The sequence below is a fragment of the Trachurus japonicus genome, chromosome 23 (genome assembly GCF_045865225.1).
Source record: "Trachurus japonicus isolate A0001 chromosome 23, Traja_1.0".
NCBI lineage: Eukaryota > Metazoa > Chordata > Actinopteri > Carangiformes > Carangidae > Trachurus > Trachurus japonicus.
In genome coordinates this window covers 20762701-20833467 of record NC_140929.1, presented here as the reverse complement: position 1 = coordinate 20833467, position 70767 = coordinate 20762701, and the positions used below count along the sequence as shown (strand labels likewise).

The 70767-nt window shown below is 41.5% G+C and overlaps 5 protein-coding genes, 1 long non-coding RNA gene and 1 other non-coding gene across 7 annotated transcripts; 2 read left to right on the top strand and 5 right to left on the bottom strand.

Annotated features, from left to right (window-relative positions):
• Nucleotides 1-19667: 19667 nt before the first annotated feature.
• Nucleotides 19668-25639, bottom strand: LOC146962911 (ankyrin repeat and SOCS box protein 13-like). Its single transcript, XM_085769062.1, has 6 exons — nucleotides 25486-25639; nucleotides 23768-23955; nucleotides 23484-23640; nucleotides 22643-22777; nucleotides 21132-21323; nucleotides 19668-20019 (listed from the first exon to the last, which is right to left on the bottom strand). The coding sequence occupies exons 1-6, from the start codon at nucleotides 25526-25528 to the stop codon at nucleotides 19892-19894; spliced, it is 843 nt and encodes a 280-aa protein (XP_085625188.1). The 5' UTR covers nucleotides 25529-25639; the 3' UTR covers nucleotides 19668-19891.
• Nucleotides 25640-26192: 553 nt separating this feature from the next.
• asb13a.1 (ankyrin repeat and SOCS box containing 13a, tandem duplicate 1) lies at nucleotides 26193-31329 on the bottom strand. The gene is made up of 6 exons (XM_085769061.1): nucleotides 31181-31329; nucleotides 29502-29689; nucleotides 27783-27939; nucleotides 27562-27696; nucleotides 26675-26866; nucleotides 26193-26576 (listed from the first exon to the last, which is right to left on the bottom strand). Exons 1-6 carry the CDS (start codon nucleotides 31221-31223, stop codon nucleotides 26407-26409), a joined length of 885 nt encoding a protein of 294 aa, XP_085625187.1. The 5' UTR covers nucleotides 31224-31329; the 3' UTR covers nucleotides 26193-26406.
• A 1205-nt stretch (nucleotides 31330-32534) lies between these two features.
• gdi2 (GDP dissociation inhibitor 2) lies at nucleotides 32535-45507 on the bottom strand. Its single transcript, XM_085769613.1, has 10 exons — nucleotides 45366-45507; nucleotides 39152-39259; nucleotides 38774-38873; nucleotides 38320-38454; nucleotides 37995-38193; nucleotides 37756-37887; nucleotides 37405-37504; nucleotides 35877-36048; nucleotides 34252-34451; nucleotides 32535-33723 (listed from the first exon to the last, which is right to left on the bottom strand). Exons 1-10 carry the CDS (start codon nucleotides 45408-45410, stop codon nucleotides 33571-33573), a joined length of 1344 nt encoding a protein of 447 aa, XP_085625739.1. The 5' UTR covers nucleotides 45411-45507; the 3' UTR covers nucleotides 32535-33570.
• A 1161-nt stretch (nucleotides 45508-46668) lies between these two features.
• Nucleotides 46669-47165, top strand: LOC146962908 (uncharacterized). The gene is made up of 2 exons (XR_015035101.1): nucleotides 46669-46758; nucleotides 46850-47165. It is a non-coding gene; the product is annotated as an uncharacterized LOC146962908 (long non-coding RNA).
• Nucleotides 47073-54614, bottom strand: ankrd16 (ankyrin repeat domain 16). Its single transcript, XM_085769525.1, has 7 exons — nucleotides 54112-54614; nucleotides 52860-53080; nucleotides 52629-52671; nucleotides 51510-51618; nucleotides 51256-51417; nucleotides 48975-49053; nucleotides 47073-47352 (listed from the first exon to the last, which is right to left on the bottom strand). Exons 1-7 carry the CDS (start codon nucleotides 54435-54437, stop codon nucleotides 47201-47203), a joined length of 1092 nt encoding a protein of 363 aa, XP_085625651.1. The 5' UTR covers nucleotides 54438-54614; the 3' UTR covers nucleotides 47073-47200.
• Nucleotides 53901-53988, bottom strand: trnay-gua (transfer RNA tyrosine (anticodon GUA)). The gene is given in 2 exon segments: nucleotides 53901-53936; nucleotides 53952-53988. It is a non-coding gene; the product is annotated as a tRNA-Tyr (tRNA).
• A 1949-nt stretch (nucleotides 54615-56563) lies between the features above and the next one.
• Nucleotides 56564-65837, top strand: glt8d2 (glycosyltransferase 8 domain containing 2). Its single transcript, XM_085768808.1, has 10 exons — nucleotides 56564-56774; nucleotides 59818-59861; nucleotides 61151-61243; nucleotides 61408-61597; nucleotides 62223-62340; nucleotides 62421-62505; nucleotides 62933-63045; nucleotides 63675-63841; nucleotides 64809-64921; nucleotides 65343-65837. Exons 2-10 carry the CDS (start codon nucleotides 59843-59845, stop codon nucleotides 65519-65521), a joined length of 1077 nt encoding a protein of 358 aa, XP_085624934.1. The 5' UTR covers nucleotides 56564-56774; nucleotides 59818-59842; the 3' UTR covers nucleotides 65522-65837.
• Nucleotides 65838-70767: the final 4930 nt, after the last annotated feature.

Sequence of the window (70767 nt, the reverse complement as noted above, 5' to 3'; positions counted from 1 at the left end):
AGGAAGGTCTTCATTTACAATGGTGTCGAGAGAACAACAAATACAGCAAAAAAGAACAAGAGTTTACATAAAGAAAGTATTACAAAACAGGTAAGAACAGAGAACACAGTCAGTCAAACAATCATTATCAAGTTTATCAATTTACTACAGTAAATCTTTGTAACAGCATCACTGAATGTCAGACTGTGGCAGACAAAAGCAGCCGTCTCACTTCCTTTGGATTCAGACTTAATTGACAACTTTCACCAGTTGACTCATTTTAAATCTGTGATTCTTTACTGTATACATGACATCATACTAAAAGAGCTGATGACTCACAGTAGAAGACATGGAAATAAATAAAGGGGCAGGACTGTGCTGTGTCTGAGTGAATGAACCCTATTATTACTTAGGCTACAGTATGATAAGGGAAAGTTAGGATGAACTGTTTTCTTAATACATAATCCCTCCTTGGGTGCATAGAGGCTAATGGAGTATCCCCAACCAAATAAAGAGTGTTTGGAAAGTTACCACCATCACTCTTTGTATACTGAGGATTACGTGTACTTGAAAGCTGTGTACACTGTTTCAGGACGTGGAGAAATCCAAAGCATGACAGGGCTAGTTCTGCCTAGTTATGGTTAAAGTATTACGTGATTATTCAGAGTCTTAACAGATCATATTCTTTCCTCGCAAACAGTGTTTTATTGACCCAACATTGGTGACATAAGAGAAACGTTTTGTGAGGGGAACTGACACACAGAGACAGAGATACTATGTTATGTTGCCAAATGCTGCAAAAACACACTCACATTTGATTTTCCAAATGTTTGAAATTGTCTAAATCTAAATTGTAAATTGCCCTTCAGACTGAAGAAGAAAACACCCAAGTAAATGGAGTTTTCCTAAACAGATTAACCACAAAAATAAGGCAGTCCATGTAAACACAGTCAGTGACTTCACACAAAGCCAGTAATCTGTAAAGATGGATACACACAGAGCGTACAGCTAGACACAAACACAGCAGTCTGAGTCAGATTCACAGACATTGATTCTGACCGAGTGTCTGCAGAGGGATTATATAACCAGAGTAACAAAAGATGGATTTGGTTGCCAGCACAAAAAAAAAAAAAAAAGAAACAGAGTCTGTCATTCCAGGAGAGTTGTAATCCAATCCCATCTCCTTTAAAAACCATCAGGAGCACAGAACGGAGAGCGGGACCTTCCACTGCATGACACATCTGATCTGTGGCGGGTTTTGTTCTATGTGGTGAACCACAGGTGGTAAAAAAAAATGGTTGTAAGCAGGTTTAAATGTGTCACTGCACTGGTTTCCTTTAACCTGTTGATAGGTGATATCCTGCATGTCCCTTTTTCTACATTTAACCAGCACAACAACAAAAAGGGCCCACTGAAGCCCAGAGCTATTTTTCCAACTCTTTTTGAAGTGTTTCCAGGTAGATTTCCCCCCTCCACGTCCACTTGACCTCCTCCGTCTATTTACGTTTTGCAGCGGATGTCAGCTGCGCTAAGTTTGCAACTTTCTGACAAGCTGTCAGTCCCCCGACCCCCACCCACCCCCCTCTCCTACCGGCTTGTTTTTTAAGAATTCAACCTCTGACCTTTTGTTGCAAAGGCCCGAGGACAGCGGACCTGACACACGCACACCTCCACCGAGGAGACACACATCCGCAAGGCCGCCAAAAAATCACTGTCAACAGTTTCAGTGGCGTGCGAATGAATTTCCCTGAAACTGATCTGCTTGACAGAGCCTGAAGAATTTTAATTGTCTTGTAAAATATTCATAGAGGGTTTTCCTTCAGAAAGCTGACACTCGACAATAAACTCGCAGCAGCGACGTTTAACGCTGCCAGCTGACAAAATGTCCTCTCCCGCTTCTCTTTCCATATTCATCTCTCTCTCTCTTTGTCTCTCTCTCTCTCTCTCACATCCTCAAAATAGCAGCACGTTTAGTGTTGGTTCAGCTTTTTTTGGTTTTAATAGTCAAAGTGTTTATGTGCAAATTGAAATTGCTCTGAAAAACAGGTGGAAGGAAAATCACTTGCCTATGCTTGAATTTAGGTTACGGTGGCCCAGAGGGATCAACACACTGAGGCTTAGGAAAACACACACAAGCAGACAAAAACACATCACATCACATTGTTGTATAACAGGCTGCTGGTGAGTTAGTGAGCATCTTACTCATACACACAGGCTTTGGGTCTGGATATGCTTCATGTTTATGCGCACAAAGACACAAATTTACACAGATCACAAAAACCGCTGTCCCCTTCATACTAAAACACCAAAACTGTTCAGTCTCTGTTTTCATTTGCCAGTTCAGACAGACACACAAAAACACCCACACACTCCATCTCTTATTTCATGTATCTGCTTTCCGAGCCCCTCGCTGCAGACGTTCTCAACGCCTTCGATGGAAAACTGTCGTCCGTTCGCGTCGTTATTTCAGGTTTTGGCTGCAACAATCCCAATCTCTTTCACCACCACGACAATTGCCTTAGCAGACAGCAAGCACCACATTGCATCGGCCACAACGCACAATCCAGACATTACCCAATATCCTGAGAGGGTCCGGGGGGATCCATGCTGCTCATTTACACACATGCTAATACACCCAACGACGGCTCGACAGGTCTGCGGTTTTAAGTCCCAGGGGAGATTTATTAGGACAGATATGAATGACACTGCAGGAATGACTTAAAGGGAAAAAACTAACCAGCGGACATTTACGCTGTTAAATATCTCCAGTCTGTGACGTTCAATGCATGTCTGGAACTTATTTTGTGGTTAGAATTTAGTTTTCAGAGAGTCAGTGTACATCCAGCCAAAAACAAGAAAGTGATTTTTCAAGGAAGAGAGGGTCCTTCGACTTTCCACATAAAAAATGACCAAAAGAGAAATTGGAAAATTTGATTCTCCAGATCAATGTCTGATTAAGATCTTGGACTCCGTAATCTTTCCTCTCCTACTGTCTATGCTCTCATGTGTAAATGTCACAAAACAGCTGAATTCACATGTTTCTGTTGTGAAACAGAACAACAAGTATGGAATAGTTACCAAAACCCTAAGACTACAAGGCAACCAGCAGTCACTTCTCAGCTATCTTCTGTATGGGTAACAAACCATAGCAGTGTACTGAGTGTGGCCATGATTTGTTCTGTAGCTACAGTAGTTGTGGTTTGCTTTGCTTTGGAAAAAAAAGAGAGATCTGAAGATCAGAACAACTAGTAGGACAAGGAAGTTCTGCCAACCTGCAAACTGAGCTGAACTCAGTCACTCACAGAGATTATGGGATGTAGTAGCAGTGACCAGTGTGTATGTTTCAACAGGTTAACCTGCTGAGAGAACCTACAGAGGATTACCGCCAAATCTGCTTTTGGTGTTTTGGTTTTGTGGTCCACAATTTGATTGTTTAGGCCAGGTTCAGCTGTCATAAAACCCATTTCCAGTAACATCAGGCATCTATTTGTAGTGAAAAAGCTCTAAAGACCCACTGTGCTCCCTTCCAGTATCAGTAGGCTATTAGAGTGTTAGTTGGTGGAGACCAAAACAGAGCTAAAAGCAGAGGGAATTTTGGACTTATAATTAACAGATGGAGTAATTAAGTCTTGTATTAATTGAAAGGACAACTCCACTTAAACTGTAAATGTTGGATGTGGAAATAAGCAATTGTTATCTAAAACATTGGTCACTTCAACTTTGTGTGTCAAAGTTCAGAATTCGACTGTAACAAAGCACTATGTTTGTGTATTGCAGGTTTGTGTGTGTGTGTGTGTGTGTGTGTGTGTGTGTGTGTGTGTGTAGGGTTGTAAGATAAAGAGCAGATACCCCCCACCAGCTCTCCTGATGTCTGGGCCAGCTGGCTAACCTTCTTACTCTCTCCACCTCACACTACTAACCTCACATACCTCAGGGTCAGAGTCGAACCAGAACTGGTTCAGTGATCAGCCGTGGCAGCGGTGGTGTTGGTGGTGGTGGTGGTGGTGGTGTGGACAGTGTCCAGGAATCACACCCGTCCCCTCCCCTGCCCTCTTATCCTTCACTGATTTTTCCAGTTTTCACAGCCAGCCTGGAAAGTGTGAGTAAGTGTTTCCTGTGGAAAACAGTATTTAGGATCGTAATTTGGATTCTGAAGCTACTGTTAACAGACAGATGAGAAACAGTAGGACAGAGGGAAAATAAAAACGCTGTGTCAACCGTGTGATGACAGATCTGAATTTAACTTTCCTCAAAGTGTTGTAGATGGAGGCGGAGGGAGATGGATGGTGGGAGGCCTGTGGTGGGTCAAGCTCTCTTCAGCTCACGGCCAAAGGTCAACGTTTTGAGGACACTGCACAAGGCCTGCGCTATAAATGAGATATTTATGGAGACATTAGTGTGAGTGAGGCATTAGCTTACAACTCAAAGATACAATTAGCACAGATGGGCATGCACGGTTGGATAATGTAAGGCTATACCACCGGAGTAGGACCAAAAGACATTTAAACTCACATTTATGTTGCTATAATGTTTACATATATTTTGTTATTAAAGCATCTTTCAATTTATTCCAAAGATCAAGTCAGTGCATGTGCAGCAGATAAACAGGAGGCCAAACTTTTAAAAAAATAAATAAATAAATAAATCATGTTTAAAGGAGCTATTTCTAAGTTGCTGCTTAGCTAGCGTTAGCATTAACAGCATCAGTCTAGAAGAAAAGTTCAGTGTAACTCGCCAGCAGCTGTCTCTTGTGTTGAAAGGTAATTGCCAGTGCTGAATCTCATCTATCACATCTCTTTAGCATTCTAAAGTTAGCATGCTAACGATCGCCTCGCTTCCCTTTAATTGTCACTGTTGCCTCCAATTTGCCCTTAAGACATAGCACTGTTATGGCAGCTAATTATGACATCCTGCAAGATAAAGACAACAATGGCGGAAGCTCTTGTCAGGTGTTAACCACCACCCCTGCACACAGCAGGGCTCCTCATTAAGAGGTAGAGGAAACCTACAAAACCTATAAAATACTGACTACTTATTTGATTTCAGCCTTATTTTTATGCTTCTTTTATTTCTGTTAAGAGTTATTTCTGTGTATGTTAATATGTTATATACATTTGCCTTTCCTAGTATAAAAAAGATACAAGGCATGACCAAGAATATTTAAATAAGGTAAGAACAAATATATTTTAGTACATGAGAGACAATCACTAATGGAGGTATTAAATACTGTATGTGGGACAGCTAAGTTTTTTATAGCCACATTTATCATACTTTATCATACATAGTTTGCTACAAACTTCCATTTTAGTGGCATATTCATCTCTGCTTCACAGGCAGCAGGTAGGCTAGTGAGGAAAAATGCATGCAGGGAAGTGTGTTTAAACATGAATTCTATCTATTTTGAAATAGTAAAAATGTCAATAAAGCTATGATATTGTTGAAACCTTTCCCATACTCCACTGATGCACATTTGATTGAGCAAGAAAAACCTTTTGAAGCTGACAATACATAGGACAAAATGAGCTCAACAGAAAGTACAAAACTATGCCTCACATGGGTTAAACACAACAACTTACTGTAACACACACTACCCTGAGAGTTTCCTCAGTCTGTGTGACCCTCCTGCTGAAGATGAGCTGTGAGAGCATCGCGCCTCAGTAGGAATGTTCATCATCACCCAGATTCACCTTATCACCAGCCCATAAACACTCATGACAGTGAAATAAGCAGTTTTACCTGCCAACCCAAAAGAAAGAGGTTGAAGCACGTGAGTGTTGGAGGCGGCCCACAGGCGCCAGGCTGCTGCGCTCCGGCTAATCTCATCTTCCTATCAACTATTATTACAGTTTAAAGAGCAGCAGTGATTTAGTACCACAGAAAAGTGCTTTGTTAAATTAATTGCGAGGCTTTGTTTGATTGTTGTCGCCACGTGATGGACCCACACATCCATACACATACACATACACTCACACAGACACATGTACGTGCACACACACACACACACACACATACGGTAAATGGGGCTGGGGTTCCGTGAAGCTTGCGTGTCACTGTTTTTCTGTAAATGCAGACACGCATGTGCATTCAATCAGCCACTGCTGCACTGCACTATTTCTCTCTGACATGTTTATCATGTAAAGCAATGTTCTGAATTCATGTTCATTCACATTCCTGACCTGCACTCACATTCTGCTGCTCTGATTCCCATGTTTTTGCAGTAAGCCACAAATGTAATGGCTTTAACAATAGAAACTTCCTTAGAATCAGAGTAAGGACACCTAACACAATTTCACTTAATTGCAAGTATGCAAGAAAAAGTGCATGCAAACAAGCCAACACCATTTGTTATTTCATTATTTATGTTTTATACTGACTTCTTACTTTGATTTCAGCTCTATTTTTATGCTTCTTTTATTTTTGTTAAGCACATTGAGTTATTTCTGTGTATGATAATATGTTATGCAAATAAGTTAGCCTTTCCTAGTATAAAAAAAGAAATACGGCATGACCAAGAACATTTAAATAAGGTAAGAACAAATATATTTTAGTACATGACACGAGAGACAACCACACATGGAGGTTTTTACTCTAAAACACTTGACAAAGTGCTGTGTACTGTAGATAGTAGATTCGTTATGTCTCTCTTTTTTATAATAAAGCCTCTATGATCCTTGAGAGACTGTCTCTTACAGTTCAGTGTTGGACAGTTGAACTCGGGTCAGACATTACAGCTTTGTATTGACATTACACTCACACAAACAATTAACAAAGCTTTATGCAAGAGTAACAAACACGTTGTGCCTCAAATGGTATTTAAAGTGCGAACATTTAAAGGCCTCCTCCTATCTGGCATCGTCAGCAAGAACATTGTTCTTTCTTGTTTTGGACAACAGCGAAATATAGGTGTGTGTGTCAAAGTCTCAGCATGTCTTCTCTCGGGTGATAAAGGTCTAATTAATAGCTGTCAGGTAGACAGAGCAGCCGTTTTGAAAAACACGGCACAACCTGTAGCACATTCTGTACTTTACGGCTGTTGTTCAGGTTGAGGAATGACCTGCATCCATCCCAGACAGATCAACACCGCTGCTGTTCGGAGGTTATGAGAGCTGCGAACACATTTATGACTCCACAACAGTGATCAAATTGATTTCAGCACTACTTATGCAATATAGTCACACTAGCTACTGTGTTAACCAACTAGCTAGCAAGAGAGGTTAAAATATATTTTGTAATTTATTAATATTTAGCAAAAAGTAATGAATAATCAAATATTTGGCTGAAGCGTGCCTATGTTCCCTCAGCCCTATGTTCCCTCAGCCCTATGTTCCCACTGGACTCTCTCTACCTATCTGGACTCTACCTATCTGGACTCTATCTATCTGGCCTGTCTAGCCTCTATGGTCTTTTTACTAAACTTAACCAACTCCTTTCTTAATTACCTAAACCCAACCAATGGTGGGACCAAAGGACTGTGGGAACATAGGGCCTAATTTTCAGTGACAACAAAAGTTGTGGGAACATAGGGCTGAGGGAACATAGGAATGACCCCATGGATACATCGTTAGCTTGAATTAGGCTAGTTAGCTAAAAGTAATTTATGACTTGAAGTTGAAAGGTTTAATATAAGCTGAAATAATAAACAATATGAGCTTAACTAAAGGCACAATTTTAACGGCTAAATAGCTAGATTTACCAGAAAAAATAATGGAGACTATGAGTTTGCAAAAAGTGAAAGGATACATGCTTTAAATAATAAGACAAAGTAAAGTATTTAACACAAGCTAAAATAATGAATAATAAATTTAGGGATGAAAGGTTGTAGTTGCTACAGGATAGCTACAGTAGCCATTTAGCCATTGTGACCATTCATCAGTTAAAATGGGGTCTGATCTGTGTTTATGGGCTCAAAATAGAGAAGGACAAGCGAACACTTAAAGGTCATGGAAGTTCAAATCTGAACTGTTCATATCTATTCTTGGATTATAAGTGATTAAAGAGTAAGACCCAATAACACAGAAACACTGCGGCACATTCGTTAGATTCCTGTCGTGTCCGACTGTCAGACATTTCTTTTTCACTTATAGGTTGTGTAACAGATTCTCAGGGTAGTTATACAACTCATTTGTCTCACCTTCAGCTGCCAAATGAATATTTGGTTTTGATGGACTACAAGAGTGAGCTGCAGTAGAACACTGAGTGCAAACAGGCACATGTTATGCAGTCTCTCTCTGCAGATGCTTAGCGCTGATTTCTCCGGCTGTGTGAGTGTGCTACATTTCACCCTCAGGTATTCAGGCAGACGACAGACGAGTGACAGCCAGCTAATGTTTAAGAAGACGGTGTTCTCTGCTGCTGCTTCCTTGCAGTTTGACAATATGTCAGCCTGTTCTCAGGACTGTTTATCTTATGAAGAAATGGGTTGCCAGGTCACTGAGTTTAGAGTCAGTTAAACAGACACACAAAACACATTTTGATGAAGAATCTACCCAATACAACACGTAGGTTTATGACCTGAAGCTTGTCAGACTATTCTTTGGGCAGGCAGGGTCGATCTGGCCAGCTACTCCTTCATTGCCACTGTTGAAGTGTCCTTAAAGGGATAGTTCAACATTTTGGCAAATTGGCCCATTGCCATAATCCCTAGTTTTAGGAGCAGGTTGCGGCACGTTACGAGACGGAGTTGTTTTTGAGGCAAATGCAAGACTGCTTGCTGAAAAACTGCCCCAGACAGTAACGTGCATCAGCAGTTTTGCATAGTGTGGTGAATGTGCAGGTCAATACTTGTCCACGAGAGCATTTTGGAGTTGTTGGATTGCGTATTTGATGAGTTTGATGAGGGAAACCCAGAAATCCCATTAGCCTCCGTAGCGTAGCTGTGAGCAGCTTGCGGCTCTGCTCTGCCATTCTAAAAATAGCCTGCACCGACAATTAAAGGTAACGAACCTACTCCTAAAACTATGGGGGATTATAGCAATGGGCCAATTTGCCAAAATGTTGAACTATCCCTTTAAGCAAAGGGCTTCCCCTCCATTGCTCCAGTTTTAGAAATCTACAGTGATCAAGTGTGTGTGCGAACATCCGTGCTCAGTGTGTCTACCCTAGACTATAGTGCTTAAGCTGCTATGGACTTCCAATACAAAACCACATAACTGACCAAGCAGAACGCACCACTATTAAATATATGAGCACAAATGTCTCTATCGATAAATTAATAAGCTACGACCTCTCTGAGCTCTTTTCCACTGGTTTCCACTGCCAGTACAGTTTGCTGTTGTTTAGTAGGACACATTTGTGTCAGTGTGTCAGTGGATTTCTACTGAAATTTTACAGTTTTGTTGTTTTTCCACTGAACCAAACTTCCCTTCACTGGCCTCTGAAAAAGGAAATGATCTCATTTTACATCTTTTGTGAATATAATGATAACACACCTGGGAACGATAACTCATCTGTGTGTTTAGAACATCTGCTTGGTCAGTGTTTACAGAAGTGTTTTCTGGCGCTGTGTCTTGAGCAACACCTGAATTTATTCTGTGAGTTTCAACAGAATTGAATGTAAAAGTGGAAGTGAAATGTGATCGTGCTTTCACAGCTTGGAGAGAGAAGTGTTTTGCAGCCTCCATGGTGTGTGACACTTGATTGCCCACATCCAGTTCCACCTAAATCCAAACTCTGGTATCCACCTCTAAGTGTGGCAAAGACTGGAGCAAGCAGCAAAAACAAAATCTAGATCATTCAGGCCAAATTGTGTCAGAGCATTTCAGGACAGATGTTTGTTTAGCGTCAATCACACTTCAGGGGCTAGACGAGGCCTTTTAGAGGACTATGATTATTTTATATGTCCAGCTCCATTGAGGATTGGGATTTAAAATCACTTTTCAGTTCCTGGCTCAATGACCCCAAACTGGTAAAAGCACTTTTCCTAATAAAATAAGAAATAATAAGAAGCTAATGTTCCAAAGTACGGCTGCAGGCTGCCCAGTGCTTGTGTCCATCCAGGCCGTCTGGTACTTCTCTGGAAACATAGTGTGTCGTCCAGTGGGCTTCTGCTGAGAAGCCGAGCGTCACAGCAGCTGAAACCAAATCAGAAAAGTCTGCTGACTTCATTCACACCGGAGCGGCTATATTTGAGGAAACTCTGGGCCCGGGGACTCCCTTCACAAAACACAACCAGATGGCTTCATCATCTCGCTGCTTTTGAAGTGTCCCTGCACAGTTTGTGTGTGTGTGTGTGCACGTAACCCTGGGTGTTGACTTCCAGACACGTGAATATTATTTTCGAGAAAGACCAAAGTGTGGGAGCAGACTGGAGGGCGGAGGCCAGACCCAGACAGACTGGGATCCTCTGGACTCCTGCTGAAAACAATTAACTTACAGTCGGAGAGCCGTCGACAGAAGCCTTTCATTTAGCGCCGTAATCAATAAAAGTATCATAATCACGGTGTTAATGACCTACATCTGTTTCTACCAGACTCCTTTGCTGTTTTCTTCATGTTATAATTAACATGAAGTGTGTTTTCTGGGTTTACATGTACTGTACTGTATGTGGGTGGTGCTGGGACTTCGTCTATGGAATTTGTGATGAAGCAGGGTTTCGTCAGACCACACCGTCCTCCCTCAGACTCGCCCTGATAAGGCTGCAGGAGGTCTCAGTGGAAGACATGTGTGATTCATCGCATCATGATACTAAAAATGAGCTCACATGGTGTTCAAGTAAAACACAACTAAGAATACACAAACCAAAACACTTGAAACCATAATAATATGTTATCATTCTGATATTATGAAGCTGAACTGTTGGATGACGTTCCGTTTCATTTGAACTCTTTTTAATTTATAATTACGCTCCGCCCTGCAAACCAGTGTAGTATCTTAGAATAAGTCACTGCCACCGTAACCCTCAGTTGGTTCTCTGCTAAATGTCACAGTGGGTGTAGAGGTTCAGTCAAGTGTAGATTAATTAGTATGTGGGGGAGCAATATTTCTTCAACTCGGTCTATGTTTAGAGCACTCGGATGTTCGCTATCAGATGTTCCAGGAGTTCTCATCTCATGTCGACCAGACAGTGTGCTGCTGAAGGATGAGATCAAGATAAATGACGGTTCTTTTTGTTCGCAACAAAGAAACTTGCTTGTTGTTGCATTTCTTTATTTTAAACAGGAGAGTGGATATTTTAGTTTTAGAAATCCCACTCATGTAGAAATGCCACAATGTAACAACTACTGTATGTGGTGCATGTAAATGGAAGCTGAACTGTGACTGTTGATTAAAGGAAACTGTCAAAACGAGCTGGAACTCAATGACTGGATGAATATTTCCTTTATCCTTTTCTTTTTGATCTTTCGTTTTACATACATTTATACACAAATCGATTGATCGTACAACTAGTACAAAAACTAATTAAGAAAGTTTAGGCGCCTCATTAGTCAACCTGGTAGAGCAATAGGCCACATATGGGTTTGAGTCTAAGTCCTGGCCTTCTCTTTCTCCATAATAAAGGCTTGGAACAAGAGTTGATCACAAACACACTGCTGATCAATGCTTTTAGTTTCTTTTCTCAAAGGTCAGAGATTACAAATAATCTCTTAATGACAGAACCACAGCAGCTGCTGAGTCAGGTATCTTAGTTTGTGGATATATGTGGTCCACATAAATAAAACACCTAAAAGTATTCTTCTATCCTTTCAGCAGAGCAGTGGAATGTATCAAATCAATCACTACATTAGGAAATAAATGAGGCCCAACATGGTTGTTAGTGACTTAAGACGGGCTTGGAGGCGTGTGGAGGTTTGAACTTTGGACCTGGTGAGCTGCTTCACCTTGTGTCAAGTCTGCTCAGATAAGCTAAGTTAACCAATGTACTGACATAACAAGAGTGATCATGAGCTATCAATATAAAGCTGTTCCCTCTGTAAGTAACACAACTGAACATATTTTCATGTCGCTGTGATCCATAAACTCAGTCATGACAGGATGATATAGTCAATACTTAAAAGAATAGTTCAACATTTTTGGCAAATTCACCCATTGACATATTCTCTATAGTCATAAGAGTACGTTAATTACCTTTAATTGTCGGTGCAAGCTGTTTTTAGATTGGCGGGGCAGAGACGTGAGCTCTGTATGGCGTGAGGTACTTTTGCCTTTCCCTCATCAAACTAAATACACAATCCAACAACTCCAAAATGCTCTTGTGGACAAGTTATGACCTGCACATTCACCACGCTATGAAATAATAACGTATGTAATATTACGACACATGAAGCAAATACTCGGAACTAATTTGCCTCTAAAACAACACTGTCTTGTAATGTTACAATATTATTTTATAGCGTGGTGAATGTGCACAACTTGTCACAACTTGTCCACGAGGGCGTTTTGGAGTTGTTGGATTGTGTATTTGATGAGTTTGATGAGGGAAAGGCGAAAGTACCTCGCGCCGTGCAGAGCTCACGTCTCTGCCCCACCGATCTAAAAACAGCTTGCACCGACAATTAAAGGTAATTAACCTACTCCTAAAACTATAGGGATTGTGGCAATAGGCAAAAATGTTGAACTATCCCTTTAATCAAAAATACCAAATCATATCCATTCTTCCTAAGCCCTTATCAGCCATTCCCCATGGTCGCTCACTCATATTTCCATAGAAATACACTGTTATCCGTAGAGATTTGGTTTACTGGAAGCAAGTCCTACATTTTCTTGGACTTTCTCTTCATCTTACTGATATAAAGACACTCTGACTCTAACACAAACCAGAGTGTGTGGAGCTGCAGGACTGTGTGAGCACATTTGAACGTCTTATGCTTAGTAACTCCTGCTGACTTCAGAGTGTCTAACTGGGACACTGCCATTTGAGCATCACACCATTCAGCCGTGGATCGCCCCACTTCCTGTCTACACAACACTCTCGAATACACAACCTGCCTTCCACTTCTTATTCTCCCCTTCTCCTCTTGTTCTGCCAAGATGAGATCCCCTGTCTGTTCATAGTGCAAGGAGAAAGATCGATTTCTCACGAGGCAGAGACAACTGCTCCCTGACAGGGTGTGATTAGTTGGCCACAAGCAAGAGAGTGACCACAATTACAGGAGCTTGTTTTCTTTGTGCCCTCGAGGCCTGAACACATATGCTGACTGGAAAAAAAAACACTGTTTGCTGTTGGCCCACGAGTACTACAAGCATCTGGCTGACAAACGATTTCTTTATCTATGGCACCGCCTAGTGGTAAGGGAGAAAAACTCAGCTCAACCTGAGATTGAGTTTTGAACTCAAGAACAGCTACAAGAAGAGAGTGTTTGACAAACATATTTCTATAATAATAATGAAAGCAGGCCCTTATTTACTTTACAAATGTCCCATTATGATCTAGCAACTCAAAACTTTAAAGAAAACTACATTCAACACGTGAGGCCCCTAAACTTTGGGCTGGGCTGCTAAATTCTGATTGGTGCATGGAGGTTCATGACATCGTCTTTTTTTCAACTCCACATCTTTCAAATCAACAAAGACAAAAACAAAAATATCAAAAAAATTTTCATCTGGAATAACCACAACTCTTCTGATGAGGCAAATTATGTTGTGTTTTCTTAGGAAACCATTGCGCCAAAAGAAAGAAAGAAAGAAAGAAAAAGACTGATAACATGTTTTTGCAGGATCTCGTGCAGGACAAGATGCTTTCAGAACAATCCAAAGTCACATTTTAGCCATTATTATTAACGGTTTTGGACTTTTCTGCACAGGCACTGAAAACTGACAGTAAATGTCGCTCATAGTGATGAACCCATTGGCCAGAGTTTGGCTGCGTCTCATACTTTCCTCATACTCACTGGCTGTGTGACGTGTGCGTGGCAGCTGCAGGAGATGTTGGTTTTCATGTTAACGGGTTTGAATGATCTAGAGATTCAGTTGATTCAATTGTTGATGTTGATTTTTCAACAACACTTCACACAAAATGACATGTTCTTTCACCATAGCATTATAGTCAGACGCTGAGTGACACTTAGTGATGTTTTCTGTCATAAATGGCTGCAATCCAAGGCATGTATTCATGTCATTTTCTATACAAGTGCAATATACTAGCTGTGGTCATCTCATTCTTATCCTTGTTGTAGGCATAACATTATGAACACTGACAGAGATGAAGTGAGTAACACTGAACAACAGTCCATCATGGCACCTGTTAGTAGGTGGGATATATTAGGCAGCAAGTGAACATGTTGTCCTCAAAGTTGACGTGTTAGAAGCAGGAAGAATTTGAGCCAGATTGACGAGGTGCGACTGGGTCAGTGCATCTGAACAACTGCAGCTCTTGTGGGCTGTTCCTGGTCTGCAGTGGTCAGGATCTATCAAAAGTTGGTCCAAGGAAGGAACAGTGGTGACACTGTTAGTCAAACTGCTCAACAAGTTCATGTTGGTTCTGATAGAAAGCAGAATACACAGTGCAGCGCAGTTTGTTGCGTATTTGGCAGCAAAAGGGACCAACACAATATTAGGCATGAATGTGAACAGTGTGTTTTGATGAGCGTAGGTGTGTGCATGACATCTTTCCTTTTATGTTTTACATATTGAGCTCCATTTAAGGCATTGTTTTGATTTTCATTGTGTATTTATTATGTAATGACAAAAGTGATGAAGAGACCCCGAGGAGTTTGCTTTTGGTTATAAAAGAGTCTCATATTAATGTGGATGAATCTACATTACCCACACTTGTTAGTGGGTCCATTTTCGATAAATATATCATTTTGTCTTTATAGTTATTTTGATATTATTATTTAGTGGTCAACTCGCCCAGCATTTCCCGGTTTCCTAGTTTTTCCGGACACTGCCTGGCGGGTTATGGGAATAACGCCACCGGATGCTAGTTGGCATCGTTTATGGTCCTCAGACTTTCGTTCTTGATTAATGAAAACATTCAATTTCATCGGGCAGCCATTTCCTGCATGTCATTCCCCCTCTCTGCATCCTCATTTCCTGTCTCTCTCTCTCCACTGTAGGCAATAAAAAGCCCAATATATATATATATAAAAAAACACAATCATGAGAACAGCAACAAACAAGCCAACAGAACAATTTATTCAATAAATCAACATCTCTGTACAGTTCAATAAGACTTGTATATTTTGACACATTTTGCGGGATGATTTTCATAGCACCTTAACAGATATGTACTGTACGTCTGAGCAGATTCAAGTTGACATTATTCACTTTAATAAGAACACTTCAACTGAGCCCGTGCGGTTTAATCTGATGAACCGGGAGGAAACCGACCGCTTTGTTGTTTAACCTGAAGTTCAACATTCCTATTTTGGAGCCGGAGCCGTTTTTCATGGTAGATAACTGGACATATACGTCTGCCCTCCTTTCTCAGGTCCCTTCTGTTGCCTTCAACTGCTTTGAAAGTTTGTTAGTGGTTATTTTGAGCACCATCGGTATCAGGGTCAAATATTTGAAAATGCTCTTAAAAGGAACTCTCCATATGAAGGAGAGATCTGTGCTTCAAGATTATTTACAGGCTAAGACTATAACAAACCAGGCTGCAGAAACTAGTCCAAACGACCTGTAATCATGGAAGATAACTTCATAGGAATTTATATTCTGATTAAACTCCCACAATTTGGCTCATGTGTGGGGTGCAGCAGTCAAAACTTCATATTCAGGCCAGCATCGTGCAGCCCGGGCACGTTTAGGGAGAGCGCCAAATCACGGGAGTGGACTGAGAGATTTGGATGCAGCTCTGCAAGCATGAAATATTGCTTTTGAGCGCTTTGTAAGGATCTGTCATTTAACAATAAACATGGAGGTGCAGACGTCTAGGAGAGCTGACAGATGGCCTCTTGTTCTTTAAAGCCGTGCGAGGTAACTGCCCGCTGGCAGCTCCACACAGAGGCACGAGGGTTGAAAATTGTGAACTTAGACACCTAAAAAATCCAGAGGGTTGACGTCAGCGAACCGCACGTGGACTTTTTAATGTTATATATCAAATGGGAAACAAGGGAAAGAGAGTTCAGCAGGTTTTCAGCTTTTTACTGCGCTTGTTCACTTCTATTCTGCCATAATTAGCTTTTAAATGACCATATCAGTGCTTTTGCATATTTCACCTCATTTAATGCATGATACTTATTTTATATTACTACCAAATGTTTTTGAAAGCGCACCATAAGACCAGCTGGAGCAGCGTTTTCCTGTGATTCCAGCTCGCTGTGAAAATCAGTTTCCGCCCCCTTGGCCTGAGGTTTAAGCTTCCATAGTTTACACTTTCCAATATTTTTATTTGAAGTGTTGGACCATAAGAAGTGTTTGTGCTTTGAAGAACCAAACAACATCTGTGTAGTTTTACATCACCATCAGTCTCAGGCTTCTCTCTTGAGCTCTGGTATCAACAGGTGAGTGAAGATTTAACTGGTGAGTGTGAACGAGCCTCAGAAATGATGGTTGAACTTGATGTAGTGACACAAACTTAAAGCTGGAAGGAGTCCTCTTTTTCTGCTTCCACCAGTCTGTCACATTATATTCACGTCCAGATTCATATTTAGTTAGTATAGTTCTGACTATGGAATTAAATAAAACACATTATGTGTATTTGGTCTCAGTGACCTTTGACCTCTGACCTTCAAGATCTAATCATATCCTCCTCTAATCCAAGTGAACATTTGTGCCAAATAAGGTGTTCCTGAGAAATTCTGTTCATGACTTCCATCTTTATCGTTGACAGAGGCTTAAATATGTCCCTAATGTCAGGTTCTCTACTAGTTATATACCAGTATCTGTAAAAACAATGATTACAGGAAGGTGTTCTGTATCTTATCTAAGGTAATATCAGAATCACACACTTCCTGTCCTTAAGCTGTCACAGCAAAAACACCGGTATGGTCCTTTAAGTTTGAATCTATGACTTCCTGTGGCCTAGGAGGTGTCTCTACCTATCATTGGACCATTTGCACCCATTTGTACAGAGTAGGTAAGGTCCTCTCACTGCATGAGAGATGTTGAGTGTCCTGAAGTTAGAATTCACTTTAAAGGTCCAGTGTGTAAAATGAGGGGAAAACATTCATTGGTAGTATATTCAGATTTTGCCAATAAACCTTGACAGATATTACACACTGGACCTTTAAGAGACAGAATCTGAATTATCGTTTTAGAAAATGCCTCTGAAGTTTGATTCACTGAGGTGAAGATGTGAAGATGTGAAGATGTTCTGTCTGAGAAAACAGATCACACCTGAACTAAAACATCAGTGACTTTTGATACAGAATGTGAAGCCAGAAACAAACACTGAGCTTCTCTACACTTTCCTCTCAATGTTCTGCTGTCACCTCATCAAGTGTGTTTGGCCTGATTCAACCTCCTTAGATAAATCTTTTATATAAATCCTCTGAACCAGGTCATGTCGACTTTGAACAGAGCCAGTAAGTCAATCTAAAGGACTTTGTGGAGTTCATAAAACGACTTCCTGCACCTCCCTCTACAAATACCAAGTATCTATGAGCAGATTTAATGCTGCAACAGACACAAGGCTATAAATAGGCAGCCGGGGGTACTTAGCGTCTGGATCAAACGCTGTCTGTCGCCAGGCTTGGGGTTTGAATTACAGGAATCTGAAGCGGCATCTGGAGAACTTCACTCTGAGTGCTGCTGTTGTGACAACATCACTACTTGGTGTTCCTCTGGATGTTTCACTTGGAGTCATCCAGGGAATGCTTACTGAGCGGTTACTTCATATTTTAGCTGCTTCGCTGTATTTATAGTCCATCTGTGGGTTAAGATGCATACTTGTAGTTTCCCAGAAAATCCTGGAAAAGACAACCCACCCCCCCCACCATCTCACCCCTTCCCTCTCCCCTCCTGTTTCCCCTTCCCCAGCTCAATCAGATGACTGTGGTTGGTTAAACCAATCAGATATTTTGTAGCGGTCAAAATGTCATTTAAAATTGTTCCACTCTCTGCAGCCCTCCTCCATCGTGTTCACCAGAACCAGTGTCCATGGGCCTGACCTCTGCTGCACACCACATCCATACAGATGCTCAGCACTGCTCCTGACCCCTCCCCACCTGTGTCTAGTCCACTGACTGTATACAAAGACGAGCGACATGGGATATAGTGTATGTTCATTTTTCTGATACGTTTGGTTTTAATTAGTTACCTGAAGGTATAAAACAGGAGTCTGACATCATGATTGACAGGTGTGTGATTGCGTTGCAGTTGGGTCAAACAGGTATACGGGTGGGACCTCAGTTACCTCAGCTTTTGTCTCTACTTTTATACAGTAGGAGGAAGTGGAAATGTCGGCCATCTTTAAAAATACAAATGATGACATCACAATGTGGTCTGATCACCAAGGACATATTTCTTCATCTTTCCTTTTACCCAAAACTGCACCATCCCTTCTGTAGTTGCATTAAAAACAAATCTACACTCATCTGTTATATTATAATATAATCCCTTTATATTTATCTTGATGACAAACCTTATTAAATGCTATTTAAGACTTTTATGTTCAATGTATGGATAAGATTAGATAAGGAGGAGGATTAGGGCCACTGTAGAAAAAAAAGTGAATTCTGTCTTTAAACTTTTATTCTCAGAATCAGAAAGTTTAAAGTCAGAATTCTGAGAAAAAAGTCAGAACTCACTTTTTCTTCCCCACAGCGACCCTACTCCTCCTCTGTAATTACATGTTGATGGCTCCATTGCTCCTTTTTTAAAGTTTCCATGTCAAACAATCAATAATAAACTGATCAGTTTATTGTTTGATTGTAGTGTTTACATGGTTTGTTGATACCTGATTGTGTCAATATCAATATAGTCCTGAGTGCCAGCAGACAGGAAACACTGTACTTGTGATATACATAATAAAACAATGACAATGTAAGTTGTAACTACTCGGCTCAGTTTGTGTGAAAAGATCAAAACCAGAATAAAGTCATACAATTATGTGCACCAGCCTACATTTTTCTATTTCTGCCTCTGAAGATGGTCACTGAGTCAGATTATGTGTCTATATTAGTCATTAATTCCAGCGATGATGGTGGGAAAATAAAACATCAGACTCTACCAGTCATCTCTGACTTTGAGTCCCTGTGCTCTGAGCTCCTGTGGTCAGTGTCAGAGGATGTCAAAGCAGACAGGAAAGAAACTCAGTGTACAGTACCATGCTGGCATCTTCAACAGACCGTTCTGGGATGTCCCACATGCTGCATCATCTGTCTTCTGCTGTGCCACAAGTGTTGTTCCTCAGTGCCTTGACTCTGTCTGATTAACCTAATGCAGTGGTTCCAAAACCTTCTAGTCTTGTTTTTTTTGTCATATGTAAACTGATAAGCATAGACTTAGTGTTATTCTTTAGGTCCGCTCATACTTGGATGGCTTAGATTGTGCTGAGGCCTTCTAAAGCCTTATTTCAGGTCTTTTCCATCGCAGTCACTATCTCTGTGCAACTGAAAAACTAACAAGCAGCAAAGCCTGAAGCCTTTATATCTGTGATAACCAGCAACTGTGAGCTGTCAGGCTGTCACCTGCAACAAAACTGATTCTAATGTTTGATACCTGAAGATGCCCTGGGAACAGAAATACTGCAAACTGGTGGAAATGGATATTAACATGAGGAAAGTGGAAATGCCCACAACATGTTGGTGAGTAACGTAGATATAACTCCACAGGGCATCTGTAATCAAAATGTTTCATCTGTTATTTTAAAAGAGAATGGAAAAGGGAAACAGCAGGATAAACCACTGCGGGAACCACTGCTGTGCTAGACTCATATTCCATATTAAGATATTCCACAGGGCAGACAGGAGTCCCAGCTCAGGTCATTGAAAACCGATGTGTTTGTGTGCTCATCACTAACCTTTAAATCTACTGTTAAAACTGAAAGCAGTGAATGTCCAGTCTCTCTCTGTGAGCAGTGATCCAGCTCTCACTGATAGCAGAGGTAGCTGATGATGAGTTTCGGTATGTCCAGTTGACCTATGACCTTCAGAGCTCTGGTGCCTAGCTTCTTCCTCACAGCCAACCTGCTGAGCTGCTGCAGACTCATGGGCGTGGCTACAGACAGAACACAAGTGTTACAGGTTTGAGTACGTCATTATAATGATGCTAAGTATTTCACAATGATGAACAGAAGGTGACAGGTCTCTTTTTTCTTTGATTCATATCTGAGCTTCAAATATCACATCAGCAATGATGACAAAAACTGAATGTTTTCACTTTAAAGGGATAGTTCAACATTTTGGCAAATTGGCCAATTGCCATAATCCCTATAGTTTTAGGAGTAGGTTCGTTTCCTATAATTGTCGGTGCAAGCTGCTCAGAGCTACGCTACGGAGGCTCATGGGATTTCTTGGTTTCCCTCATCAAACTCGTCAAATACTAGGGCTGTCAACGATTATCATATTTTGATAATCGAAGCTTCGCAGACATAAAATCGATCAAAATCGAAGCTTCGACAGCCGGGGTGCGCGCGATCGTATAGATAATAACGGAACGTTACGAGATAGAGTTGTTTTCGAGGCAAATGCAGAGACTGCTTGCTGAAAAACTGCCCCCAACGGGAATCAGCGGTTTTCCATACGAGACTGAGTTGTTTTCAAGGTAAATTTACCTTGAAAACAACTCTGTCTCGTAACGTTCCGTTATTATCTCATAGCGTGGTGAATGTGCAGGTCACAACTTGTCCGTGAGAGCGTTTTGGAGTTGTTGGATTTTGATGAGTTTGATGAGGGAAACCAAGAAATCCCATGAGCCTCCGCTAAGGAGAGCTCTGAGCAGCTGGCGGCTCTGCTCTGCCGTTCTAAAAATAGCTTGCACCGACAATTACAGGTAATGAACCTACTGCTATGACTATAAGGATTATGGCAATGGGCCAATTTTTCAAAATGTTAAACTATCCCTTTAAAGCTTATCCTCCACTTGTTACTGGAAATAAGACGTACAAGTCATCCCCCTCTCACAGTGGCTAACCTACACATGAGCATCATGGTTAAACATCACTGTCACTGAGCTGGGACTTCCAGCGAGTGAAAAGTGATGGTTGCCTGCCATCTGCTGGTACAGTGGAGATAAACCTATACAACTGCAGTGTTGTATAGGTTTAAAGGCAGCAACGTGAACAGGGTGCTCATGTTAATCAGTGATCATGTGTTTTGTGAGTAACCTACTCTCATAGAACTGTAGGCAGGTTGCAGAGGGCGAGCCGGGTGTTGTGTAGTCCACAGGTCTCTTGTTGTGCTGGTCTCTGGCGTTGATGTTGGCCCCGAACTCCACCAGCGTCTCGATCATCTCCACCCCCATGTTTTTCGCCGCGTGGTGCAGTGGAGTTTCATGCAGTCTGGTAGCGTTCACTTTAGCTCCTACAGGGAGACAGATGGACATTAAAGTCTGGAGGAGGGAGGTGGTGTTACATTTCTGATCAGTCTAGAAATTCAAAAACATGTATAAAATCTCTGATAATGATGCACAACAGCCCTGAGTCTCACACCACCTCACACACATATCACATACCACCTCACGCAGTGTATCCTGTCTAAGCTGTTACCATGGGCACCAAAAGGTCGACATTCTGCAGCCCCAATGCACACGGCTCACAGCCAGTGTGTGTCTCAGGCCTTAGAAAGACTGTCAGCTTCAATGTTTTGACTCATATTCATACTCAAACATACTGCTGTGAATATCTTACCGACCACTTCCATTTAAAACCATGAGGTCATCCCACTGAGCTTCATTAAATTAATATTAATTTGAATACGATAAGCAAATAGGATAAGGAAATCACTGTCTATTGATTATTACAAGCTAAATACACCACAGCCAAACACTGGAGTTCGGTAACAAGACCAAGTTTAATAAGTGTGTCTTACCGGCCTATCAATCATTGAAAAGCTCAACCTTTAAGAGAAAATTCTCTATTTTTCATAAGACATGAAGAAGTTTTCAATAAATTCTAGAAGTTGAGAAAGTCGTATAAGCCATCGTGGGATTTCTTTTTTCTTTATTCGTTTTTAAAGACTTATTGACAGCTACTTCTGACACATTGTTGTGCCCTGTCATGGCAATATATTGAAGGAAGCCTCACTGTGAATCTACTACAGTACCTGCACTTTGCTTGTTCTCTGTTGTCTTTTCCTGTTTGAGTGTCGCCCGTCTGTCTGTTCTACCTTTGAATACATTTACAGAACAACCTGTCTCCTCTGGTGAAAGCAATCGTCTGATTAGTAACAATAACCCACAGTAAAAGCAAAAGAGGCTCTTTCTACCACCTAGAAATGTTTGTAGAGGCATTGTGCCTCTGGATCTGCTCAGATACGAACCTGGTTTCTTCTTCATCATCACTGTGAAACAGTTGCTTTCTCTTCTGTTTTTTCCTTGTCAACAATGTATTTTACATTTTGGTGTTGTAGTAAAATGGGGTTTTCTGCCTCAAAATGACTTTATGCCACTACCACAATAACTTTTCCTAAAACAATTTTCCCTCACATCTTACCTTGACCTCATGACATTTTCCTTTGAGGCTGAGGAAAAGTGCTAAGTGGCCTGACTTTTTGATCACATCTTCTTTGTTTTTTCCCTTCCAACTTCCACCCTTTTTGGTTTTGTTGTGTTTTGTTTGTCTTTAGATGAACTTCCTTTCTGTAATGTAATATTTTGTTATTTACTCTGCGCTTACACTCACCGGCATTGAGGAGCACTTTAACACAATCTATGTGTTGGTTAACACAAGCCACGAGAAGGGGAGTCCCGTAGTAAAGGTCATACGCCTCGAGACAAGCACCCGTGCTAATCAGAAGCTTCACGCAGTCGGCGTTACCTGAAATACAAACAACAGAGTGCTGTGCCTTTTACTCATAAAAATGAACATCAGCCTTTAAAAACTGGGTAAATTTGATTCCACTGAAGTTAAACAGATAGTTCAACATTTTGGCAAATTTTTTGATTTGTTACCTTTAATTGTCGGTGCAAGCTGTTTTAGAGTAGGTTTGTTACCTACGGAGTTGTCTGGTTTCCCATCAACTATCAAATAGAATCCAACTCCAAAACGCTCTGGTGGACAAGTTGTGACCTGCACATTCACCACACTATGAGATAATACAGGACTTTACGAGACGGAGTAGTTTTCAAGGTAAATTCATGCAAAACCGCGTTCCTGTTGAGGGCAGTTTTTTGGGAAGCAGTCTCTGCATTTACCCCGAAAACAACTCTGTCTCATAATGCTCCGTTATTATCTCATAGCGTGGTGAATGTGCAGGTCACAACTTGTCCACCAGAGCGTTTTGGAGTTGTTGGATTGTGTATTTGATGAGTTTGATGAGGAAAACCAAGAAATCCCATTAGCCTCCATAGCGTAGCTCTGAGCAGCTCATGGCTCTGCTCCGCCGTTCTAAAAAGTAGCTTGCACCGACAATTAAAGGTAACAAACCTACTGCTAAAACTATTATTATTATGGCAATGGGCCAATTTACTAAAATGTTGAACTATCCCTTTAAAGGATGTGCGATGCAAGTTCAAACACTCACCTCCCATGCAGGCCTCATGGAGAGGGGAGGCAGTGCGAGAGGTGAGGGCAGGGTTGGCCTTAGCGCCGTGCTCCAGTAAGAGCCTCACACACTCCAGACTCCCAGCGGAGCAGGCTTCACACAGCGGGGTGCTGCCGTCCACGTTCCTCGCATCCACCTCAGATATAAACATAGAGTTATAGATATGAAACTGCTGCAACCAAGTCCTACAACATCACGCTGACCCCTAAACTCTCTGATATTTTCCTCTTCCTTCCATCCACCTGACCGGCTCTCTGCCTCACCTGGGCCCCAGCGTCCAGCAGCAGCCGGACACACTGGGCCTGTCCACGGACGCAGGCCTCGTGCAGCGGCGTGATGGAGTCCACAGCCACGACGTTGACCGAAGCTCCGCCCTGGATGAGACTCTGCAGCTGGGAGGCCTGGCCGAGGGACGCCGCCTTGTGCACCTCTGTTCTCTCTGACCAGCAGCCTGCAGGACAACACATCACACACTCATATTATCTCCTGCTCTTCTCTTCATACACACACTGACATGGATCTCAGACTTTTCCCCACTCATCCATTTGTTCTCCCTCCTGAGAAGTGGTTTCTGCTCCTCGTCCTTTGAGACCTCAACCCAGTCAGTCTTTTACTAATTGGAGTCTTAATTTAGAAAATTTTGGATCTCTGATGAAGCTGCCTCTCTATTTCCCCTGGAAACTGAGCTGGATGTATTGTTGTCACTGCATACATGAGGAACTACGTTTATAACAAATATGAAATAGTCAAATCTGTTAATAAAAAAAAACATCTATAATGTGAATTTTCATATGGTGTGACATGTTCTTAACAATAATGTGAACAATATATTCAATTTATCAAAACAGCACATACACAATAGATGACTTCTGGGAAGTAGGCCTCAGACTCTGTATATCAGCATGTATTGACAGGGTATGGGATGGATATAGAATTTCTAATGTGTATAGGTGGCTAGCAAACTACCAGTGGCTCACTATCTCTTTTAGCATAGCTTCACTAGATCTGCGCTAACTGCAAAAATACTCAAATGCCACCTCCCTCAGTCTGATTCTAGGTCACACACAGTGATAGCAACTTATAACAGAACAGTCATAACCCAGAAAAAGGTTGCCATAAATGAAATGAAGATTGCCTGTTTCTTTAGCCAATGTTGGTTTACATTTAGGAAAATTAATTTTATGAGGTGAACAAAAAGTGAACTATGAAAACAGTAGGCTGATGTGAGTCATGAGAAATTCTCAGACATTTTGTCAAAGATACTGTCTGGTGAGATACAGCTTGTGTCAATTAATGAAAATTGTTCACAGGTTTCATATAGATTAGAATATTCAGACACCTGTGTCTACTGGGCATATAGTGGCATGCAAAAGTTTGGGCAACCATGGTCAAAATTTCTGTTAATGTGAACTGAAATGTGAAGCAAGTGGAAGATGAAATGATCTCCAAAAGACACACAGTCAAACATGAAACACTCTGTGGAATAGTTTAGGCAATATCTGTGTATTATTTTTGAAGTGAAAAAGGGAAGCAAAGCAGAACTTTTGGAAATCATTTCATCTTCCACTTGCTCAACTGTTCGCATTAACAGAAATTTTGACCAGGGGTGTCCAAACTTTTGCATACCAATGTAGGCTATACCTATATCATATCATATGTGGAAAATAAATAAATAATTGTTATTTAAAGCGAACAGAAACACGCTGCATAATGTCTGTAACCTACCACATACAGTATGAGAAATGTAATTTACCAACATGCAGCACTGTTTACTCTCTATACTAAACGCTATTACAGCGGTACAACATTCATTTGTGAGACTAACAGCACAACATTCAGTCCACAGTAGCTACAGTGTTGACAGCTCGCCACAGTCAGCACAACACGCCGGGGAGCAGCAGCACGTTAGCTGTCAAACTGGGTCATATTCCGCTGTAACACCGGCAGCCTCAGCGGCCATGTTGGGTCTTAACTCACTCACCGATGTCTCCGAAGAAGTAGGGCTGAGTGTTTTCCACCTCCATCCTCCTGCTCGGTGTCCGGGCGGGAACAGCGACGATAACTCACAAACAGCGAGGCGCGAGGGGTTTGTAAACAGCCGTCCTGCTAGTGTTTACATGCGGCAGCAGGACGAGCGTCATACCTGGGAGTCCAAGTGCATGCTGGGACTTGTAGTTCTTCAGGGTTCCTACAGCTTAAGCCAAGTTAAATTTAAGACTTTTTTAAAGCCACTTGAAATTTAATTTAAGACTGACTTCATAATAAACACAAATGCAGAAAAAAGAAGAAAAAAAAACACCACATCAATTACATAGGGTTAGGGACAATTTTACCCACTTTCCTATGTGATCCAAGGTAAAGTGACTGCTACATGAACATTGGATTGTGTCTCTTTCCAGCTGTCCTTTCAAAATAAATGCATAAAAAGTCTGGAAAATAAAAATAAAAACACTGACACGGGAGCTGGAGGTGACGGCCGCCACTAACTTCTCTATGTCGAAATGTTACCAATTATTTTGAGATTTGAGACTAATTACAACCATAAAATACCACTTACCATGTGTTAACATTTTTAAGACTTTTGAAAAATTGATTTAAGACATTTTAATGCCAATTAAGGCCTTGTTTTTAGATAAATGAATTCAATGCCTTTTAAGACTTTTTAAGGATCCGTAAGAACCCTGTTCTTAACGCCAGACGGGTAACGGCACACTCGACCACAATTTATTTCTTGACAAAATAAATAATGATACATAATTCACGTCATTATCTCACAATACAACAACATGGACATAATTTAAATATGACATTATGGCGCCATTCTTGGGTCACATGACATAGCCTACATTTAAGACTTATGAGGGAGCGGACATGTTGTCCATGCTGTCCATGCTGCAGTCTCTCATACATCCATCAGTGTGTCCCTGTGTAGCGATGGGGGGCGGTCACAGTACTGGAGGTAGCTGCAGATGCGGGGGGATATGTTCAGTTGACCTATGACCTCTGAGGCCCTGGTACCCAGCATCCTCCTCACAGCCACTCTGCAGAGCTGCTGCAGGCTCAGGGGGTTACCTGGAGAGAGGGGGGGAGGGGTTTTTAGAGGCACATCATCATGACTCAGAGGCAAAAACTGTCAGAAGAGATGACTTGTAGGCAGTTCAGGGATTTACTTTCATAAAACATGAGGCAGGAGTAAGAGGATGACACGGGTGTTGCGTAGTCTGCGGGTTTTCTTCCATCGTTGTCGCTAGCGTACAAGTTGGCTCCGAACTGCACCAACAGCTCGATCATGTCCACCATGTGGACCCGTGCCGCGTGGTGTAAAGCTGTCTCATGGAACCTCACTGAATTCACGTTGGCACCTGCAAAAAAGTGCAAAAGCTCAGGCCTGTTTTAAACATTTATGGAAGCTACAGCTCAAATAACCTGGTGCAACCCACACTCACACAGTGTTATACATCTGCAAATAAGTCTGTATTCATGGTCCTACAGCATGGTATACTTTTGTCCAGCATGTAGTTTTCCATAGTTTTCTCATTAGTCACTAAAAGGGCAAAGGTCATTGTGTTAAAATGTGAGGCAACTTTTATAGGGATAGTTCACCCAAAATCAATAATTCACCAATTTTCTACTCACTGTCATGCCAAGGAAGGGTTCAGAGAACTTTCTGAGTCATCAAAGGCTTTTGGAGTTCCAGGGGGGGTCCAGCTGGCAACGGATTTTCATATAATGGCGGCGGATAGAGTTCACTTTTGAATCCTTGGCATGACGGTGAGTAGAAAATTGGTGAATTATTGATTTTGGGTGAAGTATCCCTTTAACATGATGAAATAGCTCCATCAAAATGGAGGAAGCAACAACTTTTGGCCCAAAAAACAAGTTACATGAGCATTCAGCTTCTTCAGAACGTAAACATATTGGCAAAACCTGCAGGCCTCTTCCTAGTGAGTTGATGTGGGCATTGTGGGAAATGTAGGACATTCTCGACCAAAAGTAAAACTGACAGAAGTAGAGAAGAACATGGTAGTGGGTAAATATGTGTGAAATTCAATCTGACCTGCCATCAGTAGCTCCCTCACACAGTCCAGGTGTCCTTTAGCACAAGTGATGTGGAGTGGAGGACCAAAGTGGACGTCATACGCCTCCAGCTGGGCACCGCTGGCTATCACCAGCCTCACAACGTCCACATTGCCTGAGAGGAAGGTACAGTTTCATTCAAAGAGAAGAGGTGTGATATGAGTGGCTCTCTGGCTGAGCTGCTGCTGCTGGAGGTGTTACCTCGTATGCAGGCTTCATGGAGAGGTGAGGCAGTGAGCGCTGTGAGGGACGGGTTCACTTTGGCTCCATGCTCCAGCAGCAGCTTGACACACTCCAGACTGCCGGCGCCACAGGCGTTACACAGAGGGGTGCTGCCGTGGATGGTCCGCACATCCACCTGAAAAAGTCACACTTTAGTTTTTCTATCTCGACTTGAGATAACTGTCACACTTTAGCAGAATTGGTCTGATACAGAGAAGTGGGCAGACATACTAACATGTGTGCGATCCAGTTCATTTTTAAATTGACAGAGGTATCCTATCCATTGTAATATTTGAGTTTGTTGTTTGCTCCAAAAATCCACAAAGAGAGTATTTATTCTCTGTTGGATTGCCTCACCGGTGCTTATGATAAGATGTCCCAGTTTGTTTGTGCATTTTATCTTAACTTTTCTTTCTTTTATAAACGACCTGACCTGTCTGTATGTTCATGTGAATTGTTTTTATATGTGGATGATTCAGCACTAGTAGTTTCACAAAGATAAAAACATAGTCTAAAGCAGAGGTCTTCAACAGGGGGTCCGTGACCCCTAGGGGGTCCGCAGAGGTACTGCAGGGGGGTCATGAAATTTTTTGATTGATTATATAATTTAGTTTCCACATTTATGCTTAAATAAAAACATCAATTATAATAGTTTGTATGCATGATTTTAATGCAAGTGACAGACATTGTTAATATAAGAAGGCATGTTTATAAATGACAGTGGCACGGCCATCCTACTCACTGTACCTTTAAAATAAAAACATGAATATATGAACCTGTGTATTGTTTGAATAGCTTAGTATTTGAATCTAGGGTATGTTTATACATGGTATTAGGCCCAGTTTAATTTAATACACAATTTTATAATAATAAAAAGTAAGGGTCCCTGCTTCATCCCTCCATTAGTTTGGGGGTTCTTGGCCTGGAAAACGTTGAAACGTTGCTGACAGGTTATCACTTCATCTAGGGAAAACTGAATCGGTTTTGTTTGGATCAAAGAAATGAAATTAAAGGGACAACAAGGAGTTTTTATTTGGTTATAAAAAAGTCTCACGTTAATGTGGATGAATCTACGTTACCACTTGTTAATGGGCCCATTTTCGATAAATCTATGGTTTTGTCTCTATGGTTATTTTGTTATTATTAGTGGTGGTGGAAATGCTGGGCGAGCCGACCAGCGTTTCTTTACTTTCGGTTTCGTGGTGAATCATGAGAATAACGCCGCCGAATCACTGTTTATGGTCGGAACTACGACGGTATGTGATCGTCTTCCAACCTCTGACTTTAATTCTTGATGAATGAAAACATGAGTCTGTCTTGCGCCGGTCAAAGAATTTCACGGTACGGAGGCTCATAAATGTAGTGAAAACACTTCACTTTTCCAAAACTCCTCGTTGTCTCTTTAAAAAAGACATCACGTTAGTTGGAGACACTGAAATCAATGCCAAAGACTCAGTCAGTTTCTTGGGTTCAGACACTAATCGTAGTGTATTTATGTAGCCTATTTACTTTTCATGGACTCCTTTGATCTTCAGGATGTTTGATGTTTATTTAGGGACCGCGATGGAAATTAGCCCAGTGGCTTTATTGTGTTAACTATGGTGCAGAGATGTATCATGTTTTATAACAAACTGTCAAATAGAATCAATGCATGTCTTTGTATCTGAACCAGTCAGCTGTGATGTGGGTCTGTCTCACCTGGGCTCCGGCCTCCAGCAGCAGCTGGACACACTTGGGATGAGCCTGTATGCTGGCCTCGTGGAGCGGAGTGATGTTGTCCACCGTCACCATGTTGACCGAGGCTCCGCTCTCCAGCAGCTGAGCCAGCTGCAGGACTCGGCCTTGGGACGCCGCCTCATGCAGGGCCGTCCGGTCCGCCCAGAAGCCTGAGACACACATCAACATGTCAGCAGCACATACACACATACAGTATGTACAACCCAAGATCTGTTCAGCTGTTCTATACTCTAATAATGCAGAGTGAAAATGTTGCAATAAACTACAAATATTCATTCATTTTCTGTACCACTTACCCTCACTAGGGTTGTGACACACCCCTGAACAGGTCGCCAGTCTATCACAGGGCGAACATATACAGACAGACAACCAGTCATACTCCCATTCACACCTATGGGCAATTTAGAGTCACCAATTAACCTAACTTGCATGTCTTTGGTCTGTGGTAGGAAGAGACATGCACGGGAGAACATGCAAACTCCACACAGAAGGCCAACAACAAAAATAATGACTAATTAAAAAAACAAAAACTTATGACTATACCATTTTGTCCTTATTTTAATATTGCTTGTCTCTTTTTTAATGTAAAAAATAATTTTAAAAACATAACATAATGATAACATTTGCTTGCAGTGGACCCCATAATCACGATAGATAGATAGATAGATAGATAGATAGATAGATAGATAGATAGATAGATAGATAGATAGATAGATAGATAGATAGATAGATAGATAGATAGATAGATAGATAGATAGATAGATAGATAGATAGATAGATACTTAAAGCAGAAGTAAGTGATCCGGTGGTTTTGTCTAACTTCCTGTCAGCCGATGGAGTTAGCAGTCCCCGCCCTCGTCCCTACGTCACCACATCCACGCGCATCCCTTGGCTGCACACACAGAGAGGACCGCCCCTTTATGCCGTTCTCTCTCCTCATTGGATAAAGGTTGTAGGATACAAGGAAAGTTTTCTCCTCGGCTCAGAGCAGAGCAGAGTGACTGACAGACCAGTGTTTCAGACCAAACACTTTAAGTGATTGCCGTCGGAAGATATAACTGTTTAAGACTTATAAATATTCCGCTTACTTCTGCTTTACATCTAGAGGCCCATTAGCAATACAAATACTAATAATAGTTATGAATAATAAATAACAATTAAATTAAAAGAAGACACATTTCCACTACGGTGGACAATAAAGTCCTTCTATTCTATTCTAAAATAATTAAAATGTATTCAATTAAGAAATTCCAATATATACCCTTTCACCAAGTGTTCATTCACTGTAAAAAAAAAAACAACAACAACAACAAAAAAAAAAAACATGATAAATGGTTACTTATGTCTTCATGCAGCCTGTTGCTTAAAATAGCCACTTTAAAGTAGCTGTTAGCTCCTCAGCAGTAACTTCAGGAACTACTTTATAGATGTTATTATTAGTCACTCTTTACTCCTACGTTACTGTCGTTACTTTGAGCTCAATCTCTGCTCCTCAGTAGTGGCAGCACGAGCCAGGCACGAGCAGGAGAGTGTGTGTCATCATGAGACTTGAACAACATCACAACAGAGTGGACACACACACACACACACACAGCTCAGACAGACAACACACTCCCTGCTGTGAGAGCTCCGACACTCACCGATGTCGCAGAGAAAGGAGCGGCGCGCTGCGGTCATCTCCATGTTGGTGCCGTTCACCGCGGGTCAGTGGTGGTGGTGGTGGTAAACCTCAACACTCACAGCCATTAGACCGTTACACACCACCAGCAGCACGGGGGTATAGCGTTACAGCGCCGGGTGGAGGAGCAGCAGCAGCGGGGGATTGTGGGACTCGTAGTTCTACAAGCGCCCTGACCACTCAGCAGTGTGTCGACATATTTCTCACGTCCTCAACCCTGTGGGACACAAACACAATATGTTAAAACTGAATGTAAACAAACTGAAAATTGATGTCATCATCTTCTTCTTCTTCCTAGGAAATCCTACTTCCAGTTCCTATGAAAAATCACCAAACTTTGCACAAAACTTTGACAATTCCTAACAAATCAGCTGTAGCCTACCTGCTACAATTTTGCAACTTTAACCAGAATGTAGCCCTTATACTAGGCTATATTTTGTACGATTAAGTCCAGTGCAAATTATGAAGTCCATCACTGTTTTTTCTTCTTTCAAAAACTGTAAAACTTATTAAACCTTTCTTGTCCCACAATTTTTGCTCAACGGGCTTTATGCACAGCTCCACTACTTCCTGAACTTTAGCCAGCTCCTTTATTTCCTGTCTTCCATTATTGGACAAACTGATTAATCCAGGTGTGTCTGACGACTCGGACCATTGTTGTGAGGTCAGACACACCTGGATTAATCAGTTTGTCCAATAATGGAAGACAGGAAATAAAGGAGCTGGCTTAAGATCAGGAAGTAGTGGAGCTGTGCATAAAGCCTATTGTCACCAGATGTGCTACACTGCATCTTCAGACGGTCCTCCACAAAAACCTGGTGTTTTTGAAAAACTGAGCCTATAGTGCATGAAAACCTTTGGCTGTACACTGTACTGCTAACATATACCAGCCACTTAATTCTTCCTGAAAAATAATTGACAATTATTTTGGTGTCATGGTTGATGAAGTTTGGCAAATATCAAAAACTGAATTTTTGAAAACATTTTGAATTCTGCTTTATTTGAACATCTGCAGCCAATGTAAGAGTGGTATTTTTAAACATCAGTTTTTAATTTATGGATTAAAACACTTATTGTTAGAAACAAGTGACCAACATCTCCAAATAAAGATGCAATATATATGTAATATTAAAAAAATGCTGAACATCTTCAACTGTCCTGGTGGGAGGCTACAATATGCACCACAGATTTAAAAAACAAAAAAAAATCAGTAACTCGTCTAAAGGAGTCTGCAACTGCCCCAACAAATATCTTTTCACTTGTGTTGTGCACACTCATGTGTTAAGGAGAGATTGAACAAATAAATGAAACACAGATTTTGTTTTTGACAAAGTTGTTTTTTACTTTGCAGTACAGAAATCATTTGAGCCCACGATGGTTTTTTTTTAACAGTTGTTGAAAACAGAAGATATCACAGGGCTCCCATCAATTCAATACTGCTGCAGTACACATTTGGTCCTTCTTAAGCAATTACAGTCAAACCACACTTCCCATCAATCTGCTGTCAATGCTCGAGTTTTCCATCATTTTTGCATAATACAAGAACTAATACATCTCCACTTATGCGTTATATTAACTGACTGTTGAAAACAGGTTCAGGTAGTTTATGCTGGACTATAGTCACCTTGTGGTGTAGTTTACAGTTTACCGTCTTGCTGTGCTGAAGAGTTGGGGGGCATAAAGACACACAAAAATATCAAGCACGCACACCACTAAACCATTTTTTAATTCCTAAAATCTGACAATTTAAGCGGGCAGGGGGAGGTGCCGCCTCACACAGCTGATCACTGTTGATGGGCCTAGATGAGTTCGGGTGGCCCACACCCTGCGAGGAACACTCAGCTAGTCATGATTTTACTCAGACGCACGAAAACGAAGCCACTTTTCTCACACCCTGACATGGAAAAATACCTGGAGAGAAAAATAACTTATGTGCAGGTATCATATTTCTTCCAAACACCTTTTATACAATGACAGAAAAAAATAGTTTCCCCTCCACACACGCTCTGTCCGATATTGATTATGAGTTATCATTTTTATTTGGCATCTTTGGACTATGCGTCATCTTGACATGATGAAGCAGTGTAATGTCAGGTATTACTGTGTGTTAGGCCTAACCATCCACCTGAATGTGATTTGAAAAAGCATAGCTCCCTCCCTGAACCCTATCCAACAATTCTATATCATATCTCTCTATATATCATGAATTTCCTCAATGGGCGGGCCGTATACTTGGATAATCAGCCCCGCCCATTGGTGTGTACATTTTTGTGTAGGTTTTTCTATTTTTTGTAAGATTTCAGTTGTCGGCAGCGTTGTCTTTGATGATCAGAAGTGATGCGGGGCGCCCCTCTACTCTGCGGCGTCGCCGAAGATGTCCTGCTTCCTGCGCTCCATCTCGGCAAAGTCAAATTCTGAGCCGGTCATCCTCCGGTAGATGTCCTTGATGTCGTCACAGGTGGTCTCAAAGTGAGTCGTGGCGTCGTATGTACGGGAGATGAAAATCTGGAGAGAAGAGACAGAAAGGTTACAGGAAGAAGTTCTTTTGAGTTGGTTTGTTTCCAATCCTCTAAAATGGAAACTTTCTCAGAACTAATGCTGACGACTTCTCAAGTGCACACAAGGTGGCAGCAAAACAGCACAGTGCTGCAAATATGGCCAGTAAATTCATCTGTTACTTTACACATATTACTATAAATAATAATAACGATGACTCAACTCCACACACACACACACAAAATATGATGCAGTATTAGTAGAATGAGATTCATATTTGTTATGGAATTTGCTGTGCATTGACAGAAAGGTGCAACTATCTAAATAACTACACTTCTATATGATAGCCTGTCTTTATGAATTAATTTGAATTCCTTGGTGGGATATATGGATAAAAATAATAATAATAATAACATAATAATAAAAAATAATTATAACATCTCTCAGATCTTATCCAAATGGATTCTGTCGGGAGTTCTGTTGCGTAGTGTAGTTTAGTGAGGTCCTTTGTGTTTCATAGAGTGTCGGTGGTTTTACCTGGCTGTCAGTGCCCATGTCAGTGGGTCCGTACTGGTCACTAATGCTGACAAACTTCTGCTCGATGGGCTCCAGTAGGTCCAGGGCCGGCTTGATCTCTTTCTCGGGGTTGTTTGTCTCCACTGTAGTGCTGACGATGGCGATGTATTTGCCCTGTGCTGCCACGTTGTGAGCAAAGGAGATCATACAAACGTAGATGTCTGGAGAGAAGGAGAGAGAAAACTACAGTAAATACACTGCTGGTGTGACTGTGGAGTAGGGCTGCCACAAACGATTATTTTGATAGTCGACTAGTCACCGACTATTTTTTTCGATTAGTCGACTAATCGGATCATACGTAAATTGAATGCAAAACATACAGATTATCGCACCAGCATGCAGCTGCTCTTATATACCATCATTAGCTTTCAGCTTGAAGTGTTTAAAGTATATGCTAACTAAAAATAAAGACAATTAAGATGATAGTTCATTAAACATATATGCAGCTTTAACTGTAGCATAAAGTGCAAACAGCTGAGTAAAATAAGGATAAGGCACTGGCCTAAACAACACCAAAATAAATACTTAAGGTTTTTTAGGTTTTTCTTTCCTTCATTTGTCTCTGGCATTAAACAGCTACATTTAAATAAAATGAGGTAGACACCTGAAACTAAGGAATTATTCACAATAATAAAGTTTTGGTAGGCTTATCATTCAAATATAACTTGCTCAGTGTAAATAATAGGCTAGTCGTTCTGTTAAAAAAAATCGAATAGTTTATAAGACAATCGTCTTGTCTGAAAAAAATTAAATGTTCCCTTTTTACTGTCACAGAGGGAGAAACATGGAAAGACTCCACCAGAAGGTTCTGTGTGAAACTCTGTCAAATGAAAACAAGTGAAACTGAGGTGCAGCTCAAACTCTGCAAGGTGCGGACTGTGATGAGAAGCTACCGGAAAATATTGACGTAGTTTTACGCCGGGAGAGAAGACTTGCTCGTTAAGATGAGCGCTCATTACGTGACCACGACGCTGTGACCAGACGCGGTAACATTCTAGTTCTCCAACACCGACTCTCAAAGTCCGCGGTTTTATTTTTAAATGACTAACGGCTGTTTTTCAGTCCGTGATTTAAAACGATGGACCGGCGGTAGCTACCGCTGCTAGTAGTGCTTCTCATTTAAAACGACAGACGAGAGAGAGAGAGAGAGGGTGAGGAGCGGTGGTGGCGGCGGCGGGGGGGCGGGCGGAGGGTTACACCGGTGCCGCTTGATGAGGGACAAGACAGGTAGAGAGAGAAAAGAGAGAGAACACCTATGTGTACTGAGTGAGTGAGTGCATATGCATGTGTGTGTGTGGTGGGCGGCTGCGGCTGCGGCGGCGGGTGCGTGTGTGGAAGGTGCGGCAGCAGTTTTGAGAGAAAAACAAAATTAAAAAAACAAACAAACAACGACGCATCGACTATTAAATTAGTTGTCGACGATTTTAATAGTCGACGTAGTCGTGACTAGTCGACTAATCGTGGCAGCCCTACTGTGGAGCAGAAGTATCTGGTTTTCTTCAGGAGCTTAACGGTGTTCAGGCATTCATCTGTTTCCCTCTACTGTGAAAATAATAAAACTAAAGAGTATGAAGGTGGTTCCTCACCGTGCTTCCTGTTGACCTGGTTCTGGGGGATGATGATCTGGCAGGAGTTGATGTCGCCGGTGTTGCTGATGGGGTGACTTAAGACGCAGATGACTCTGATCACCTGACCCACTTTGGTGGCGCGGTCCATGATGTAGCTGGGGTCGCAGATCAGCTGCTTGCACCTGGCGATCTGTGGTGGGCAAAGGTCACGGAAATACGAGCTTTAATAATGTATGATGATGCAGATTATGCTTGTACAACTTCAAGTGATCAAACATCAGAATGGAGAAAGATGCTGTGATGCCGTCATGTCAATATGGAGCACAGTCTCAGAGGCCCTGAGGCCCCACCCAGCTGTATTACGGTGTTTGAAAAGTGCTCAGTGAGTACATATCTCCAGCAGACTGATGTGAACTGTGTTCTTATTTCGTAAAAGCTGCAGACGTGCAGAAATCTGTGACTCTGTCTGGCCCTGTCAATAACACTCATTTGATTGGTGCAGTCCAACAACTCCACAACGCTCTGGTGGACAAGTTGTGACCTGCACATTCACCACGCTATGAGGTAATGACGCAACGTTACAAGACGGAGTTGTTGTTGAGGCAAATGCAGAGAATTTACCTCAAAAACAACTGTCTCGTAACGTTGTGTTATTATCTCATAGCGTGGTGAATGTGCAGGTCACAACTTGTCCACCAGAGCGTTTTGGAGTTGTTGGATTGTGTATTTGATGAGTTTGATGAGGGAAACCAAGAAATCCCATGAGCCTCCGTAGTGTAGCTCTGAGCAGCTTGCGGCTCTGCTCCGCCGTTCTAAAAACAGCTTGCACTGACAATTCACTTTATGCACAGCTACACTACTTCCTGAAATAAGCCAGCTCATTTAATTCCTGTTTTACATTATTGGACCAACTGATTAATCCAGGTGTGTCTGACCACTGTGACTACTCGGACACACCTGGATTAATTAGTTGGTCCAATAATGTAAGACAGGAATTAAACGAGCTGGATTATTTCAGGAAGTAGTGTAGCTGTGCATAAAGTGAATTAAAGGTAACAAACCTACTGCTAAAACTATAGGGATTATGGCGATTTGCCAAAATGTTGAACTATCCCTTTAAACTCCCATGTGGACACATGGCTGGTTAACCAACTGGGATGCTGAATCCAGTGTGACTGAATTGCATCTCTGTGCTGTGATTCAAATCACATGGTAACAAACCCAGTGGTGAAGTCATAGGACTGAGTTGTGATGGTCAGTTGCCATCAACACAACTGGACCCATGAAGCAGAGACGACAACTGGTAGCCAGTGTTACCAGGACTCCCCATATTTAGGGTTTGAGGAAACTGAACTGGAGGTTTCATAATGTGTCTTGTGTTGGTTTTTTACACTCCAGTGAAGACTGGACTGCAAATTAGCTGAAGCTAGACGTCTTGTATGCATCGCATTTTTCATTCTTTGTGGCAATGTTGTATGTATCGTCCCTGCAAAATAAACATTAAAATAAAATAAAATAAGTGTTGTACACAGATATGAACCCTCACCTCTCCCTCAGACTTGACTCCCACCACCTTCCCGTTCTCCATCACGATCTCTTCGATGGGCTTGTTCAACATATACGTTCCACCGTAGATCGCACTCAGCCTGGAAAGGAAACACAATCATATATCAATGACAACTGTCTACACCTTTACACTTTCAGAAAACATTCACATATTCAGCACAGGAATGAACATTTCTTGTGCTGTTCAATAAATTGACATAAATAATGCTGAACTTTTGAACATAAAGAGCTGATATGTGATTTCATTTTGTGATGTGACTTGAAGCAATTAAATGTCCTTGTGCAAACAATGCACAGACACGACAAATGCAAGTGTCACACGTCATCATACCTGGCAAAGCCTTGTGGCAGCTCTCCCAGGCCGTACAGTGGGTAGAGGTATGGGCTCTTGCCGTATCTGGCCAGGGACTCACTGTAAAGCTTTATCCTGTTTATTGATTCGCTGCAAGGTTGATCCAGGTAACTGTGTGAAGACAGATGAAGACTGTTAGAATCTACCGAAGGACGGCAACACAACGACAAGGTCTAAAAGTATAGACACAACGCGTATCGAGAAAAAAAAACACTGACTCGTCTGTGCGGTAGAGGGCGAGGGAGTGTCCGGTGAAGTCGATGACTTCCTGGCCAAGGCTGAACTTTTGGAAAATGGCCCTCATTGTCGTCTTGTGCGGGTCGACGCCCTCCATGGTTTTGGGGTCGTTCTCGTCGAAGTTGGCGATGAAGATGAGAAACTTTCTGAAGCGCCGTTTCTCAAACAAACCCATCAGACCTTTTGAAGACAGGGAGAAGACTTTTAATGAACCACCGCCAACGCAGAGCGGGAGAAAAACAAGCCTGTTGTTTCAAGCCTTCATAATCCTGCCTAGTCATTTTTCTGTGTTCTCCAATAACTTACTGGATGCCAGAGCCTCAGTCTCAGTGGAGGGGACTTTGTAGATTTTGCCTCCCTTGTACACATAACTGCCTTCGATCACTTTGAAGTCCAGGTAGCGAGTCACCTGTGTAATCAGCAGCATGCGGACCAGCTGACCTGAGAGACACACACAAACATCATCTGTACTTGTCCAAAAAAAATGAAATCCTGAAACTATTTATCAAAACATTAACATCCTTCTAATTTTTACTCCTTTATTGATCTTTTCTGGCTGCAGTTAAGAGCCACTTGTGATTCCTGATTGTACTATGATACATCAGAAGTAAAGAATCAACAACATACACAATGAACTGGGCTAAAACTCACAGATCAAATTGCACATATTTGGTTAAACACTTTGCATGGCGCCCTTTTTGGCTAAAGATCTGAGATCTGGGTCACAAGCTGCATGTGATATACAGGTGGGTCAGTTTACCATTGGCCATAAGAAATTTAGGGATGAGATCCACGTTCCAGTCCCGGCCTTTTCCCATTGACTCAGGAGGGCTGCCAGGAATGTTGAAGCGCTTGTAGAGCTGCAGGGAGACATAAAGATAAAGATAACCGTTAGAGTTGGGCTTACTGCACTAAATCAGCACTTTTTCAGGAAATAACATTTCACAAAAATGTTTAACTAAGCTCATGGTCAAGGTCCATGTATGGTCTTCCAAGCACAAGGCTGCTCAAGAATAAACCATCATGTTAATAAAAGTTATAGATCGTGTTTATTTCTAAAAAAAATATATATATATACTTTATAATCTAATACTTAATGTGTTAAGTCCAAAGCAGAGGGTGTTAGAGGTGAACTCACGTCTTCCAGCGGTGTGATGGATGCACTCTCAGCTCCGTAGTAGGAGTTGCGGTCCATGTGCAGAACCTTCTTCCCCTTCACCGACATAATGCCCGAGAGAATGCATTCCTGTTGGGAGAAGACACGCGGAGAACAAGACAAAGATCAACGGGTTATCAAAGTCTGCCTCTCCTGCATCCCACTGGTATGGCAAGTCATCTCTTTTTATGATTAAACACCGGGCAGATTTTTTTTCAATAGTCTAGGTTTTGTTCCTGCGATTAGATGCATTCAACTCATTCCAGTCATCGCCACGTCCACCACATCCAAACAACTGGACCGCTGTGATCCCCCGTCTGGCGCGGCCGTGCCGTTTAATCCTCTCATCTGTATGGATGAAAAGTTTTGTCCTCGGTGGGCTCGGTCCAGTTGGAACAGATCACTGGAGCAACTACTGTTGTGCAAAGTCCTCTGCAGACAGTCACAGAATACTGTTTCCGTCAGCAGCTCATCTCTGTTAAACATTACAGATACGACTATCCCACTAGAGCCGTCTCTCTCCCCTTGTGTCCTATGTCTTTCTATAACACAGACAGTCCAATACAGATAATACACTGCAAAAAAAATCAAGTATTTAACTCACTGGATTAGCCACAAGCAGACATGGTGATCTGTTCTTAGCCAACAGAACCACACAAAACTGGATTTATACTCACAAGGAATTATCTACTGTAGACATCTACATTGTAGGTTTTGACCAACAGTTTAACACTAGATCAGCATCATCAGACTATATGGATGTGGTTGAGTTAAGGCCTTATCACTATAATTTTATATAAAGGAGCAGGAGCTATGAACTGAGGTCTGACACACCCACTCAGCCATGTTTCAGAGGAGCTGAGGATGATCAAACAGTTCAGGTTCCAGAGGCTCGGTAATGATCGGGAAAAATCAGCATGTTTGCCAGAGTCTGGAATTCCCAGCGGTCAAAGGCCTTAATCCGATTACAATCCCGTGAGTTTGTGGATGCGAGAAACGCCGGCTGTGTCATGTGACTGTGTGGACTTTAAAACTTTTACTACTTGAATAGCAGCTTATACTTCCTGACAGTATGTGGTGTAACTTGTTCCTCACATGACAAAAAACTAACAACAAAGCATCTTACTATTCAAAGGTCAACGTGGCTCGGCCTATATGTTCTAACAGGAAGTGATGTGGATCTTCACATCTGTTTGTTTCCACAGCTATTATACTATGAGTTAAAGGCTCAATGTCAACTGCTGACCGTGAGCTTTAAGAGCAGCAGCTGCGTTACAGATGACACAATCCTGATTCATAAACTTTCCACTCTCACCTCAACCATTAAATCAACCAGTCAGGTCCACAAACTGATGTAGAAAACGGTAAACTGGACACAGCGAAAAGACAGTCCTCCCAGAAAAATGTTTTTTTGTGATTGTTGCCGGCAAAAATCCTTGATTATGCGCCACGTTTTCTTGAAAAATGTAATGAAATTGCAGGAATTTGCAAAAATTGCAGTTTGATAAAATGATTCCCCCAACACTCTGTTCTCACTAGGCTACTACCTTAATGTGAAGAGTCATTTCTAATGACTTCTTATGATAAGCAACGATACTACATCATAGAAAGTGCTGGGAATAATTAAGTTCTCATCTTGTTATATTTCAGACCTGAATAAACACATGGCTCAAACTTAAAAAACATTTCCGAGTCAAACAAGTTCTGTAGCTTTACAATAAGAATAGAATACGCTACAACTTCTGTAAAATGAATAAATTAAACAATAAAATTGAACGTGTGCTTCCTGTTTTACAGAAGTAGCTATTTGCTTGGTCTATTTTTGTTGGCAAATGATTGACTTTTCTGATTTGCAGACTTCATCATGTCTTCTTTACGGGGTTTGCAGCTTTCCCATGACGTCACTTCATAACGTTTCCAAAGCAACAGGAAAATGGCTGCTCTTATGTGTAAACGCAACATTTTTCAACTTTCTGCAAAGATAGATATGATTTTGCAACGGAAATGCAGGGATTATGAAATCATGCCAGCCCCGCATATTCTGCTCATTTTGCATGGAAATCTGCAATTTATGCAGTGAAAGTGCGGTGTCTTTGAAAAAATGTGGCCGCCACATAAATGTGCGGAGTTTGGCTGATTATGCGTTGAATTTGCATAACCGTGTTTTTCTGGAAGGACTGAAAAGAGTTTAAGCAACAGACATGAAGACACTAGGAAGCTAACACCTGGGCACTGTCAGAGCTGTTGTTCACCACAGAAACCGTGTGTTGCACAATTTGTGTATATGCTGCATTTCCAGGCAGAGTAAACCTTCGTGTCAACTCCAACCATTCGTCATCAGTCTTTAGAGCAGCTCTCGTCTTCACACGACATCCGTACAGAGGAGGAATGGGAAGTCACATCCGTCACAAAGCTTGGTCTGAACATCAATGTTCCCACTTAAAAATATCATTATGTCAGTTAATTAAGTAAATATTTCTCACTATGGTCGTGTTGCTATGGCACTATCATCCGATTTCAATGGAATCATGTTGTGCTCTCAAGGCCGGCTTCACCCTGTCATCCTCTTGTATTTACGTTTACGCCCAATGCACAAGAGCCTCGGCTCAGGAAGCCTGTTCATGGTTTTGCTGTATTCTCAACGTGATCTCACAGTTGACAGGACGTGGCCCCGTGAACCTCAGAGCTAACATCTACATAGGTGCTGTCCCAAAAATAACGCACTGCAGTGAAACCTGATCACGTCTGTCTGTAAATGCTTCATCCACTGTATGACGCTGCAATACCAGCCACTTGAAGGACGCACAGTATGGCTACGGACGAGTCTCGGTGGAAGACGGAGCTGTCCTGATGTGTCACTGTCGCTCCTTGTGGTTGACATGTGACAAACTGGCCTGCTGCTGCTGCTGCTGCTGCTGCTGCTGCTGCTTATATAAATACGGGCTTGGACACAGAGCCGGGGGCAGCCCAGTCATCACTACCTCAGCCAGATGGTAGTAGCCATGCTGACGGAGAGGAAAACAAACTGATCCAGGATACACTCAGGCAGAAAATTAAGCCAAATTAGGAGCAGAGGCAAAGGCCCTGTTCAATTTTTAACACATAAGACCCATAAAAAAATCTGAGAGGCGGCAAAGTCCAACGCACAGAGCCACAGCTGGATGGGTCTCCGCAGTTCAAAAGGATCACAGTCACATGATAAGACATCACAATCACAGCATGACGATACAAGCTTAAACTAAAATCTCCAACAGACTTGTTTCTTGAGTGTTTCAGGTCACAAGAATGTTTTTTACTTTTAGTTTTATTGTGGGTCCCCATTAGCCCTCACCTCAGTGAGGACTATTCTTCTAATGCGTTTGCTTTCAAAGCACCAAACCCACCAGAGCAAGACGTTATTTGAAATCAAAAGCGCAGCAATGAGAGGAAGAATTAATTGACTGATGAGTCATCATTCATCAATGCCTCCCTGCAGACATCAGCGTCAATATCTATTAAACTGTCACCTCTTTCAACATGAAAAAAACAATTAGAATGCGTAAGTACAGATTTGAACTTGCGAGGGTATGATCAAATATCTGTATTTTGTGATTTGTGCAGTTCAACTGTGCTGTTGTCATTGCATTTATCTGTTGTGGCACTCAAGAACTGTCTGGCTTATAGAGTTGTTTTTTTTATGACTGTATCATGAATAACAACAGTGATTCAAAATCTTTGTTGTATTTCAGTGGACGATTTCAGTTTCTATACATACTGCCCTTTGTTATTTGTTCTGTTTTGAAAAGGCAAGCTTCGTTCCTATTGTCCTTAACGCCGCTTCCTCCTTTTGATGGGCACAAAGCCAGCAGTAGCTATGTTCTTGATTAATCATTTGATGTAGAAAACTTGAAAACAGTGGGGGGGTGGGAGGTTTTGTCTGACCACCAGAGATCTAAAACCCCCAAGATCATCAATTTAACATCACATAACATAAAGAGAGGTAAAAAGTCCTTCATGCTTCATAAATTATTTCAGGGTTTATCAATTATTGACGGTTGCCTATAACATTTTTCTGGAGATCAGCTAATCAATTAACAGACTGTTACGGTTAGTTGTAAAAGCAGAAATTTTACATTTGGTAGAATATTATCGCACTGCAGTTTTTTCCTGTTAGAAAAAAACCATGTTCCCTTTACAAATGTCAATGACATCACCTTCATCTTCACATTCCCACTACATTGAGCATCCGTTCTCATTTCCTTCTAGTACTGCAGTTGTTGTGATTGATACTCAACTGTCAGCACTTCATCTGCTGAAATGCTGCCATACTCGCTTGTTCTTCATCGGCTTAAACAAAGGATGGGCTAATAGTCTACTATACAGAAGGAGGATGGATGCATTTTAAAAAGAGGTGGTACCTTGTCACTACTTCTACATTATATTCAATATAAGATAAAAAAGGAGACAAAATGAGTGGATGTCACCTCAAAGTACTTTCTAATGTGAATAGTACTGCTCACACATATTACACTGGAACAGTAGTGTTATAGATGTGTCATCTGTTTTGTTAGTGTAGTGTAGTGACATCGCAACGCTGGTGTTGTAGTGAAAGATGAATGGGGAAGTTGTCAGACTTACAGAAGCGAAGTCACTGATTTGCATCAGGGAACTAAAACCATGTGAAGGGTAAACTACAGCACCTCAGCCTCTGTGTGCGGGGCTTTTCAAACTGGCAGCCAGTCAGTCTAGCTTTGGCTCGCTTTGCAGTGTGTGTCCGGACTGTACTTTCGGTTCCTCAGTCTTGGTGGAACCACACCCAAATGTGAGCTACATCAACACCCGGCCCACCAAATTTTTAACCAACCCCCTTTCTTTCTTTACTGCTTTTACCCTGCTACCTTTCTCTGGCCTGAGCCTAGCACTTTACACTTTACGATGTTTGCTCTCTAGATAGAATAAATTACACCTGAGCTGCAGGCGGTTTTTTTCATTTTAAAAGTGTATCAATGCTCCACATAATATGAGAAATTAAAAAACTGCAGAGAGAGAATCTAGTCCCTGAGAGCTGACAGGAAACTGACCAGTGGCCTGCAATAAAAGCCATCACGGGACTACCACGACACGGTTCAGCCATGTAGAGTTGACAGTCAGGAGGCCTGTTGGGAACTATGCTTTTTGTTTGTGAGGCTGTGGCATGATTCACGCTGACGACGTTAATTTCCGGGTAAACAAAACGTTACATTCACGGGAAAACAGCTCACACAACACTGCACAGTGCACACCTCATATCACACCGCCGCCGACCATTTACTTTTCAGCGTTCAGTTGAAACGGTGCGATGAAGTTCAACTTCAAGTTACGGGTCAATAATTTATTGCTGAAGTTTGTGAAGACCAGTTGCATCGTCGCCCACATGAGTGCAGCTATTCAGAGTAATACTGTCACACTGTCACACAGCCAGTCCGTGCTTCTCCCAAAATGCCTCGTTGTTAAGGGAAACTACAGAGCCGAGGCTTCTTCAGCTTTGCGACAGTAGCCACATTAAGCCTGTGTGCAACAATTCAACTCGTCAGCCTAAACGTAAACTGGACACAGACTGAGTTAGGTCGCTGCTTTGTGGTCCCCCCCCCAGCTAAAAATACACATTCAGTCTGCAACCACGTCTACAGACCCGGTGAATAAAGGATTCACCGATGAAGCTGTGACACGTCGTTACAGGCTCTTTTACAGGCTCGTTAGTTAGCTTCATTTAGGTCGGCTAACGTTAGCGGACTAACTACGGTAATCATCCGCGTTATAATCTTATCTTGACAGAGAAAAGCTGCTCGATTTGGCGCTCAACCTCCGGGTAGTTAACCGGCTGAGTAGCCGGGTTTAGCTGCGTCCGCGGCCGACACGGAGCTCAGTAACCACGGCGACACACGGAGGGCTTTCACCTCTGTCTGAGTTAACCGTGGGCACCGCGGATCTTTCCGGGCATTGATAGCAGGCTGCAGGTAGCACAAAGCTAACAGCTAGCCTCCGCTGCTTCACAGTTTCCATTAAGTAACGCTCGTTCTGGGTTAGCGGGCTAAGCTAGCTACTTAGCGCCAGTGCTGCTGATTAGGCCCAGTTAGCCCCGGAGCGCAGGCAGCCTGTCAAGTGCTGCTAACTGCGTCGGTAACAGGTTGCAAATCGCCCCCGCGCCGCCGCCCGCAACGTTTCGACTGTTTCTCACCGTGAGTCCGGTGCCCAGGACGATAACGTCGTATTCTTCATTCATTTTTCCAAATCTTTTCTCCTCGGCTTCAGAATATCGGGAAAGAAAATGGAGACCTGCGGGAGTGGAAATGAGAAGGGGCTGCGGTTCAGCGTCAGGCGCCTCGGGGGCGGGGCTTCTCCGCTGTCAGTCACTCGGAGAGGCGGTGCTAAGCGTCCGACTGACAGCTCGGCTTGGCTTTGTACGTGAATTAAAATACTACAGCTTGGTTTCTTACTATTCCTGGTCTCCTGCATAGATTTATAATAGAGAGAGAGACCATGCACGTACTAGCCAGCTAGAATATTACAAGATCTGAAAACCATTTGCGTCAGGGCTCACTACCATTAGTTTACATTTTCTGAAGAGGAATTAAAAAAAAATTCATTGGTTTGCTTCCCAACCATATGGTCTATAATGGCAAGTATTATTCAAAGTTATTAATTTGCATGCTTTTTGTTGTTGCTGTTGAATACATCCAAATATCTGAGATAAACTTTCATCCTCATTCACAGGCATCTTACTTTAAAAAATAAAAACAATAAATGAAAAAAAATACTATTCTACCAGGAACTCATCATTTCAGATTAAGATTTCCACTAACAATGGAGGAGTAGTGACCTCCAGTGCAACGTAGTCTCACTTCACTGTTTGCACTGGAAGCATGGACACGCCTGTTAAGTAATCAAACATGGAGCATAATTCACCCAAGTCCCACGTCGGTCTGTGTAGGATTGGTTATTATGGGCCATAAAACCAGACAAATGAACTAATGGTAACTGTGGTGCAGCTATTCTAAGAGGAGTCCAAATTCATTAAGAAGATCAAGGCAAAGCTAAAACCTCAAGTTAAGAAAATCTCTCCAAAAGGTTTCATTGCAACATTATTCTTTATGTTCACTGGATACATTGATTTCATACACATTTACACACATACACAGTGTTTATATGCAGTAACACACCAGCCAGCCACGAAGACTGCAAACTAACAGATGTGGTTATTGATGTTTAAAGCTTAGGTTATGCTCTGTGTCAGACATCCCAGCAGCTACGCTGGCAGGCCAGAGGGTTTATGATGATATCAAAATACAATCACACCGAATCCCACATAAACCTTACGCTTATCTTACACATGTCCAATCATGTCGAAACATTGCTGCATTTCCACACATAGCCTAGTGCTTATTCTCCTGTGGCTGTGTGGTTGGTCCTCTGGCAAAAACCTCATCAAGACTATAAGTGGGATATTACTGTACGTAAGTTTCCTCTGTATCTGAATGTTTGTTTCAGCCATCAATGCATTTACAAGGCATAGGGGTTCCAATACAGCCTGGATTTATGGTTATCAGAAAGACAGGCCAGATCATGTAGCTGTTTAGCATGCTAATATCAGTAGTAAGAAGAGCAAAAGCAAAAAAGCTTACTTCGGGCACTCCGACGAGCCAAAGAATTTTCTTTAAAAAGCCTAATATCAGTAGTGATCTGCCACTGGAGGTTGATCCTGACAGGTTTGATGCTCCCAACATTTATTCTACACTGGTAAGTAAACAGCTGTTAATGTTAATGCTGCTTATGTAACAACAGCAAAAACATCCATCGAACTCTTTCAATTCAAGTCCTGTGACTAATAATAATATTACGCCTGCAGTCCTAAAGTCTTCACTTAAGAACACACTGAACAACACGATGCAGTTAAAGGTTTAATGTAATCCACACAACCATAAGTGGCTGGCTTCAATCGCATTTAATGTTTGTGGTTGTTTTCTTTGCTTAAATTAATTGAACCAACAGAAAATATGTCCTAAAGCATTTCATTCACGATTCACATTCAAACACTCGCACTACGTCTGGTTTCCTGGCGAACTGCCGCGCTGTTGCACCCGTCGCGTCCTCTGAATCTTTGAGTCCGAGCTGCAGAAGCGTCCTAGCTGCTCCAGCGTGCTGCCCGATGCAGGCCATATGAAGAGCTGAGGAGAGAGGAGAGGAGTCAGGAGGTTGGTTAACACCATATTAATTGATTCCTTTTATATGATACTGGGCAGTGACATTTCATTTTACAGTCTGTGTATATCTATTTACTGTCACTGTTGCAATAGATGATCTTTAGCTGGCCTCACATTAAAAAGTCAGTGTGCAAAGATACAGAGGTGATGCAGCAAAGAAAAAGTGATTCAATGCTTTTTGGTGCATTCAAAAGGAAGAAGATCCCACATCTAAAGTTTGACACTCAGCTGGTGACAACCTCTTTTTTTTTTTGAAGATATTTTTTCTTGTGGTTTTGTTTTCTGATCACACATTGAAAGACTAAAATACCGTTCAGTGGTTCACAATCTGTCTGCAGCAGGTTTCATATCACTGCTAGTTTCTAAAATGAACAGCAGCCAATGACATTAAAGGGGACATATGACTTTTTGAAGGCTCTTTAACATACACTGCCCATCCAGAAAAAAAGTCACCACTTGGATTTAACTAAATGAATAGGTAACTGAATAATTACTGCATGGATTATTATGTTTCAGCTGGCAACAACTTATTTAACCCTAACTGATGCAGTCTCATTTCTTAAACAACCATGTCAGAAGACACATCGTGTGGTCGTGGAGAAGATGTCAATCTGTTTCAGAGGGGTCAAATAATTGGCATCAAGCAAATAAAACATCTAAGGAGACTGCTACTAAAATTGGGTCCAGAACTGTCCAACACTTTATTAAAAACTGGAAGGACAGTGGGGAACCATCATCTTCAAGGAAGAAATGTGGTCCAATGTGACCACAGAGTCCAGACCTGAACCCCATTGAGAGTCTTTGAAAAATGAATGCAACTCTGGACGGAAATAAATGTTGTGACATTGCAGAAGCTTATTGAAATGATACCACAGCAAATGCGTGCCGTAATCAAAGCTAAAGGCGGTCCAACGAAATATTAGAGTGTGTGACTTTTCTTTTGGACAGGCAGTGCATATTCGGGTGTTTGTCTTGTTTTGTCAGAATTGACAAAAAAATCTGTAATTTTCAGGCTCTCTAGGTTGAAATCCATGTGGTTTTATGAGCCGTTCGCTCAGTTGTCTTCCAGTGATGCAACTAGTTTTCGAATTTGCGTAATACCACCTTTACCTGGTGCCAGTAGAACGGGCGGGGCAAGTAGTGGTTCATTTGCATTTAAAGGGACAGGCCCTGAAACCAGCCGTTCTGAACAGGGCTGTTTTGAGAGGATGAAAAGAGCTGTGATGTTTGATCCTTGGGGTATTTTGATAACAGAATGTCACAGACATGTCTTTAAGACACATGGGAACTATTTTAATTTGTGGAAAAGGGGCATAATATGTCTCCTTTAAGTCTCCAAAACACGGTGAATAGGATCTATATCCTCAACATTACAGTATCACACTATTTTCTACAACAGCTACAACAGGTTTGTAAAGTTGTGTCAGTTCTATTCTTACTAGTCTTGAGAGAAGAGAGATCTCACTATGCATATTAGCACCAATCTGGGTTCAAAATGTGCCGATGGACAGTGGAGGTGTTGTTTGTGTAATGATGTCAGCACCAGTTCACCAGCTGAAGCTACAACACACGTCACACCTGCTCACCTGTTCTTCCCTTTGTGTCCCGGACATGAAGATCTGCTCCCAGCTGCAGCAGTGTTTTTATAACGGACGTGTGTCCCTCCTGAACACGACAGAGCAGAGTTCATTTGCATACAGTCATTTACTGGGTGTGTGGCTACATGAATAATTCCACACCAGCTGTTTTAGTCTACTCTGTATTGATGTATTCATCATGTCTATTGATCTTGGAGTGGCACTCGTGTCTTTGTTTTTCCCTTTCAGAGTTGAGGGTCTTGTTTGTGGCACAGACAGTAAAACACTGTATGAATGAACTTGACTTGAGATGATTCATGACTAACTCATGATTCAGTTGACGTTCATTATTTTAGCAATGATCTTCCAATAGAAGGACACAGATAAGTGTAAAATTGCCAACTCCAAAATTAATTTGTGAATCATTCATACACGTTCTTAGACTGACGATGTTGTATTTGCATTTTCAGTCACACAAAATCTTGCAGATCATTTTTTAAAATTTAAATATTAAATCAAATAGCAGTGTTGTTCTGTAAGGTTTCTGTCTCTGTCTGTATCATCACATCTCTCCGTATCAGTTGAAAGAAGCAGAGCTATGATCATTAGCCTGGGTCCCGTCTGAATCAGAGTGTGAATGAGCCACAACTCTGATTTCTGTCAGGGATTCAAACATGTGGTGTGGTGTTTATGCTGTTTGGCTGGAAAACAACCGTGCCAATCCAACATTTGTAGGAAGGATGAGGATGGAAGGAAGGAGGAGTCTATGCAGAGCTAGAGAACTGGTGACAGACTAGCAACTGTACAGGTTGATGTAAATCAATTTGGCAACTCGATATCATCATATGAATATGAATACAAATTACTTTATTAATCCCCGTACGGAAATATATACTGTCTAATATACATATATTTATTCAGCTGATGGGTAAAAATGTTAAATTAAAAGCTCCAACCATTGCTGTGTTGACTGAAAATGAGGTCATTAAGTCATGACAGCATATGACATTGAGTAGTTGCAAGCATACTTAATTTACATATTGTAATTACTTGATTATAGATTCAGTTTAGGTTAGTTTATTTTAGCATGATATAATAATTAAACTGCTTCATTTAATCCAGGAGAGACTTGCCTGTCTATTTCAGCTCTTAAAGGGAGAGTAGCATTTTTTTAAAGTGGGGTTGTATGATCTACAAATAGCCCCTAAGTACTTTAATTGCAGTAGCAGACTCTCTGCACTCCTCCCGTTAGCAACGCCAGCCCATAGCCCTGCCCAGAGATTTACAACATACAGTGTTGTGAACAGACCCAAAGAAACGGCCTATTTTGACGGCCTAAAAGAGGTTTTACCTGAAAAAAAAATACACAGTTCCATTGTTCGCTATAATATAATTTTTTCGAGCCCTTCAAAGTGCAGGAAAAACGCTGTTTTTATTTGGACCTAACCAACTGCTGATCGGCGGGCGCTAACCTTGGGCGGAGGGATACGTGAGTTGGTTAGGTCCAAATAAAAACTGCATTTTTCCTGCACTTTGAGGGGCTGGAAAAAATTATATTATAGCGAACAATGGAACTGTGTATTTTTTTTCAGGTGAAACCTCTTTTAGGCCGTAAAAATAGGCCATTTCTTTGGGTCCATTCACAACACTGTATGTTGTAAATCTCTGGGCAGGGCTATGGGCTGGTAAATGGTAAATGGACTTGCACTTATATAGCACTTTTCTAGTCTCTTGGACCACTCAAAGCGCTTTACAATGTAATCGTCGCATTCACCCTTTCACACACATTCATACAGCACTGGGCATAGTGCAGGGAACTAAGCATTCACACACATTCATACACCCGATGGACACATCGGGGGGCAAGTGTGGGTTCAGTGTCTTGCCCAATGACACTTCGACATGTCGACACTAGAGGAGCCTGGAATCGAACCACCGACCTTCCAGTTAGTGGACGACCCGCTCTACCTCCTAAGCCACAGCCGCCCGGCTGGCGTTGCTAACGGGAGGAGTGCAGAGAGTCTTCTACTGCAATTAAACTACTCAGGGGCTATTTGTAGATCATACAACCCCACTTTAAAAAAATGCTACTATCCCTTTAATCAGTTAATATTTTTATCCCTTACTTATAACTATGTATCGTGTTTCTCCATTATGTTTAAATAACTACTTAAAATGTTCATCCCTTCACTTATTTATTCAGCTTATTGCTCTTGTGTGTTACAGCTGATTTATTTTTTATTTACACATGTATACATGTTACTCATTCTCGGATGGAGGACGGTCTAACCTTTGCAGCATAATGCAGTGCAGTGAGCTGGATGTTAGTGGCTCTCTGGTTCACGTCTATATTGAGCTCTTGCACCAGGAACCTCAGGGCCTCCTCCTGGCCGGTGACAGCAACCTGATGCACCAGCTGAGCCCCGAGTTTGTCAGCAGCTGTCGGAGACGCCTGCAGAGGACACACGTCAGGTCGTGACCAAAGATAAATATCAGAATTTTCCCATCAGCCCTGAGAAGTTAGTGATTTCACAGTCACTCTACCTGGTGACCGTCTAAAAGCAGCCTGGCCACGGGGATGTGCCCATTCCTGACGGCGTCCATCAAAGGAGTGACTCCACAGCTGTCGGTGCTGTCTGGGGTGTAGTCACAGCTGGAGGAAAGGCCAGTCAGTCAGTTAGATTTAAAGGGATAGTTCAACATTTTGGCAAATTGTCTTAGCAGTAGGTTTGTTACCTTTAATTGTCGGTGCAAGCTGTTTTTAGAACGGCGGAGCAGAGTCGTGAGCTGCTCAGAGCTACGCTACGGCGGCTCATGGGATTTCTTGGTTCCCTCATCAAACTCATCAAATACACAATCCAACAACTCCAAAACGCTCTGGTGGACAAGTTGTGACCTGCACATTCACCACGCTATGAGATAATAACACAATGTTACGCGACGGAGTTGTTTTTGTGGTAAATTCAGGAAAAACCACTGATGCGCATTCCTGTTGGGGGCAGTTTTTCAGCAAGCAGTCTCTGCATTTACCTCGAAAACAACTCTGTCTCATAACGTTGTGTTATTATCTCATAGCGTGGTGAATGGGCAGGTCACAACAACAAGAGCGTTTTGGAGTTGTTGGATTGCGTATTTGATGAATTTGATGAGGGAAACCAAGAAATTCCATGAGCCTCTGTAGCCTCCGTACTCCCATTAGCCTGCGTAGCGTAGATTTGAGCAGCTCGCGGCTCTGTTCCGCCGTTCTAAAAACAGCTTGCACCAACAATTAAAGGTAATGAACTTACTCCTAAAACTATAGGGATTATGGCAACGGGCCAATTTGCCAAAATGTTGAACTATCCCTTTAAGCTGCAAGTCGGAGTGCCTCCTTTGGAGTAGTTGACCTTTCTCAAAGGCACCTCTTCTTTGGCTGTGAGAGAGGATTAAGTCCTTCCACTTTTTCCCAGTCCAGATTTATTCTGCCAGGCCAGGGACTGAACCCTCGGTCACAACTGAGAGTTATTCCTCCGTTCCTATTATTTTAGGTTGTTCTGAGCCTCCAACTGGGATCATTTAAAAACACATTACAGAGGTATGTTTAAGAATCTAAACTGGTCTTATTTTGATTTTGACTTTGATATGATTTGTTTTTGGGAGCATTCCTATGAAACTTCTACCTACCTCTCCAGCAGGACCCTGACGACCTCCTCACAACCGTGCATTGCTGTCGGATCAACAGAGAGAGCCGGAGTTATAATTAGATCTTTGATTTGAGTATCAAACACATTATTGAATATTTAACCCACTCAATCCTATTGGATCTTGGAGGATATCAAGACAAATCCTGGGGGTGTCCTCTCACATATCACATGTCACACATCCATCCATATGGACGAAGCGGGGGTCCTTCACCTGCAGTGTGCAGCGGCGTCCTGCGCGTCTTGCTCTCTGTCCTCCAGACATCTGGTGTGGTGAGCAGCAGGTGCTGTACGACCAGGGGGTCTCCCTCCCTGCAGGCGATGTGGAACGAGTTCCAGCCGTCCTTGTTTCTCAGCGCCGGGTCGGCACCGTGACACAGCAGCTCCTGGATCACGTCGAGGTTCCTCCGAGTGCAGGCCATCATCAGAGGAGTCCTGAGGAGACACAAGAGGAAACACTGTCACCTGTAGTAAGCCCCAACCCAGTAGCATCTCCTGGCAGTAACATTACAAGCATAAGAGAAAATACAAATTTGTATTTCTAGTTATATGGAAAATATATTTTGAAGCAATTTTTACAATAATGTACAAAAGTTTTAGGCATTTGTGCCTTAACTATTTTTATTCATGTTTATGTTGAAAGTACAGGAAACTGAAAATTGTCTAACTGTGTCTGTTTATGCCTCATCTTTATATAATAGCTTGTATTCTGTGTATTTTGTGTAGGGACTACAGATGGAAATTAGATGGGAGCTAAATCTGGCGCAACCATCTTTTCATTTTTTTTCCTTTAAATGATTAATGTAATTGCACATTGTCCCTTATTAAACTAATAAACTAAACAGTATTGTTATGAAACAGTCTTCACCTTTGATGAAACAGTAGTATTTACAACTCAATCATGTAGCTACCCAGGTATAGAAGAATTAAACATGAGGCAATTTATTTTTGATTTAATTTTATATCTTTCTTGATATCACTATGTCAAGGTGGTAGGCTACATTGCACATCGCACACCAGCGATGAGAACACACAAAGGACTGAAACCTGTTTACCCACAGCTCGGGGAAATCTAAACACGTCGCGCTGAATGAAATGAAGGAAAATGACAACATGAGCGAGTGAAAGCAAAGAGACGTTTTACCGGTGATTTGCCTTTTTTTGTCGTTATTTCTCTCTATAATCTATCTATTGAACACGGCTCTATTCCCTGAGCTTTCTGTTCACTCTCCCTTCGCAGGTGGAAAAGTGAGTCTCCTTCGAGCCGGATTCGAACCAGCGACCTAAGGATTTCAGCGTAACGCCACTACAGTCCTCCGCTCTACCAACTGAGCTATCGAAGGGAGCTGGACTCACATGGTCGATAGTGACGTTTTATAACCAACAGAGGGCGCCCTGACTTCATGTCTGTGCTAATCATCATAACTAGGTCACCACCACCACTACACCGAGCCCCGGTCCCTCACCAGTCCGCCTTCTTCAGGCTGTCCACCGCGGCCCCCTCCCGCAGCAGGCGGCTCACACAGCCCAGGTGACCCATGGATGCAGCTTCATGCAGCGGCCTCTTGTAGTCGTTGTTGTGCACCTCCACGTCCACGCCGACAGTCTTGATAAGATACTCCAGGATGTGCAGGTGTCCGTGTCTGGCGGCGTAGTGCAGCAGTGTGTCTCCAGACCTGCTGCTGACGGCGTGGAGAGTCTCTGAGCCGCCGGACTCGAGCTGCTCCTGCAGGGCGCCGAGCTGTCCGTCCTGGGTCAGCTTCACCAGCAGCTTCAGGCGGCCGGCCTCCATGCTGCTGAGCCGCAGGTTGAAGGCTGTTAGTGGGGCACAGAGTCACAGAGAGACCGGCCTCACTCACAGAGAGCAGATAGTTACTCTCAGTTGTTTGAAGACATAAGACATGCTGCTGCTGCTGGAAACAAGCGCCTGCTGGTTTGTTTTCCCGTGGAGTTGTCAAAAAAATGAACTGGCCAACCATGACGTTACACTGTGGCATAGAGCGATATGAGGCAAGGCGCAAGGCATCTTTATTTATATAGCGCATTTCATACCAAGGCAACTCAATGTGCTTTACATAAAGACAAAACATTAAAAAAGAAGCATAAGACAGAATAAAAACAAACAAAACACTAAAAACAGAGTTAAAAGCAAGAGCAAATAAAAGTAAAATAAAAGAAAATAGATAAAGTTTTAAGTTCTCAGCTATAAGCACGTGAAAAGAGAAATGTTTTTAACCTGGATTTAAAGGTGCTGACAGTTGGGGCTGATCTCAGTTCTGCTGGTAGTTTGTTCCAGTTGTTGCAGCATAACAGCTAAATGCTGCTTCACCATGTCTGGTCTGAACCCTGAGCTCCACTATCTGACCTGAGTCAGTAGATCTCAGAGCTCTGCTGGGTTTATACTCTACTAACATGTCATTCATGTATTCTGGACCTAAACCATTCAGTGATTTGTAAACCAGTAGCAGAACTTTAAAATCTATTCTGTAGCTGAGGCGTAGAGGCGTTGCAACAGGGCGTTGCAACAGGGCAAGCAACCCAGACTTTTCCCTAGGGCCCCGAACTGGAAGGGGGCCCCAGAGGCAGCTGACATTAGTCCATATCAATGACAACATGATGTCGTAAAATGAAAATAAAAAGTAATCACCAATGGTTTTGGATAACAGTTAATTCTTTTGACTGCAGGGGTGGGGATGGTGGGAGGCCTCCAAGGTGCCTCTTGCCTATGGCCTCCCAAATGTCTAGAAACACTGCTGCAGAGAGGCAACACTGAAAATAGGAAAGAACGTTTTTATCATCACCAGTGACAGGAATAACAGCGTTACTAACGCACTACTTTTTTCATTAACAAAATCATTTAGCCTAAGTTAGGCTACTGTTTCCCCGTTATAATGCTGTTACAGACAATAAAATGCGCCGTTACTTACTTGACTCAAGAAGTCCCGTCACAAAATAAGAGGCTACACCAGTGTATGTTATATACACCTTTTTCAGTGCATCAACTACTTTGAAAACAAGCTGTTTATCTGGAACTAACCTACTCGTCGCAGATCCTGTCTGTGCGGAGGAATACTGAGTGAGTTGGTTAGATCCAGATAAACAGAAACTTAGGGTTATGGTTAGGGGGTTAGGGGGGCAAGTACAAGTAATTTGACATTTTTGAGCATTTTATAAAAACGCAATAGTTACTTTTACTTGTAATTAGTTACTTTTATAATGTAGGCTAATAATTCAGTTACTAAGTCAGTTACTTTTTGAGGAAAGTAACTAGTAACAGATTACTTTTTTAAGTAATGTGCCCAACACTGATCATCATCTTTATTAGGCTATTATAATTATTATTGAGTGGCTAAACATGACTGGACAGCTGTGATGATGATATCCTTTTTGTATTTATGAAATTCATTTAATAAGAAACAAGTTACTGATTGGAAAAAATAATCTATTATCATCAGATCATTTATGTACTTATCGATCAATATCAGAAAATTCACTGCACACCAAACTATAGTGCCCATGACCTCATCCATTCATATGTGATGAGCCCAACTTGAACTAGGGATAAACTTTAGTTGTCCTTTGCAGCAGAGTGAGATCGAGTGAGACCGCAGGCATTATGGGAAATGTAGTTTTTGTGGGGACATGCGCTACGGCTTGATAGGAGTGTTTTTGATCATGTATAGTTAATGTGTTATCAATAGTAATTCACCGTGTATTAACATGATGAATAGGCACTTTAAGTAGATGTGTGTTTGTTATCATGGTTATAATGAGGCGACATCATTGTAATTTCTGCTGATGGTCATTAATATGTTTGTTTGTTTTGTTTCTTATATCGCTGCTAAAGTTAAAAAGCCTCAGCAGCACATCTGCTCTGTCTGTTCTGATATCAGTCTCAGTGTCACTGCTGTGACTCTGTGAAATGGGCCGAGCTGATCCAGAGTCTGGCTCGGTGTCAGAGCGCTGGTGAACAGGATGAGTCACATCTGGAGGGAAGACGGAGAAAAAGAGGTGGGGGAGAAGAAAAGCGGGGCTGTTGGTGAGGGTGAGTCTAGTCCTCCGAGATTTTACAACATGGACCACGAACACCGGGGATGAAACTGTGTGTAACCACCACCCTCTTTTTCTGGTGAGTACATTTCAAGCACTTTTTAATTAACGTGCTTTAAATAAAGCTACAGGACAGTGACACACCCCCTCCCATTGTCCCTGTCGCCTAAAACCTAGATTTTCTTAGATAGCCTAATCTAATTTTGCAGCAATATGTTTGTTGTGTTTTGTGAAATGTGTTTCTTGTACTTTGTGACTTTCTTTTATGCAACTCTGTTGGGGTGTGAAAAAGAGAAGAGAACTTTTTGTCCTCACACACTAACAAAAAAAAAATCAATCTTTAAAAGTCAGTCTAATCCCATGTTACCCTTAAGAACAAATGAGTTTATAGTGTAAATGCATGATGCATGACTCAGTTTCACTTATTTTCAACCAAATTTTATATTGTTCTAGAGATAAATGTCAGATTATTGTAAAAATCTGCAACCTAACCAGATTAAGATCTGCTCCCTTTTAGCTTGTTTCAGGCTTTTAGAGATTTTCTTCTCCAGTTTTTCTCCTTTGTCTAAAAAGGAAAAGTTTATAGGAATATATATTAGTCATGAAAAAGTTAACCACTTTGTCCAAGGTAGTGTTTTTGGAGCGTGATGACTTATGTGGTTTGGTTTGGACCCCCATCCCCCACACTCATTCTCACAAATACACACACAAATACACACACACACACACACACACACACACACATACACATATACACAGCTGTGTTTCCATCACTTCAGCGAACGTTACATGACTTACATTGACTGCCATTCATTTCCTGGAAAGTTACCCTCACCCTAAGTAAAATCACTCTGTCTTAACTCTAACTCTAACCATAACTTCAACTAATCCTAACGAAGTCTTCACTCTTCACTTGATAACATTTGATGATTGACATCATTCAAGAAAATTTTCTTCCTGTCCCCAGAAGAACACAGAGTCCTTGCAGTGTGACTGTGTTAACAGATTTATGAGGGCTACAAACTGACACACACAATTATTTGCCAAACTCCTGTGAGCTTCTTTGATGAGCTAAAGACTGGTTTTCTGGATGACAGCTGGCTGCTGCGTAATCAAAAATGATTCATGTAGCATTGTCCCTTGTGCGCTGAAAAATCCATTTGAGGAAAGTAATGAAAAAAACACCCACAGTGGACTTTATTTGACAAGCGCAAAAAAAAATTCCAAAAAACAGAGAACAAAATGAACAAATTAAACAAAATGAGCGTTCATATTTAGTGGGACAAATCTGTAAAGTACTGATTATATATCTGTAAATGCAATGGGACTGGTGGCCATATGATATGCTAAGCTGATCATTTGTAATTCGTCTTGACACCATTACAGATCGTTAAAGTGCAGGCCGGGGGCAGCATGTTCAGCTGCTCTGCCTTCTGTGAGGGGTGTATCTGAATCTAATTAGTTCCAGATGTTTTAAAGTGCAGGGACAAACAAAGTAAACTGTTGTAGATCAGTTTGAGACTCCAGATTTGTGAGAAGAACCGAAACGGGACAGTGTCACACTTAATCTGATGAGGAAGAAGGTTACGTACAGATTCTGATTAGTTCATGTTGATCACAATGAGGCAATACGTTGTTTAGATTCTGCGACAGTTGGGATGTACGTTTTGTTATTTTTATTAATATGGTTATATAAAAGTTTAAAAAACTGGCAGGCTAACAGATGCGTGGATAAAGCCCTGGCATCAGGAAGGAAGGAAGGAAATGGTGGAAGGTTTGGGACAAAATGCAGCCATATGTGTTTTCCAGTGTCTTCTGGCTTTGAGGCTCAGTGAGTTTACTGCAGGTCAGGTCACACTGGCCATTTGTCACCGTCTCAAAATCCGTCTGAGTTCTTTCATTGTTTAGTTTAAACGTGATCACAGCTTTAGGGCATCAGCAGCCAACCCTCCTCATATATAGCCACCAGGCATTTTCTTATAGGTACCATACCAACTTTATTTATAAAGCACTTTAAAAAACCCAGTGGACCAAAGTGCTGTACAAAATTACACATAAAATATACAATCGGTGTAAGACACAAAATGTACACCTGTTTACTCAAATATTAACCAATCAGCCAACCACACTGTATGAAATCCAGCAGGTACGGTAAGGTAAGGTTCAAATGAAACATCAGGATGATGAATAAACCAAGAAATAAATTATAAATGTGTAGCTATGGTCTGGCTGAACAATACCTGACTGAGAACTGATAAAATGGCAGATAAAAGTTGTCTATGTTTCTCCTATTGCACTTTTACAATTTTCTGTTTCAGTTTTTTTGATTTAATAAGTTATTGTTATTCACATTCATCCACAAAACCACAACTAATCACAACCAGACTATTATTTTTAACAGAGGTATCAAATTATTATATTTCAACCAGCTTAATGTGCTTTGAACAAGTACTCGCATACTCATATTTCCACATCTTTTTTCATCATAAACAAAGTACAAATGATCAAAGCCTCAGTCCACAGAGAACTGCACACAGCCTGTATTCTCTAAAACTGAGGTTAATACTTCTGTAACATTGTGATGTCACAAAAAGCAGTCAACACTTTCTGCCATGCTCCATCTGGACGCACCATTCAAACTTGTTTTACCTGAAATCTGCGATATTTTCATTCAATCACAGAAAACAGTCAGCCAATCAGAGGAGAGACTCAGATTCTCCTCTCCTCTGACTGGCTGACACAGACCTGTTGTTATAAAGCTCCAGAGAGGAGTTTCAGAGAGGAGATGTAAAACTACACTGAGATGTTTTTGGTTCTTAAAATCACAAATAGATCTAATTCCGGATCAAACATCAAACCAGATACTGTGTCAGTGTAAATACAGGACCTTTAAGTTACTGCTTTGGAAACTGAATGTGATTTTTAGAAGTTTGATCAAACGTCAACTTTATAATATGAAACAGTTTTTAAACCACCTTCAGCTGTGTTGGCAGGTTAATACTGCACTCAGGGAACAGCTAAATCTGCCAGTAAGTACTTCATCTTTATCTTTCTGAGAGTTAACTTCTTCTTAGTGACCTAATAGCTCTCTATTTCTCTTCTCTCTGTGTGTCTGTTTGCAGATGTCGCTGGAACCAAACATGAAATATGCCTCTCCTGAGAAAAAGTAAGTGAAAATAAAGCCTGTGAATGTAATATGACTGATTTATAGTCTCAGGTGACACATATTAACACGAGAGAGAAAAAAGGGAAAAGTGTTCAATTGTGTCCTGGTCCTTTTAGACAAATTTCAACACAGAGGCTCAATTGCTGGGTCATTTATGTTGCTTTGCTTTGTGTTGGGTGTGTAGGGTTTAGTTGGTTGCATTGCAAGTAAGTGAAGGGCCCCTACATTTCTCTTCAGGGATAGTAAGAGGAAAATATCCAGCCTTCATGCATGTGCACCAAATGTGTGTGTGTGCTGGGGGAGGGTATGATGAGGTAACCAGACGACAAGCTGTAAGGAGTTAAAGTGTATGATTCCATGCAGTGTGTGAACAGCAGCTTGGACCTGAAGACAAATACTTGCAGACTTGCATTTCTCCAAAAGTGAAACTGTGCCAAAAATTGATGCACATTTTAATATTGGCAACAGAACAGCATTATATTCACATAAGAAAAGAGTTTCATGTTTAATTTCACCTGACGACACAGTAAGTTTTAGCTGGTTAAACATTTATGATAGGGAAAAAAAACAACAGAAATAATGGAGAAATCTCTTGAAATTAATATTGTAACATTGTCCAGAATCAGTCATGGTACCTGGCTGAGCAGCTGAAAATGATAGCAGTGTGTTGTAACTGCTTTCAGATGGGTATTTGATTCTGCCTGGCAGCTGATGGAAACTCTCCACACACAGTAAAAACCAGCAGCGAGCAGCAGTGTGTGACAACAGCCTGGTTCACTCAGCTGATGTTAAGCGCTGAAATAATTCAACTGCTCATCAAACAATACTTAATCATCAACATTTATGTTTAGGAATTAGGCCATTATTGTTCAAGCTGTGAGTTTAAGTAGTACGTTCTTGTGGCTGTATATTTATGGAGCCTGGAGGCAATTAGCGTGGCTTAGCACTCAAAGAAGTGGAAGTGCTTTAATTGCCACATTGTATTTCATTTGTTTTATATGCACTTACTGTAAGTAGAAATACCACATGTCCATTAATTAGCCAGGATTAGAGGTAAGTGGTAGATTTTTTTTAAATACAAGCGAAGCCAGCTGCTTCAAATGGCTATGTATGCCATGTTAAGCTATGCTACACACACAAGATGGTATCAACAAAGTGAAAAAAAAAGATCTCTCAATTTCTCTCAAAAAAATAAACGCACAAAATGTCTTAGCAACTACATCCAGTAGAAAATGTATGTGTGTACTACAGACAATGAGTATCATCCTCTGTCTCTCCCTGTGTTGCAGTTAATCAAATCCTCCTTGTGCTGCTGCTGCTCATGTTGTGTCTGCTCATTCACAACACACTGCTCAGAACCTCCACCCGGCACAAACTCTCAGGTACGTACATCCACACAGGTGTCACCCATGTCTTTTTTGGTCTTTTTATTTAACTTGATGGCTGCAAAATAGATCAGTCTTCTCATCTTGAAACAAGTCATGTATAGTAACCTGTGGGTGTCATCATCGTAATATTAATGCCAGCGTCCACCCCGAACTCTCAGATCACAGGAAGAGCCCTGGAAGTGCTCCCCGAGCTCCTGCGGCGGTGGATAATGTCATCCCTGTCATCATCTGTGCATCTGAGGAGCGAATGGGTGGAACCATGGCGACCATCAACAGCATCCATAGCAACACGGATGCTGATGTCTTCTTCTATATTGTTACTTTTCGCGATGCTGTGAAACTGACAAGGTTTGTCTCTGTTTTCTACTGTAAACCACATTAGAGTGCATTAAAGGGACAGTTCAAAATGTTGTCAAATTGGCCCATTGCCATAATCCCTATAGTTTTAGGAGTAGGTTCATTACCTTTAATTGTCGGTGCAAGCTGTTTTTAGAACGGCGGAGCAGACAGCGGGAACGCACATCAGCGGTTTTGCATGAATTTACCTCTAAAACAACTCTGTCTCGTAAAGTTCCTTTATTATCTCATAGCGTGGTGAATGTGCAGATCACAACATGTCCATGAGAGTGTTTTGGAGTTGTTGGATTGTGTATTTGATGAGTTTGATGAGGGAAACCAAGAAATCCCATTAGCCTCCGTAGCGTAGCTCTGAGCAGCTCGCGGCTCTGCTCCGCCGTTCTAAAAACAGTTTGCACCGACAATTAAAGGTAATGAACTTACTCCTAAAACTATAGGGATTATGGCAATGAGCCAATTTGCCAAAATGTTGAATTATCCCTTTAAATAATGAATACATATTACAGCTGAGGTGTGAATGTATTAGTCTTCAGTGATACGAAAGGGTCACAGCAACCCGGTATTACTGCTCATCATGGTGACGTTCATGTTCTTATATCTAATCTGACTCTCTCAGGCAGTACATTGAGAGGACTAAACTGAAAGGCATCCAGTACAAGATCCTGGAGTTTAACCCCATGGTGCTCAGAGGAAAAGTGAAGCCAGACTCAGCTCGACCCGAGCTGTTACATCCTGTGAGTTCTGCTACAAAGAAGTGTACATAAAGTTCCAACTGAATGTGGGTCTCACATATAGTTCTGCTTTTATCTTGCAGCTCAACTTTGTGCGCTTTTACTTACCTCTGCTCGACATCAACCACAAGAGGGTGATATACTTAGATGATGATGTCATCGTGCAGGGTATGTATGTGTGATCAGGGAATCCAGTGAAGTTCATGATCCCATCCAGCTGTGTTTAAAGGCACATAACGAGTCTGTGTTTGGAAAAATAGTTTGGGTCTGATGGGAGTATAGCACAAAAATGTCTGCATATGGAAAATATTGCTGACACAAGGCATTTTGTCATTGTAGATATATAACCAAATCCTGCCTAGTGAGTCAGAGCAGCAGCTACAGATGACAAGTTCAATTTGAATGGTTATATATGATAAATACAAGTGAAAAATGCTTAATTAAAGTCTAATAAACTAACTTTTTTTTTTATAAACTAATTAATGTAACGGTATGAATGAAATGATAATTAGATAAGAGAAACAGATGGTGAATAGAGTTGACAGTGTGTGTGTTGGCTGTAGTACACCACATAAAGGTTTTTAATGATTTCAAGGTGACATCAAGGAGCTGTATAACATCAAACTGAAGCCAGGACACGCTGCTGCGTTCGCCACCGACTGTGACCTGCCCTCCACTCATGAGATGGTGCGCAGCATTGGCATGCAGGTGGATTTTGATTTCATATGTCTTACTGTTTTGTGTGTTAAAGGGGACATATTATGGAAATATCACTTTTTGAAAGCTCTTTAACATATTTAGTTTGCCTTTCGGCCCCCAAAATGTGAGAATTGACAAAATAATCTGTAGTTTGCAGGCTCCTTAGATTAAAATCCATGTGGTTTTATTAACTGTTTCCTTAGTTGTCTTCCAATGATGTCATTAGTTTTTGAATTTGCATAATCCCACCCCTACCTGGTACCAGTAGAAGGGGCAAGCAGTGGTTCATTTGCATTGAAAGGGACAGGCACTGAAACCAGCCGTTCTGAACAGGGCTGTTTAGAGAGGATGAAAAGAGCTGTGATGTTTGATGCTTGGGGGATTTTGCCCACAGCATGTCACAGACATGTCTTTAAGACACCTGGGAACTATTTTAATTTGTGGAAAGGGGGCATAATATGTCTCCTTTAAGCCATGATGTGCATTATCTTAAACCTGATGGAGACGCTGTCATTCATCAGAAATGAATCATTCATTTTTCACCCTAGACTGATGCTCATCTGTCTCAGTTGCCCTCTGACAGGAGTCTTTTATAAAGCCTGAAATGTAGTGTCCTGTCCTCTGAGCTCGTCCCCTAGACAACCTACATGGGCTTCCTGGACTACAGGAAACAGGAAGTTAGAGACCTGGGTATCAACCCCAGAGACTGCTCCTTCAACCCTGGAGTGTTTGTGGCCGACATCAGTGAGTGGAAGAAACAAAAGATCACCAAACAGCTGGAGAAATGGATGGAGGAGAATTTCAGGTACAGTAGGCTCTGGTGAAGAATCACTCACTAACTGGACAGTAAGTAGAAAACTGTAAGTGCAAAATGTCCAGACCCTGTTTGGACTTTGTGTTTTAAGGTAAGAACCACTCAATATAGTACTGTTTGTGATAAGAAAATATTTACATTGGCCTCATCTGGGTCTCTTAAGTCCTTTATGGACCAATAACACTACCTATGTTAAAGTAGCACTATCGCAAATTCCAGTAGTACTTTGTTCAGCCACTAGATGGGGCCGGTGGTGCAGCGTATCAGATATAAACATCTTCATCCTCTTTACTCTTTACCGTTCAGGAGCTGGGGCTAAGCACCAGGCCAGCTTGTCTCATAACAAAAAGGAATTCGCTCCACAGGCGCTACACCACCGTTGGCTATATTTTGTGTACAGATGGTTATGGCTCCACTGGACCTATTTATTGCATATTTCAGTTTTTTTATTGCTATTATTGCTGTATTTGTGATAGTGCTACTTTAACTCTTGTTTTGTTTTCTTTTTCTGCCATGTCTTTCTTTTTTTTAATACTATGTTTATACTACTATATAAATAAGCATGCTAACTAGTTAGCTGCCCTGTTGAAGTGCTGCTCATAAATAGCCTAGCACTTCTCTTGCCAAACATAATTAGTAGGCTAATCATGCTAACATTGTCTAGGTAGCAATTGTAAATCTTTAAAATAGCTCCCTTAACAAGTAAATATGAAAATACATTCCTTTGGATTTGTAAACATTGTAAATATAAGACAGGAGGAACTTTCTTTTCTTTTTTTTTGCCGATGTGGGCATACAACCAAATTAAGTTTAGCTAACGCTGAGAGCAACAGTAGAAAACAAGATTAAATGTCTTCAGTACCACTGTTAATGCATGTGGCATGAAAAAGTATGTCCTATTGAAGACTAATGTGAAGACCGACTCATCAGAACCCCCCACCCCTTCTCTCTCCACCAGGCAGAACATATACAGCAGTGCCATGGCAGGAGGTGTGGCCACTCCACCCATGCTGATAGTTTTTCATGACAAATACACAACACTGGACCCACTGTGGCACGTCAGACACCTCGGTGAGACCCTCACTCTAAACATGACACAGAAAAACATAAAACAAAGAAAACATAATTGAAACATACATAGTTAGTTAGTACAATCATGCCCTGATGACAGAAACCTGTTGTGACCTTTGCTTTTGGTTTCTGTCTTGTGATTTGATATCAAACAAACAGCCATTTATTCATTCAATTATTAAAAACAAAAGGCTAACTAGCTGTCATTATGATATGGCAAATGCACAAGAATAAGTGTGTATCATATTTCACTTAATTTCTGTCTCAGTTTTCATTCAGGTGTTTTAAATCTTCTATAGAAATCAGTCAGTTACAGCTATTTAAAGCACAGACAGTGCATTCATTATCTGTCCTACATTGTAAACTATAATGTCTCAGTGTGACCCACAGATCAGTTTCAAAAAGCTTTCCTGTTTTCCAGGCTGGAGTCCAGATGCCCGCTACTCAGACAGCTTCCTGCAGGAGGCTCGGCTGCTGCACTGGAACGGCCCCTTCAAGCCCTGGAACTACCCTGCTGTCCACTTGGACCTGTGGGAGCGCTGGTTCATCCCCGACCCCTCTCAGCGGTTCTCCTTGGTACGACCTGATAGTGAAAGCTGATGTCAGCCGCTGCGCCGGAGGGGCACATGAAGTATGTGAAGTTGAGGACCTACTATACTTGGACAAAAGGGGGGAAGGGGATAATAGGAACCATGCAGTGAATGTCATACTGTTGAACATTACATGAGAGTCAGTCTTGGTAGAGTCGGTGATCTGTGTGTTGCTAACGGCAAGAAAATGTGACAAATCTGTTTCTGACAGATCCTGTGAAGACTTTAGAATATCAGTCATGTATTCAGATTGAGTCAAAGATCTTTGTCTTTGAAAAACAAAGGGGTAAACTACAGAAACTGTGTTTTCATGGTAACTTAAAATACAATCTCACAACTCAACTTTTGTTGTCTTTATTTTTTGAACATTCTTACTTCAAATGTATTCTGTAATAAAATATGATACTGTCTATGATGAGATATGATACTGCCAAACCTACACCACTATAAAGACTAAGTACAGGCTCCTGTTTGGTTACAGCATAGTTAGTTACAGTTGCCACTTTACAGCCAGAATGGCAGCAGACTGTGGTTAAAATGTCAAAAATGACGTGGGTTGTCTATTCAGCGCCATTCAAGTTAAAGCTGAAATTACTGCCTTACATGCTAAACTAAATGTGGTTAACATTAACTGTTGAGTGGAGTACTGCAGCAGTATTTAGCTGCTCGCATTGCTTCAGACTCTTAGGTTTACACACACTGAATCAAATAGGTCTGTTTTAGCTCATTGGTTTAGATGCATGGAACATCCATTTCACTATGTGCAGATTGTTTGCTCTTTTTAAATCAAGATTTGAAGTGATGGTTGAGACTGACCACTGGTTGTGTATCCAGCAGATTTGACTTTGAATCCTGAAACAGCCATATTATCTATTGTCAAGTCAAGTTAAGTGATCTTTATTTCTATAGCACATTTAAAAACAACAGATGTTGACCAAAGTGCTTTACATACATGATTCAAATTAAACAAAACAAGACAGACATACTTCTTTACTGACTGTAACTTCACTGACATTTTTTGTTGTTGACTTGTAACAGTGGTACGAGCTCCGAGCAGATTATTGTTTCTAGACTCTGTCATAAGTGCTCACTGAGTACAGAACAACCATTAGCTCATTCAGATACACTAAATGTTATTTTTAAAAGACTTCATTTGTTGACTTCATCCTGACAGAACCACTTCAGAGTCCATTTGTCTCCGGAGGGTGAGTGCGGTGTCGGTCCTGCTCCACTGGGAGGCGCCAGAGCAGAAGTAAAGATGTTTCACTGCTGCAGCGTCTGAAGGTTCACGAGCTGCAAAAGCTGCTCCAAAGAATTTTGATGTTTTGTTTCTAATTTTAATTTAATTTGCAGGAAAATGAAAAGAAAACCACACACAATCATTTCCCTTATTCGGAATTGCAAACTCTACATTATGTTTTGGAGTTCACTTTGGATAATTCAATCCATCTGTGGGCAAAGTCAGGAATTCTCTGTGGGCCAAGACTGCAAAATAACACATGATGAAATCACCAAAACTTTCACTATGAAATGGTGAAATCAAATCACAACTACCCATGTGACTCAGGTTTTACTGACTCTTTCAACTTATTTATTCATTTTGTATATTTAGTTTATATAATTTTGTGTAGGCCTATTTGTCGCAATTTTACCATGATGATGTAATTTTTATGCATATGGATTTTGTGCCCACAAGGATGATTTATTGATATTGATGATGATGATATTGACTGTTCCATTTTTCTTTTACGATGAAACCATAGAACTGACATTAATGATCAAATAAATGGTAAATGGTAAAAACTAAATGGTAAAACTGTATTTCAGAAGGAAATACCGTTCATAGCTAAAGAGAAACTATGGGACTCATGTTCTCTGATCTTCTGTCAGTTCAAGAAATTCTCTCTCTCTCTGACGTCACAGATTACTGTTTTAAATCCTCGGATTTATTTCAATGTTTTGCTTTCTTGCCTGAAAAGACAACAAGTAAAACTGCCTGGGAATGTGCCTAGAGCCACAAATTATATGTACATGTAGAGAGGTAGTTACACATATTATTGCGATTTGCTCATTAGTTTAAAGAGCTGATGTGCTCATGTTTATATATTTCAGGAATGATGTTATTCAAGCGCTGCGTCATGGTCAAACTGTTTTGAACATCTATCAATCTGGAGTTAAGGTCACAGGTGTGTGTGTGTGTGTGTGTGTTTAAAGCCTTACTCCCGTCTCCCCCTGTTGGAATCTGTTAAAGCGTGTTGTACAGTGGGAGCTGATGCTGGCATCCATCAGAGGTGAAGGTGTGTGTAAATGTGTGTGCACGTGTGTTTGTGTGTGTGTGTGTGTGTGTGAGAGAGAGAGACGTCATCGTGACGTCAGAGTTTAGGTTGTTGTGCAGCTGCTGGACCCTTACACACACCACTTCAGCAGCCTGAAAACCGATGGGTCCAAGTTTCGTTCTCATCGGGACAGTTTTAAATCTAGGCTACAATTCAACATCTTTGGCAAATTGTTGGTTTTTCTGTCCCACGGTGCAAACTGACTATTGATATAAGTGATCAATACCAGTGACTCAGTGTTTACTGAACTTCACAACTCCTGACATTGAAGACTTTCAAAATTCACTCTCTGAACTTCCCACTGAGGCAAATAAATGAACCTGTGTTAGTTCACCTACTCCTGCCATTTCCCAAAGGCAACAGCAGCCGCCTCCCAGCACCTTGATATGCCTTTATGTGACAGGGCCGTGTAGAGAGACAGGAAACTGAGTCTGGCCAGCTGGGAGTCAGACTGGGACTGACTGCTCTGAGCATCTGTCACCCCCCCTACAGGTCAACATTCGACAGTTATATTTTGCTTGTGTGTAAAAGTGTAAAAAGAAAACAGAAAGTTGTGGTTTTACTGAGAGTTCTGTGGTAGACTGCTTCTTGGCCAGGTGCAGGGACTTCCTGGAGTCCAGTGGAGAGTCTGCCAAGAGAAACTCTGGGAACTAACCCCCACCCTAAAAAAAAAAAAAGGGGGATTATTGAGCACTTTTCATTTCACTTTGATTTTCTGGAATAGCTATAAGTTGAATTATGATTGTTAGTATTTTATCTGATCAGCATGTTGAAGTTTGAGGGGTCGTTTTTTTTTGGGGCAGTTTTAAAGGGACAACGAGGAGTTTCTATTCAGTTATAAAAAAAAGTCTCACATTAATGTGGATGAATCTCCGCTACCCACACTTGTTAATGGGCCCATTTTCGATAAATATATCGTTTTGTCTCTATCGTTATTTTGTTATTATTAGTGGTGGCGGAAATGCTGGTCGAGCCGACCAGCGTTTCCTTCGTGGCGAGTCATGAGAATAACGCAGCTGAATCGCCGTTTATGGTCGGAACTACGACGGTATGTGAACCTCTTTGAACCTCTGACTTTAATTATTGATGAATGAAAACATGAGTCTGTCTTGTGCCGGTCAAAGAATTTCACGGTGCGCAGAGGCTCATAAATGTAGTGTGAAAACGCTTCGCTTTTCCAAAACTCCTTGTTGTCCCTTTAAGAGGAGCTGTATGTATGAGTGTTGCTGATTTATTTATATATATTTATATCTGGTTTGTTAGTTTTCTTTTGATAATTCAATCCATATGCTGTTGTTGTTTTTTTAGAATATGTGTCATATGAGTGCTGTTATGTAGAGTCTTCCTGGAGATCAGTAAGGCACTTTATCTACATAATGACTTGTCACAGTGCAGGCGGAGGGTCAGTACAGATTGCTTGTGTTCTTGCAGCCACCATGGGTTGGCTATATGAGCACGTTCACTCAGTGTTATCACATGTACCCAGCATCTCTGGTGTGTCGTCAGAGGTGTGTACTGCCACTCCTATGAGCACACTAACACCCATGTCACATTATGCTGAATACTCCCAGAGTCTAATGCAAATAATTTGATGTTGGAATAAAAAAAGGGACAAAAGTCTAAAATGAAAGAGAAACTGAGGGAAAACTTTGTCCTCTTGAACTTGTGCAGTGATAACGAGTCCATGATAGTGACATGACATCTGTATTTCACACACCATCACCATGGAGACCAGCAGAGTGTGGAGTCATCCAAGTCTTGTGTGAGGAACTAGTGTGAGAGCAGCAGGGTTGTGGCCTGAGAGGAGTCGATGTGTCAGACTGCACGTATGCTGATACAGCTGGCTGACGGGGCAGCAGCAGCAGAGGATGAGTGTGTGTGTGGAGTGTGTGTGTGCGTGGAGTCACGTTTACCTTTGGCTCATGGAGTCTACAGATTGGGTGACATCACTGCTTCTTTGATGGGTTTTCCACAGATCCAGTTCCCTTGCTCTGCCACAAAGTCCATCCACAGACCCCATGTGATTTACTATAGAGTAGAAAGTGATGGGCTGCCAGGAACAGAGGCTTTACTTTGCATTTGATGTATTATTGGTCAATAAAGTGGCCTAATTCAGATACATTTGCATAACTCGTGAGTGCATCCTGACTTTTCAACCAAATTTAGGTGACATGCACATGTGCACACTGGCCCAGTGGTAAAATGTAAATGCTTATTGATACTGCAAATCACCACTTGCACCAGTTACTCTTGTACTATAAAGTCCAATACAATTTTGCATATTTCCCAAACTCAGCTTTCAGTAACGGTCAGACAAACAGTTAAAGGTCCCATTCTGTAAAAACAGATCATGAAGCAGGTTTAGGTTCTAAATTAATACTGTGAAAGTATCAAAGCTTCAGTCCACAGAGAAATGCACACAGCCTGTATTCAGAAACTGAACCGTCAGGACTTCAGTCATCTCTCTTAAAATGCTTGATTTATCCAGTAATGAACTTCTAAATTCAATCACAAGAAAATGACAAAATTATATCAGGTACTCATAAAGCAACGGTATAGCCACCCGTCAGTAATAACACTGCATTTTTGTGCTTCTTTAAAATATTTGGTTGTGGCCTGCAGTAAAGGTCTTTAGGGGACAAAGGGCCAGACAGTCTAAAGCACAGGAAGCTATCATTAACAGAGGTGCAACTGCTCCACATGACTCATGCAGACAGATGAGACAGGAATCAATTGGATTTAAATGTCTCTTGCAATGTGGGACTCGTTGTCCCATTAGTTTCCCTATTCATTAACTTCTAAGTGAGTAATGGTGACAAGAAGGAAGTTAACAGCTATTCCAGCAAAAAGTATTAGTTTCTTGACTGAGAGTCAACTACAACCAGACCTGCAAAGTCGGTGTCTGAACAAAAAAAAAACT

Excerpts from the sequence above, each read along its gene's own strand:
- ankrd16 (XM_085769525.1), bottom strand. The coding sequence starts at position 54,437 with ATGGAGGCCGGCCGCCTGAAGCTGCTGGTGAAGCTGACCCAGGACGGA. Across the intron at positions 53,081-54,111 it reads AGCCTGAAGAAGGCGGACTG|GACTCCTCTGATGATGGCCT; the intron begins GTGAGGGACCGG and ends GTGTCTCCTCAG. Across the intron at positions 51,418-51,509 it reads TGCTTTTAGACGGTCACCAG|GCGTCTCCGACAGCTGCTGA; the intron begins GTAGAGTGACTG and ends TGTCCTCTGCAG.
- glt8d2 (XM_085768808.1), top strand. Across the intron at positions 61,244-61,407 it reads CACCCGGCACAAACTCTCAG|ATCACAGGAAGAGCCCTGGA; the intron begins GTACGTACATCC and ends CCGAACTCTCAG. Across the intron at positions 61,598-62,222 it reads GATGCTGTGAAACTGACAAG|GCAGTACATTGAGAGGACTA; the intron begins GTTTGTCTCTGT and ends TGACTCTCTCAG.
- LOC146962911 (XM_085769062.1), bottom strand. The coding sequence starts at position 25,528 with ATGGAGGTGGAAAACACTCAGCCCTACTTCTTCGGAGACATCG. Across the intron at positions 23,956-25,485 it reads CTACTTCTTCGGAGACATCG|GCTGCTGGTCAGAGAGAACA; the intron begins GTGAGTGAGTTA and ends GTTGTCCTGCAG. Across the intron at positions 21,324-22,642 it reads TAAAGTGCTCCTCAATGCCG|GAGCTAAAGTGAACGCTACC; the intron begins GTGAGTGTAAGC and ends GTCTCCCTGTAG.
- gdi2 (XM_085769613.1), bottom strand. The coding sequence starts at position 45,410 with ATGAATGAAGAATACGACGTTATCGTCCTGGGCACCGGACTCACG. Across the intron at positions 38,194-38,319 it reads GACTGAGGCTCTGGCATCCA|GTCTGATGGGTTTGTTTGAG; the intron begins GTAAGTTATTGG and ends TGTCTTCAAAAG. Across the intron at positions 33,724-34,251 it reads ACATGGGCACTGACAGCCAG|ATTTTCATCTCCCGTACATA; the intron begins GTAAAACCACCG and ends TCTTCTCTCCAG.
- asb13a.1 (XM_085769061.1), bottom strand. The coding sequence starts at position 31,223 with ATGGAGATGACCGCAGCGCGCCGCTCCTTTCTCTGCGACATCG. Across the intron at positions 27,697-27,782 it reads CCATGAAGCCTGCATACGAG|GCAATGTGGACGTTGTGAGG; the intron begins GTAACACCTCCA and ends CCTTCCTCTCAG. Across the intron at positions 26,867-27,561 it reads GAGGGAGCTACTGATGGCAG|GTGCCAACGTGAATTCAGTG; the intron begins GTCAGATTGAAT and ends ACTTTTTTGCAG.